The following is a 72,089-nucleotide window of genomic DNA, read 5'->3' as shown; positions in this document are numbered from 1 at the left end:
CCATGTTATAACTTTTATAATCCAATCCCATTTCTCTGATATTTCTTCTTGCTTCCACAACTGTGCATACAGTGTCCTAGCAGCTGAGAGCAAGTACCAAATTATAGTTCTATCTTCTTTTGGAAATTTTTCCATATATAATCCCAACAGAAAAGTCTCTGCAACTTTCTTGATTTCATATCCCAAGATCCTAGTTATTTCTTGTTGGATCATCTGCCAATACTTTTTTGCTCTTTCACAAGTCCACCACATATGGTAAAATGAACCTTCATGTTTTTTACACTTCCAACATCTATCTGGCATCTTATTGTTCATCTTTGCCAACTTTTTAGGAGTTATATACCATCTATACATCATTTTAAAATAGTTCTCTTTAATACTATGACATGTTGAAAGCTTTATAGAATTCTTCCAAAGATATTCCCAAGATCTTCTTCGTGGTCTCTGTGCTTCACACCCATGGGGATAGAGCGCCTGCACCGATCCCCGAATTGGTATCTGAAAAGCCCAGGATTTTTCTGTGCTCGGCGCCAATGGGCATGCGCAGGCATCCCAGTACGCATGCTCACCGGTGGAACGCGGGGATCCCACCAGTTCCTTTCTGACCGCTGCGCGGAGAGGTTTACCTTTCGGTCCCCGGTCGGTGAGATATCGGTTTTTTGCCTTTACTCGTTGTATATAGCCCGTTTGTTGTTTTCTTAAGAGTAGATAGTTAAATAGTTAGTTTAAAAAAAAAGTTTGTGTGTGTTTGTTGGACTGCCCTTTGGGGCCTTTTCCCCCGTCTGTTTTCCCCCAAAGTTTTTTTCCCCTCAGAGGACTCTGAGTGGGTTTTTTGGCGATTGGCGTCTATGGAAAGACGTTGGGGGTTTTTCAAACGCTGCCACTCTTGTGGGAAGAAGATTGCCCCCCCAGACGGCCATTCCCTGTGTCTTCTCTGGTTGGGTGAAGCGCACAGCGTGGAGTCCTGCCCACACTGTCTCCGCTTCTCCAAGCAAACGCAGAAGAACCGGGCGGCGCGGCTTTCGGCGGCTTTGACTGAGTCGGCACTCCGCCCTCAGAGATCGGCATCGGGCCCATCGGCATCAACCATGGCAGACACCCCGGCCCCGATGGTCACATCGGCCGATGTGACCCCGATCGTGACCAAAACGATCCCATGAGGGATCAGTGGACACGCCCGCCAAGAAGCGGCGGGATGACTCGGGGATCCGAGCATCCACTTCGAAGAAGGCCAAGTCCAAGGAGAAGCGGAAGAGGCCCCGCACTCCATCGCCTTCTCATGACGCTTCAGCACTGATGACCTCTGCTCCACTGAGGAAGATCCTGGCGTCCCCGTGCCAAAGCCCATCGGCATCAAGAGGCAGTACTCAACAGCCCCGTCTCTCGTTGTCTGAGCAGGAGATCGACTTCACCCAGCGATCGTCATCCCGGTCGCAGCGGGAGCGGTTCGATCTCGGAAGTGGAGGCTTCGGCACCGATGGAACCGTCTCCCCCGATGGAGCCCAGAAACAGACGGCAGCTAGAGCCCTCCATGGCACCACGCCGTTTCCCACTGCTACCGTCGTGGGAGCAGCGTCAGTGGCCGCCCACCTACCCGTATCCCTACCCTCCTTACCAGTGGTATCCACCGAGGGAGTTTGCGGAGTGGGATCAACAGTCAGAGGCATCCTGCATGTCGAGGCTGTCACACCATTCCCGAAGGCCATCAGTATCGATCCCTCCAGAGAGGCACACCACCCCAGCAGCTGAGACTCATCGGCGACCATCGACGTCGATCCACTCACCGATTCGGGAATCGACGCCGATCCTCTCTGAGCACTCCATACACCAGGAGTCTTCTTCATCGAACTCAGAGAGCGGTACCGATGCCCAGGAAGGTGCTTTGGAGCCTTCGCCAGGTTCCCAGACGGCCGAAGATCTTCCTAGTTCGCCATCGGAGGATCTGAAGTCCTATGGCGACCTGGTGAAGAGGATGGCAACCTCCCTCTCTCTGCCTGTGAAGCAACCACAACCCGTCGTGGATTATAATGTCTTTGACATTATGCAAAGGGACACATCCACAGCAATCGCTTTGCCGGTCACCAAAGTGATTCTGCAGGCAGTGAAGGAGCCCTGGAAGAAACCATCTTCAACTCCAGTGTCATCCAGAAGGCTGGACCATATGTACAGGGTCCAGGAGACGGGGGCTGAGTTCCTTTTCACCCATCCAAAACCGAACTCAGTAGTCATCTCTTCTTCCTCCAAGGCACGAAAGGTCCACTTATCCCCACCAGACAAGGAGGGAAAGAAGCTGGACAACATGGGGAGAAAGGTTTATTCTGCAGGGGCCCTAGGAGTAAAGGTATCTAATTATGTGGCTTGCATGGCTAGATACCAGTACTCCGTATGGGAACAACTCACCCCTCTCCTTTCTTCCCTGAGCGAGGACAAAAAGGCTACTGCCAGGAAGCTGCAGAAAGAAGGCTTTGCTGTGGCCAAACAGCAATTGGCTGCAGCAAAGCACATGGTGGACGTGTCGGCAAAGGCAATCACGTCTGCTGTGTGCATTCGTTGGCACTCCTGGTTACGATCAACAGCCCTGCAGCAGGACACTAGGGCTTTGTCGAGGACTTGCCCTTTGAAGGGGATAGCCTGTTTAGCACCACCACAGACAGTGCACTGCAGGAAATCGATAAGAGCCTCAAGACCTCCAGGAACCTGGGTGTGCAAGCCACCTCTAGGGCTCCTAAGGCGAAGCAGTGGCACAAACCGTGGGCCAAAATGCCTTACCAAAAGTTTTTGCCCGAACAGCAATGGCGACCTCGCTCCACCCAGCCTGACAGACCATCATACTCGGGCAACAACAGAAACCGCTATGGTTCTCAGGCCACTGGCAAGTCTAAGGGTGCCCGCCCTCAAAAGCAGGGCCTTTGACTTTCTTGTGGCACGCATCATCGCCCCCACTTCAGCATCTATCCGCCTCCGCCTTTTCCTACCTGCCTGGGAGTTGATCTCTACAGACAGGTGGGCTCTGTCCATCATAGAAGAGGGCTACAAAATAGAGTTTGTGCAGGTTCCGAACCAATCCGTGGTGATTACCACTCCCCCTTCCCCACCTCTGCTGGCGGAGGTGAACAACCTCCTACAGAAACAAGCCATAGAGAGAGTTCCAGCGGAGGCCAGGACGGGAAGTTTTTACTCTCGTTACTTTCTGGTCCCCAAGTGGGACGGGGGCTTAAGACCAATTATGGATCTTCGGAATCTGAACAAATTCATTCTGTACCGGAAGTTCAGAATGGCCACGCTGCAAACAATCCTGCCCCTCATCAACCAAGGGGACTGGATGGCGACCCTGGACCTCAAGGATGCCTACTTCCATGTCAGCATCCATCCGGCGTTCAGGCGTTTCCTCAGGTTTGCAGTGGGTTCCCAGCACTTCCAGTTCAAAGCCCTTCCGTTCGGCCTGTCCACTGCACCTCGGGTGTTTACGAAGATGATGAGCGTTGTGGCTGCCCATCTCCGTCTCCAGGGAGTTGTCGTTTTTCCATACATCGACGACTGGCTCCTTGTGGCGAAGTCGAGGGAAAGTTTGTCAACGCACATTGCCATCACTCTATGTCTTCTCGAAACTTTGGGGTTGCAGGTCAATTTGGAGAAATCCCATCTTACTCCGTCAAGGACAGTGCAGTTCATAGGGGCTTTGCTGGATACGAACCAGCATCATGCATACCTGCCTTCACAGAGGGCAAAGGACATTGTCGGTCTGGTACAACTGCTTCAGAGGTGAAAGTGGGGCACAGCAGCTTCAGCGGATGCTGGGGCTGATGGCGGCGACGACAAGTGTGCTACTTTTCGCGAAACTGAGAATGAGAGGCCTACAGTTGTGGTTTCTTCGCCAGTTTCGTCCACTCAGAGACTCACCTCGAAAGAGGTTCACCATCCCATCAGGGGCTCTTCAGACGCTACAGTGGTGGGAGTCAGAGAACAACATCTGCCAGGGAGCTCCCTTCCATCTGCCAACTCCCACTGTGACTATCACCACAGATGCTTCCTTGTGGGGTTGGGGGGCCCACATGGAAGGCCTGTGTGGGGGGGGGGGCAGTGGCTGCAAAACTGACTCAGTTCCACATAAACTACCTGGAACTGCTGGCGGTTCACTTTCCCCTACGCTCTTTTCGTCCTCTAGTGGCAGGGAAGACTGTAGCACTGCTTACGGACAATACCACTGCCCTGTGCTATATCAACAGGTAGGGGGGACAGTGTCTCGTCGGCTCTGCGCATTGGCGATAGATCTCTGGTTGGAGTGTCTCCAGTACGACATCTTCATGAAAGTGGCACATCTTCCGGAGGTCCTCAACATTCAGGCAGACTCCCTCAGCAGAGGTGGGGCTTCCCCACACGAGTGGGAACTGCAGTGGCATTTTCTGAAGCCTGTATTCCAGCTTTGGGGGTACCTGCAGCTGGATGTCTTTGCCACGGCCGAGAACAAGAAATGCCCCAGGTTCTGTTCCAGAGGGGGAACGGATTCAGCATCTCTGGGAGACGGGCTCCTGCTTCCTTGGGAAGGCCGGTTCCTCTACATGTTCCCGCCTCTGCCGTTGTTGACAAAAGTGGTCAACAAAATAGCAAGGGAAAGACCACGCTGCATCCTGGTGACTCCCTGGTGGCCTCGCCAGAACTGGTTCTCAATCCTGCTCCAACTCTCAAGGGGGGTCTTCTACCAGTTCCCGGCAGAACCGGACCTTCTGTCAGCTCAGGGCGGGCATGTATTCCATCACAACGTGCCCCATCTGAAGCTGACAGCGTGGTTCATCGACCAGTAGGGTTCTCTGACAGGGTCCAGCAAGTTCTTATGAACAGCGGAAAACCATCCACCCGCGCTTCCTATGACAGGAAGTGGCGGAAATTTACTAAGTTTTTAGTTGACCCTTTGGTCTCACCTAGCAAGGTGGGATTGGCGAAAATTTTTGATTTTTTGCTGTCACTAGTGGATGCGGGCCTGGTTTTCTCCTCCATTAAAGTTTATTTGGCGGCAGTATCTGCCTTCCATGATCCGGTGGAGGGGTACTCTGTTTTCGCACACTCTCAGTCCAAAAGATTTTTGAAGGGGTTGTTTAGGCTGCACCCACCGTCATAATCGCCCCCTCAGTTGTGGGACTTGACTTTAGTGCTGGACAAACTAACTCGGCGCCCCTTTGAGCCGATGGCCACGTGCTCTTTGCAGCTCTTGTCATGGAAGACTGCATTTTTGGTTGCCATCACATCAGCACGTCGTGTTGGGGAGCTCACAGCGATGCGGTGTGATTACCCTTATCTTGTTTTTAGAGAGGCTGGGGTTTCCCTGGCTCCAGACATTACTTTTCTTCCGAAGGTGGTCTCTCAGTTCCACCTCAATTTAGAAGTCTGGTTGCCCACTTTTTACCCTAGCCCTTCCTCGGACGAGGAACGTAGGTTGCATGCTCTGGACGTTAAGCGTGCTTTACTGTTTTATTTGAAACGTTCAAAGGTTTTTCATAAGGACAAGCAGCTTTTTGTTTCGTATGCTGCTCCCAAGATAGGTTCCAGGATTTCGTCTCAGAGGCTCTCCAAATGTCTCACTGAGACGATTAAACTCTGTTATTTGTTGGCGAAGACACCGTTACCTGGACCTGTTCGTGGACACTCCACAAGAGCGATGGCCATATCGGTGGCGTTCCTGAGAGGCGTGTCCCTTTCTGATGTCTGCAAGGCTGCCACCTGGTCTTCTCTGCATGCCTTCATGAAGTACTACGCGCTGGATGTGCATGCTCAGCAGAGGACTCAGTTGGGAACGGCGGTGTTGCAAGCTGTTTCTTCTGGTTGACCGTCTTCCCGCCTCCAGGTATGTCTTGCTTGCTAATCTCCCATGGGTGTGAAGCACAGAGACCACGAAGAAGATAGGCAGGTTGCTTACCTGTAACTGTAGATCTTCGAGTGGTCATCTGTGCATTCACACTACCCACCCTCCTTCCCCACTGCTGACGGTCTCCCTCCAGTAGGGGCTTCCAGCGGTCAGGAAGGAACTGGCGGGTTCCCCGCGCTGGCGCCAGTGAGCATGCGTACTGGGACGCCTGCGCATGCCCATTGGCGCCAAGCGCGGAAAAATCCCGGGCTTTTCAGATACCGATTTGGGGATCGGCGCAGGCAGTCTATCCCCATGGGTGTGAATGCACAGATGACCACTCAAAGATCCACAGTTACAGGTAAGCAACCTGTCTTTTCCATCTGTATTTCTTTATTTACATTTATTGCCCACTTAATCACTTGAGATTTCACTACTTCATCTTCTGTAGACCATTTCAAAAGCAGTTTATATAGTTTTGAAATTAACTTTTCATTATTTCCAAGCAGTGTTACGGGAAAACCCTATTTATACGTTACCAATTTCAGCCGGATCAATAATGGAGGCAGCGGAGACGAGGAATCAGGAAAAACAGCTTCTTTATTTAACGTGCACGGGCCCTTGTACACGGGCGTCAGAGAGAGAGTCTGGACTCTGAACTCTGAGCAATGACTGTAGTTACCTGCCGTCCTTTATAGGGTGCCTCTACCCACTCACTATCTTAAATCAGCTCAGCTTCCCAGGTCCCTGGGACACTGACAAAAACATGCATCGACCACAATTTATGTGATGTATCAGTCCGTTAGTTCCTCTCCCTGGGTTTATTTACCTTATATGGGCCTTCTCTCCCTGCCAGCTGTCCCTTGTTTCCTTATTGAGAATATTACCAACACATTCCTTATTGCTAAATTGCTATTATCTTGCATATATGTTCTACCTGCAGAAAGAGGAAGTTCTTCTTAAGCTCGCTGCTGGGGCTCCAGCTGTCCTGTGGTTTTTCTCAAAAGGTCACTAACCTTTCGTCACCTCTCTGGTTTCCTGACGCCTCAGCAAGTTGATTTCTCCTTTCCTTAAATTGCCACTAAAAACTATTTTCTAAAAGCACTGCTATTTCCCTTCATTCCAGCACTGCTAAGCCATACATATTGATTAGATATTGATATAATTCTTGTTCTTATTGATCCACTGCTATAGCAGAACTATTTCCATTTCTGTTTGTTCTTTTCTTATTCCTTCAGTTTTAATGTCTTTTTCCACCAAACACTTTATTTGTTGCATTTGAAACCAGTCATATTTATTGTTCAACTCTTTCAGTTTTCAGCTCTATTTTACCGCCTTGTATTTTTAATAGCTGATTATATGACAACCACTTTTCTTCACCCACTTCAGCCGTTATTTTTATCACTTCTGCTGGCACTATCCATAACAGTTTTCTCTCATCACCATATTTCTTATATTTCATCCACGTATTCAACAAATTATTTCTTATATAATTGTGAGAGAAAAAACCATCCATCTTTTTTTCCCATAGTACATATAAGCTTGCCAGCCGAATTTATTTCCATGACCTTCCAACGAATTTATTTCCATGACCTTCCAAAAGTTTTCTATTTAGTAGCATCACCCATTCTTCTATCCACACTAAGACTGCTTCATGATATAGTTTTAAATCTGGTCATTGGAATCCTCCTCTCTCTTTTGCATCTGTTAAAATTTTCATTTTGATCCTTGGTTTCTTCCCAGCCCACACAAATTCTGAGATCTTTCTCTGCCATCTGTTAAACTGTTTGCTAACTTTCACAATCAGAATAGTTTGAAATAAATACATTATTCTTGGTAAAATGTTCATTTTAATTGCAGCTATTCTTCCCAGTAATGACAAATTAAGTTTATTCAATTTTATCATGTCTTCATCCATTTTACGCCATAGCTTCTCATAATTATTTTTAAACAAATCAGTATTCTTCATTGTTATCTCCACACCCAAATATTTTACCTTCGAGGTAACTTCACAACTCCTTTTGCTTACTTACTTGCATATTCTTACATAAAATTTTTGATTTTTCTTTATTTATATAAAGTCCCGCCAATTCTCCATATTCTTGTATTTTAGCTAACAGCAAGGGTGTTACTTGAGTTGGATTTTCATTTATAAACATTATATCATCTGCAAATGGTCTATATAAGTAAATCCTTTTATTTTTAATCCTTCTATTTCTTTGTCTTCTTGAATTTGCATCAGCAAAATTTCAAGTGTCATTATAAACAGACACCCTTGTCTTGTACCTTTACTCATTATCATATCTTCTGTAAGGTCTGCATTTATACATAGGCTTGTCCCGAACACCTTAAAATTATTATTTTAATTTTGACCTTGCAATGGTCGCCAATGTTTTTCTATGGTATTATAGTCCTAGAGTAGGCTTTTCATCTAATACTTCCTGCTTTACCTGCCACCAAATCCCGTTTTCACTGGTAGAGAGATCTCACAATACTTGACGTACTTCCTGTGTTGACTGTGTATGCTGCAGATCTGTGACAATGGTGTTCTTTTTTCAAAACTGCAAGTATACCAAACAATAAATTCCTTCTCACTTTTTAGCACTGTCCTTTAAATTTAAAAAATCCAAATTTCACCTCTTCATCCCTTCTTCTTCCAAGCTTTCTAGATTTCCATTTCCCACCTTTTGAATTTATTCTGTTTAACTTTAAATAGTCCCGGAATGAAAGATAGTAATCTGTACCTATTCTGCAAATTATCCAGATCCACACCGGTCTTGTGTAGCTTTAGATGTTTCATAATGTCCAAGAAGGTTAGGATTCTGTCGAGCTTATGTCAAATAAATGACTCTGTAAACTTCTGCAGATGATGAAAATGCAACTCTTCTCCGGAGACCCCTCAAAGCCTCAAAGGAGCCCCCCCCCCCCCCGGGACTCCCTTTCAGCCAAGGAAAATCTCCTCAAAGTTTTCTGTGCATATGTTGGACTAATCTCTGACTGAGAAAAGTAGGCAGTAGGCATTAATTTGCCTTCCACTACCCCGAACAGAAGTTCCAGCCTGCTCCCTTTATGAGAAGCAGCTCAGCTCGGCATTTTCCTTCCCCGGAAGTCCCTAAAGGCACTGCTTTAAAGTTACAGTCTGATCTGGCAGATAATGAACACAGGAACTATTTTGCATGAAGTCAGAGCATTGATCCATCAAGGCTGATATGGCCTTACTCTGCCAAAGACTACACCAAGGTCTTTGGCAGAACTGTTGGATGCAAGTATATTAATTTGTCAGAGAGGGGAATCCCTTTCCAATGGGCGCCTGCAGATGCTGGAGTCAGAAGAGACTTAAGAGGTAGTTGCTAGTTATCACTCTGCCAATCAGCAGCATAAAATGAGGGTTGTTCACATTCTCTTGTACAAACCAGAACCATCAGTTCAAGTGTACAAGAATGACCAGCTAGACCTGGCATTGCTCCTGGCATAACTAGAGCCATCCCCAAAATCAACAATGCAATTCCCTGTTTCGGAGGGAAAGAGGAATATTACTAAGTAGATGGAACCCACCTTCACTTTTTATTTCTCTCTCTCATTTATTCTGTCCAACTATGCTGGATTCCACTCCTGGAGGTTGCTAAGGTTCCAAAGGCTCCTGCGGTTGTTCTCTGTGTAGCTTTTCCCAGAACAACAAACAAGTATAGACACATCTCCCAAGTTTTTCAAAAATACTAAATGAGGGCCTGTGTGTCCATCTTTCCAGGATAGCCTCCCTGTAGGAGTCTCCACAGCTCCTCTTCTCCATCACCCTCCTTATATGTGCCATCAGTAGTTTAATTTAGCACTGTTAGATGACTAAAATATGCAGGAGTCACTGTATAGGATTGCACTTGGGAGAGTAATGCCATTTAGATTTCAACAAAAAAGAATGAATACATAGTTTGCTGCACCCAGGTTTCATATATTGTTTCATCAATAAACACGATTTCCGGTACAGTAACCTAAAACGCACATGCAATTTATATTGTTCATTTCAAAATTATTTAGTTGGTTTAACAAACGCCTTTAAGGAGTTCTGCCCTTGCCCATGGACAGACAGACACATACTGTCCAAAAGTTTCTTTGATGAACTACAAGAAAATAGAATCTAAAATTTACATGTATAATTTTACAGAATTAGAAGTGTTGCATAGAAAGAACTCAGAAGGATGGGGAGCGCGGCCAACCCCTTGGCTGAGCAAGATACATAGTCTTCAGCCAAATTGTATGTTTTGCATCTCAGTGGGGAAAATGCTATGCTCATGTATGGCTCAATAACAAATGCTTCTAGTTGTAACAACTCCCAACCAAAGACATCCACAACATTTCAACTTCAACTTGAACAGGCAAAAAAACATGGGCATAAGTAGCAGCAAAATACTTTTATATAATTATTTTATAGATTATAAAATTTTCAATTCATAAAACAATTTAACTGCTTTTTGTTCCATACTTTGGGAGCTTTTCAGAAAATTGAGAACCAAGCCGGAAGATGCACAACTAGCTTTCAGCAAGCAAGTCTACCATTTGAAGATTGAATACCTCCATAAACAGAACTCTAAACACAGCTATGACATGCTGATACCACCTGAACTGGTCTCTCCAGGATCCAAAGGGGTGAACCCACAGCTCTTCCCTCATGTGACAAGTTTTTCATGCCAAGAATCATAGAGTTGAAAGGGACCTCTAGGATCATCTAGTCTAACCCCCTGAACAATGCAGAAATCTCACAAATACCTCTCTCCCCCCCAACCCACCCGCAGTGTCAAATGCCCAGCTCTATTCTTCCACCAACCCCCATCTGGGTTTATACAAGTTATCAAACTCTTTAAAGCCCAATACAGCTTGGAACCAATATACCTTAAAGGCTACCTACTCCCATATGAACCTACCTAATTCAATGCGGTCATCCACATGGCCTCTTCCTTGGGTGTCGTTCCATCTGAGACTGCATAGATGGTAATTTGAAATGGGCTTTCTCAAGTCATGGCACCAAAATTATGGAATTCCCTCCCCAGGGAGATTGGTCTGTTCCCTTTGATCACTGTCTTTCATCAACAGATGAAGGCTTCTCTATTGTTGGTGTTCCCTCACCGGCCCTCCTTTCTGTTGTTGTATTTTAACTGGTTTTATAGCACATCTTAAAAAGCTGTTCTGATTATTCACCACCTCGAGGACCCTAAATGGTGGAAAGGCAGCGTAAAAGTGTTCTAAACAAATAAAATAGATCTACTGTACCACATAACTTCAATTAATATTCCTTCCTTGTGTGTTGTTAGGTAACTTCCATGCCCCAAAATGACAGCCAGTGCAATGTAATGGACAGGGTGCTAGATGGAAAAAACAAGCTCTAAAACAAAGCTTGTTCATGACGCTCACTGGGTCAACCACCAACTCCAAGCTTGACCCTACCTTATAAAAGCGTTATGAGGGTAATTGCTATATACCTCCCTTGGGGTCTTTAGAAGGAGGATTGGGTACAAATCTGAAGTAGTAAAACACAATCCAGCCATACCAAAAGTTGATTCAGAAGAATTCTCACTGAACTCTTGTGACTCCTAAATTAGAAGACGACGACATTGGATTTATATTCTGCCCTCCAATCAGAGTGGCTCACAATGTCCTTTATCCTCCCCCACAACAGACACCCTGTGAGGTGGATGGGACTGAGAGGACTCTCACAGCAGCTGTCCTTTCAAGGACAACCTCTGCCAGAGCTATGGCTGACCCAAGGCCATTCCAGCAGGTGCAAGTGAAGGAGTGGGGAATCAAACCCAGTTCTCCCAGGTAAAAGTCCGCACACTTAACCACTACACCAAATTGGCTCTCTATATTACTGCCTGGGAAGCATATACTGTGAGACTTGCCCCTCTTCCATCTCCTACACAAAGTATATTGCCCAACAATAAAGCTATGAAAGGAATTAGAACAAATGCCATTGGCTATTTATGCAGTCAGTACATTTTGAAGAAGGCATATAGCAAACCACTTCAGCTGTTCCATAAAACACACCACAGATTTTTAAAAAGCCCTTTGTAGATCTCAATTTACAAGATTTCAATGTTTTTGTGCTTTTTCTTCTCTAATACAATACAACCAGCAATTTGCAATTGCCACTTGAGACCACTCTATCAGGTTCACTTGCTTCAATGTGCCCAATCTTCCTCTCAAAGTTTTAAAACTGAAATTGAATTAGACGAGACTTGAGTGTACTCACTTTATTGTGCATTGTTTTTTTAAAAATGTCGCAAGAGCCATTGCACCTTCAAAAATAGCATTTACAAAGGTAAAGAAATATTAGTACAAAATGGAAGAAAGACTCCCCAGTACTACAAATATGTAAACAAGTTGCCAGTTATTACAAATAGGAAAAGTTAAAAGCTTACAGTGTTTCAAAGTTATCATTTTAGTCTGAAGGCTGATATTGAAATTCTAAGAATTGATAAATGGAAGCAGTTTTTGAAAGTAGTTTTAAGTTCCTTTAGAACATGTGTCTTATCCACAATAATTGATAGAGGCCCTATACCTTGTTTAAAAATAAGGTATTTTGATATAGCACAGGCATTATATGCAACTTCCAGCATCTGCCTTGCCATTCTTAGAACTCAAGATACTTAAGGATGGGGACTGGGTCTTAATTCAGTGAAGGACATTCTCACTGAGCGTACTACTTTCAGCCTCTATCAATCTGATGTGAAGTGCCCCCAGTATTCCAAAGCAGGTACCTGCCCTAGGAAGTTCTAGCCAATCAGCACCTCCCCGTGGAGTATACTGACATACTCTTTAATCACTGCACATTACATTTTTAGCATGTATAATAAAGGCACACAGTAGAAACATAATGTGGCCTTTAAAACTTGCCAACTTAATGGCTGAATTTCTTAGCCAAAAGACTTGGATAAATTCAGAAACAATGAGCCTACTGATGGACATTAAGCCAGGGAATCTCGCCACTCATTATTTAAGAGGTTCTCAGACTGCAATTGTCATATTGCTGAAATGTAGCAGAGACTGCATGCATATATCCATGACTGTCCCTTGTTCAATCCTTCTGAAGTTATCCAGTTCAAGTCAATTGTAGGACAACAGAAGAGTATTTGTATGACCTAGAGTAGAGTTTCAACGTGTCAAGGGACAGGGATCCTAAAACCACATGTGGTAGTATAATAGCGACTGAAAACAAAGCCAAAGTTTTAGAGCAACATCCTGACAATATGCAGGATATGCAATATGTTTTCACTCCTCCAATGTATTATCAAGTTGTGGATTTACAGAATAGGAAGACTTGAATGTTTCAGAGTTTGAGAGAGTGTGTGCAAGTGCACACACTCCACAAAGGCTACATAGGTCTGATTTGTATGCCACATATTCTATGTGCAGTGCAATCAAACTATAAACTACCTAACAATGCAGAAGGAGGCACTGCCTTCTCTGTACTACCAATCCCACCAACGAAGCATGTAGCAGAAGAGAAAGCAATCGTTCAGTCCCTCATATTCAACGGATTACCAGTACTGAAAGTGAACAGTTAAATCCTTCCTTAGTCGAAGAGATTTAAATACTTTCTAGCAACACACTCCTACATGGTATGGAATCAGAATAATTTATATATATATATATATCTGCAGCAGAAGTTATGTTTCTTTGGAATCACTTCAGGTTAAAGCCTAGTACCAAGCGATACAAAAAACAGCAGCTTTTTTTTTTTTTTAAGTGTTCCATTTTAAAATGTTCCAGCGCCCACAGCTATGTGGTTTTAAAATGCAAGTCTCATTACATGATTTCTAAATGCCATCAAAAGATGCAGGGCATGCCAATGATTCTTACATCCAGAGGTGGCAATACTAAAGCTCCTAGTTATACCAACAAAATGGGAGATGCTCCCCTGACCAGAAAACACAGGTAACTCTTAAGGAATCTAGCAGGTTAAGCAGTAGCATTCTTGTGAGCTAATATTTAATCAGGATTTTAAAATATACCAAGTGCCACCTTGAAATCACACCAAAAGGACATCACAGAAATGCATCATGTTAACATACACGCTTCAGAGTACGCTGGATTTACATGGATACATACATCTATCTAGCTACTCTGTACTCCTAACATGGCTTCCTTTCCGGAGTGCTGCTCCCAACAGAAAGCCTTTAGCAAAGATATACAAACAAAAATACACAAAAGTTTTAAAAACCAACAATAAAAATCCAGGAACTCTAAACCACAGGGAAAATAAACAACTCTATGACATGAATATTCTCTTATTTGTTGTAACTGACGTGTCTAGTGATCCAAATGTTGTCTGACTTTAAGTATTTAATAGACAGGTTTGAAAGTTTTTGGTGAATTCCTGTACAGATAATGCTACAGTGAAATAAGACTTGAAGCAAAACAAAAAGGCACCTGAGCCAGTTTGCATCCTTTCACACACATTATTATTCTCATAGGATGACATCAGCCATAATTGTATGATGAACCCTGCCCTGAACCGGAACTATCTTGCTTCCCACATCACAGGACAATAAGGGAAATTCCAACACAGGTGATGCAGTGCAGGGGCTTAGCTGTTTTTAAAAAATAAGAAATTGGTAGAAACCCTTTTAAGACATACCTTGGGTTTTGATCACAGAGTTTAAAAAGCAGATGAAGATCAGCTGCAAAAAGATCCCTTCCTCTCATTTCTTTCTCTAAAATTAGATACTAAACTTTCTGGGAACCCAGAATTAAAATTCATTCAAGTATAAATTTCCTGTGTACATTAAAGGAAATGCTGGAGCTGTGCAATTTGAATTAAGCAATAGACACTTACCAACCACTTAAATGCTCACCGAATGTGGTACGACCAACAACAGCCACAACTAAGAACCTCTTTGAGTCAGTCATGAAATAATTTCATTGTTTACACAATACAAAAGTCTAAAATATTCGTATTTAGCTGTCAGTTTTAAGAAAATTAGAAACGGAAGTTATCTTGCTCATCTCTGTAAAGCGACAAATCCCTATCATTGTATCTGGTACATGAAGTTCCTGAACACAATGGCCAGTTATTGAGACAGGCATGGAGAGCTCCGCTCATGCAAGATCTTCCCTCTTCTCTTTAATGAGCCTGGTAAAGCTTTGCACTAGCAAAGGGGAATCCAAACAGATGTGAATGTTTCCTCTTCAGAGAATGGGAAAGCCCTGCACTCAGGACCAGGTACCCGTTGCAGAAGCAACAAACGCAGCGGTTTGATTGGAGCTGAATTGTCAAGGTAGTTTAGAAGTACACTTGTGGTCTTCTCTTCACTTTATATTTTAATGAGCCATACCGCACCTGAAAAGGAAAAGAGAGAGGAAGATCCGTGAAACATTTTGCAAACACCAAAACTATCCCCTAATCCAAAAACCATGCATTTCACGTCAGGCTTGGATATAAATAGATGTAACACAGTACAGACAAAATGCAAAGGAAAATCAAAATATTACAGAGGAACAAAATTTTGATAGATTTGAGTTATGTTGATTATCAATGGGGTTTCTACTTTATTGCGCATCTTTGGATTGCAGGGCTGTTTTACTTGAATTACTGGATTAACTTTCTTAACCTTTTACCTGTATTTTGTACCTAGCATTTCATTTTATTGAGAACCATTTGGAGAGTGTGTGCGCTAGCAAGCAAAAGGAGGGCACCTGAAACAGAGCATAGTTTAAGACTTGCTGTTCAGCTGAATCCCACATGGTTGTTTCATCCCAGATGGCCATTACCAATAGATATTTTTAAAAATAAGCAAATGTTATTGTATAAGCTTCCACATTTTATTCCCTTTATTATTAATTCATGCAAGTCACAATTTTAGACATTTTGTTTACTTTAGCTAATACATCACATTGACGACAGTTCACAGATTCTAGAGCTTTGAGGTGTTCCGGCATTGAGGAGGACTATGTTCTGGTTGTGGAAGCTTTTTTTACAAAGGAGGGTTGTGTAATCTCTCACCATATTCATAAAGAGTTCCCAAGTTTACTTTAAACCCCAAGTCCAAAAGGCATTCTGAGGTTTTTAAAAAGGAAATGAGTGTACTTGTGGTATTCCCACATCCATTCCCAACCAAACTTCTCTTTAAGCAGTTCCTATGTCAAGTCTTCAAATGGCTTTTTGCACCTGGGGATATTCTGCAGTAGCATGAAAAAAACATTTCCTGGAGGGGTAGCGCCTGGGTGTTTCTCAGAACAAACCAGGGTGTATGCACATTCCCTGTGCATCACAGCCATACCATAGGTAGACAGATACACAACACAAGGAAATCAGCAAGGAAATCAGCAATATATATAAAGAATACGCTAGCTCTAAAAGGTTTTCCCTTCCAATCAATCTGTTTTATCAAAGCCATCTGATGATGTGGAGATAACAAAGGACTGTAGCAACAATTCATCCCTTAAAACTGTAGCACCACTTTTGGGTACTACCAATTAATTTTTTCTATAACCAAAATTTAACTGCATTATTAGAATATTCTGGCTTGTACACAATGATCTTATATTTCAGTAGATTATACTTGCCTCTTTGCGGCCTTTGATAGTTTTTACTGATTTCATACTTTGTGTTCGCTTAAGACCTCTCTGAGCAAACATTTCATCTTCGGAATATGTCCCTTCTCTTTCCTCATCCGTTTTATCATCTTCCGAATCCTTTTTTACTGGAATACCAAAACCTAACCAAAAAATAATGTCTGAACACTATTACTGAAATTTACACCATTTGTCATTATTATTTAACAAAAGGCAGAACATCCAAGTTATTTCATTACCAAATGCAAGACTGGTTTTTCAACATATATGTAAGGAAGGGATCCAAAGAACCATGGACATGATAAAAAGATTTCTTTTTGATAACAGAGGAGTCTTCTACAATAGTGCAATGAGTTTTCCATCAGTGCTTTGTTACTGAAGCAAGCTCCTTGCAACAGAGAAAGGCTCCACTCCTCACAGAACAGAATTTTTGGATCCAAGGCGACAATCCTTTGGCCCTTTTTGGTTCAAGAGCAGACCCACTCCCAAAATTGCCAAATTGCTTTTAAAACAGGAGAGCCTTTCCAAAAGCAATTTGTGATATGGTACAGTGATGGTGTCAGGTGTTCAAAGAAGAAAATACACAATGCCACTGGAGACACCTAAACTCCTTGAGCATTCCTGAAGTAGCTCTTTGAATCGTGAACACAGCACTGAAGAGCATTTAAAACACACTTCCTAGTTTTCCCTTAGCTGATCTAAAAGGTGGCTAAGATTTGAGTGAAAACCTACTAGTTATTATCCTGCCACATACAAAGAAGCAGAAGATGTCAAAAGGCCATTGTTTGGTATATTGAATGGTTCACAGTATTTTACAACCGGACCAGTTCCAACCAGTCCCATTAGTCTGCAGGGTATTCTACACAGAATGTGGACAAAAATCTAAGAACACACACCACTCTGTGTTACTTTCATGCATCTTAAAGAGATAGTACATGGATGCTACTTTTGAATTTCTTAGGATCAGCATCTTTCTGAACACTGAAAGATCCTTTTTGCTTGCAGTGTAATACCACTTCCACCTATTGGTTCAAAAATATCTAACCCAAAATGTGGCAATTTAAGTTTGTGAAAAAAGGAAGAGGAAATACTTTGGAGTGATCCTCAAGAGTCAAATAGCACTTTAAAGATCAGTGGATGCAAGCTTTCTTGAGTCAGGTAATGAATCACAAAAGCTCACACCACCATCTAGTCACTAGTTTTTAGAATACAGAACAGCAGATTACCCTAGAGAAGCAAGTCTGCAGCAGCAAAATAAAACGTGCATCCAACAGCATCTTGAAGGCTAACAATATTTATTTATTCCAGCAAATTTACAGTCTAGCTGAATCTATTAAATTCCACCATAAGCTTCTGTGAGTCAGAACTCACTTCATCAAATGCACTGAAATATACATGTTGTCAATGCATTTATGTTTCATAACAGATTTTTTTTTGGGGGGGGGGGAGAATATTACAGTTCATCACAGGCAGGAAGTCTCTGTGCCTGAGGTTATTTAACATGAATCCTGCCAGTGCTGGATGAGCTGAGTCACAGCAGAAGGAAACAGCAATGCCTATCAACTCAACAAAGAAATCACATAAGGACTGAATCTGCATATCATTTCACAAAAGGTCCACGCTGAGACATGCTGCAGACAATGCTGACTATGAAAACCAAACTGTATCCTACCAACTGTGAAGACATATTAAGTCAGTAGAACTAGCCTAAAAAGGAAGGAAAGATAGCATCACTACGGCCTGGACACAAACAACTGTTTCATGGTATTCATGTATTCCAAATAAAGAGGAAGATGCATTACTTAAATAATGCCAAACCTCTGGCCATCTGTACCAAGCATATAGCACACGGTTTCCTGTGACTAGATAAGACGCTTCTTGACATCTACAGGAATGTCATGAAGCAAAAACAGAGAACCGAAGTTTTTTAGTAAAATACCAACCTAAAGATTCATTAGTGGCGCTTTTCCCTCTCTTTCTGGTCTCCGGTAAGGTTTGATAGTGTCTTTGTCCCACTGGTTCATCACCTTGAATAGCTGTTAAGTCATGCATACTGAAACTTCGCAATCTCTCAGTTATTGCTCCTTGACTCTGGAACAGTAAAAGAGGAAGAAAAAGTGTTGCAAGGGGGAGGTGGATACCCGTTTCTACAAACTGACTGTGGTAGTTGAATACACCGTTGTTCTGTGACATAGACTCTGCATGCTGTGTTTTATGTTTGACACCAACAAAACATTTGTGTTCTTTTGGGTAACACTTTGCTCAGCCCTAACATTTCCCATTTTATAAAGGAATCGTTTAAGTTAGTAAAGTAATTTATAAAGCCATTCTTTCTCACTTTAAAAGCTTTAATTCAGCTCAAGTCTGGCATTCAAGTTATGCTTAAACACAAACCATCTACTGCCCAATAGCAACTTTCTAATTTTGTAGCACCAAGTTCATGTTATATACAGCAGATTTCACTGTTTACTTTTAACTGTGGAAAAGCATATACCCCTAAATATTTCAGTATTCTCCCTTGCATTAAGGGATCCTTCAGACATGAGAATACTGAACACTCCATAACTGGTACCTACTAACAACCACAATTAGTTGACAGCAGCTTGAAGACAGTATAGATCAATGAGAGATGACTTGTATAAATGCATAATTCTTATTTAGCAACAATCAGTATCTTTTTTTGTAAATGCAAAAATTATTTACACCCCAGCCCCCAGCACATTTTGTAGAGAACTGTAACAACAGAGTATGTAATGTTCAAGTTGGACCCCAAGTTGGAAGTAAAATGTTATTACTTAGCAATTTAAAATCCTCCCACATTGAAAAATAAGCCAAGGATATCATATCAAGGAAGACAGATTCAGGTGGGTAGCTGTGTTGGTCTGAAGCAACAGAACAAAATTCTAGTGGCACCTTTAAGGTCAACAAGTTTTATTCAAAGTATAAGCTTTTGTGTGCATGCACACTTCTCAGATACACTGAAATGGAAGTTACCGGTCCATATATGTAGGTAGAGGGTGAACAGCAAATTAGCATCTCTCCTATAATTCTCCAGACAGACTGGTCACAGTTCACCTAGTCTCCCATTGGCTGAGCTTCCTGTCACTCAATCTCAATGGAGAGCAACCCACACCCTCCAGCCTCAGGACAGACAAGGACGGAGGCACTGCTTTGCAAAGGAAAGAAAGATACCTTCCCTTGATTGACTGAAGGAGGGAAGAGCCAGAGAATGCCTTCCCTCAATTGGCTGAGAGCTCCTCCCTCTCCTCCTCTGGAAAGGAAACAGTAAGAGACTGGGGGAGAGGGGGAATGGCGTCCAATGGCAGCAGAGCAGATGCGGGGAGGGGGGGAGAGAAAGCCAGAGAGAGAGAATGAAGACCTGTGTTTAAGACTAACATTATCAGAGAGAAGGTGCTGGCCTGAAAGGTATCACTAAAGGCCTTTGAGGAAGAACTCACTGGGCCCAGTCCTGACTAGGGCTGCTAGTGGGAAATTTCTGGAGATTTTGTGGTGGAGTTTGAGGAGTACAGAGTTTGGGGAGGCAAGAGGCCTCAGCTGAATATAACAACACACAGTCTACCCTCTAAAGCAGTTGTTTTTTCCAGAGAGAGAGAGATCTGTTGTGACAGCCAGTGTGACACAGGAGTTAGGGCTTCAGAGCAGGGTCTGCCAGACCCAAGTTCTTGCTGTGGAAGCTGACTGGTGATTTTGGACTAGTCACAGACTTTCAGCCTAACCTACCTCACAGGGTGGTTGTGCAGATCAAAGGGGGAGAGAATGAAGTAAGCTGCTTTGGCCCTTACCTCACTGTGGGGAAGACTGCTTTTCCTAGGTAGAGGCAGCAGGGAGGGGAGGTGATGGAAAGCTGAAGTCAAAGGGGCAGATAAAGGAAGGAGATAGGGTTGCCAGTTCCAGGTTAGGGAATTCCTGGAAATTTGAGGAGTGGAGCCTGGAGAGGGTGGGGTTTGAGGAGGGGTGGGACCTCAGACAGGTACAATGCCATACACTTTACCCTCCAACCCAGACACTTTCTCCTGAGGAACCATTGTTGCCAATCGCCAGGTGAGGGCTGGAGATCAGTCAGAATTACAGCTGCTTTCCAGATGGCAGAAATCAGCTCCCCTGGAGAAAATGGCTGCTTTGCTGGCTGGACTCTGTGTCATTATACCCTGCTGAGCTCCACATTGTGCTTTTGGACTACTCATACTTTTCAATCTATCCTACTTCACAGGGTTGTTTTGCAGAACAAAAGGAGAAGAATGATGTAAGCTGCTTTGGTCTGCACTGTGGAGAAAGAATGTACTTTTCCTAGGTAGAGGCTGCAAGGAGGGGGGAGGAGATGAAATGCTGACGTCAGATCAGTTCCCCTACAGAAAACAACCACCCTGGGTGGATGGGAAGACAGCAAGGGGGCGGAGCACTCGTCCAGAGCTTCTTCCTAGAGCCCATTGAATTTCCTCCCACAATAGGTCTCATGCCTAGTACAACATAATGAAGACATTTAACAAATGCAAAAACAAAACAGGAATAACAGGCTTTTTGTGGAGAAGTGGGGAATCAAACCCAGGCCTCCAGATTAGATTCCACCACTCTTAACTACTATAACCGATAGTATTATAACCTATCCAGCCTTGAATGTTTATCATACAAGGTTTTAATACTCTAGCTGTGCCTCACTCAGCCATTCAATTTGATATCACCTGGTTCCTATCTGAGTTCCAAGTGTTCAAAGCACATTTGCCAATTTATTTTAAGCCTACAATTGTATTTCCTTTCTATACAATTTGACAATCACAAACTCCACCATCATTAATTCAATAATGGTACTAACTGCCCCATTAACGACATTTGGAGAGACATTTGGTTTAGCAAAGGATAGAAGTTATGACTGAAAAGAACTAAAAAAAACAACAGTAAGGTTTTCAGTGTCAATATTTTGGAACAAACTTTTTCTTAGAGGCACATGATGTACAGCAAGCTATCTAAACAAAACTGCAAAATGGCATAAGTACTGAATCTCTCTCTCAAAATCATCACCACTTGAGTAATAAACTGCCCAATGTTAACCTTGGCCAAAGGTCATGATGATCCCCTTGCATATAAACTAATAGAGAAAATCTCTCCAACAATAGATTATGTATTCAAAAATATAATGGCTGTTACTAACAGCTAGATCCAAGGATAAGAATATGGTAAACAGACAAACCTTGGCCAAGTATTTGATATTATACTAGAAAGCAAAATGAGAAGCTGTTTTGGCTGTGCACCATCTGGCGTTTGCACTGTTTAATTGGAAGAAGTGAAATGCTTTAAAATACACCAGGCATCTTGATCATGGAATCCATAAACAAGCCACACAGCATGGAAGCTGAGCATCATATGGTCTTGTGCAGCCTCCCCCCACCCATAAATAAATAAACCAAGCTGTGTGATATAGAGGACAAGCCTGCCTTGATAATGAATGAACGCAGCAGGATCAAAATCCTTGCCTGCACCTCAGACTGGTCTACATTTCCAAGAACACTGCAGAATCTTATCACCTTATCAGTTCTCCATCTGTAGGGAGTGGACAATCCCCTTCCTTAAAAAGCTCATGGCAATGATAGCTCAGCATAAAGGTTTGAAACACAAAGAATTAGGCTGAAACCTCTAAACCAAAGTTCTGTCTTCCCACACCTATCCCCAAGAAAATGCTTCCAAGATTACTTTTTTACAGTACCAGAACCTAGTTTTGAAAAGCGTTTTATCTATTGGGCCTATTGCACAAAATCAGACAGACAAAATCACATTCTGCTAATCTGGATGAGATTTGCAGATGAATCATGCCAGGGTCACATTTGAGATTACTAAATGAAGAAGAGTCACACAAAATGCTATGGATCATACACCAAAGGCAAGCATGTCTCATCAGACATGGCATGAGCGGTAGCAGCCATTAAGGATCCAACAGTTTCTCCAAGAATGGCTGTGTTCAGACCTTGCCAACTAGGAATTATTTCCCCTCTCAGTACCTCCTGCAGTTTCAATTAACGTAATCGCTGTTTCCTGAACAAAACAGTTGCATGCAATTTGAGTAGCTGCCATGTTCCACCAACAGCTAAACATGAGACTCAGTTCAAATGTTATCCCTATAATCGTTTTTGGAAAAGCTTTTCTCTTAACAGCATTCCATGACAAAAAGTAACATCTAAAACAGCCGTGTGCAATCGCCCCAAAGCGATTATAACCATCATAATACAAGCGCCATGCTCTTATGAAGGCTAATGGAACTGCTCTGTGGATACTTTAAGCTACATTTAAAATGTATTAAATCCACAAGTGATACTGCCATATATAAAAAATTACTCTGGTGGTGCTGGGGGCTAGGGTATCCCTTGAGCCAACTCAGATGCTGTGAAAATGTAACGTAATCTCTGGCTTCCACATTAAGTACAGACATCCCCATATCTAGAGGTGGGCTGAAATACTAATTTAACTCTTGAAAACTAATGAGCTCAGCAGTGTAAACAACTATCATAAATCGGCAAATGTCCAGCCAAGGTAGAAAACTCTACTGCAATAAACCCTTTTTTCTGCATATCATTTTCCACAAAAACACAGAAAGTTGCCACTTTTATCAACATTCATAAGAGCTGTTAAAAGAGTAAAATCTTCATTTCAGCCTGCTAGAGAACAGGCTTTCATTGTTCCTAGTACCATAAGCACTGTAGCCATCTTAATTCCCTAGATATATATGTATAAAGTTTGTATATGTACTTAGTACTGTATTAAAACAGAACAATAACCGGATAGCCAATCTTTGTACGAGGCGAGTACTGGCTGTCCTGTGACCTACTTATACCTAGGATTAATTTTTTAAAGGGAGGCCCACATGGCTTCTTTTTCCTTTATGAGATCTGCAGATCCTCTTCCACACCCCCGTCAGTCTTTCATCAGGCATTCCTGGAAGCACTAAGAAAATCCCAGTATTTAAGAAGATGAAGAAGAAGATATTGGATTTATATCCTGCCCTCCACTCCGAAGAGTCTCAGAGCAGCTCACAATCTCCTTTACCTTCCTCCCCCACAACAGACACCCTGTGAGGTGGGTGGGGCTGGAGAGGGCTCTCACAGCAGCTGCCCTTTCAAGGACAACCTCTGCCAGAGCTATGGCTGACCCAAGGCCATACCAGCAGGTGCAAGTGGAGGAGTGGGGAATCAAACCTGGTTCTCCCAGATAAGAGTCTGCACACTTAACCACTACACCAAACTGGCTCTCCTGTTTACAACTACAAATGTTCTGCCTGCAAGGTAGGTGGGACTGAGAGCTCTGCGAGAACTGCTCTTGAGAGAGCAGCAACTGTTCTTGCAACCTAGGCTTAATTAAAGAGTTCCTGTATACCTCTCTTGCCATCTCCACTGACATGAGGAAACATAGTGAGAGTTCTTCAGTAAGTCCATATGGCATGAACATTTAGCAGTGTGAAGGAAATGTGACCTCCCACCCCAATGTTATTGTCACCTTGACTCCTGGATGTCAAGAAAGGAGACTGTAAAAAAAATCCCACCCAAACTGCCTTTTGATAATACACAGATTCAGTGCAGTTGTGATGGACAATTAATAGATAAATCTTTAACCCAATCTGACAACCCTGAATGACAGGCAATACAAACAGAATTCTACAGCTGAGAGTATCAGTTAGGTGCTGCAATTAAGAATGACAGTTGACGGTGAAGGAGAGTTAAGAAGAAGAGTTGGTTTTTATGCCCCACTTTTCTCTACCTAAAGGAGTCTCAAAGCAGCTTACAATCTCCTTATCTTCCTCTTCCCACAACAGATACCCTGTGAGGAAGGTGGGGCTGAGAGAGCTCTGAGAAAACTACTCTTGAGAGAACAGCAATTGACCCAAGATCATCCCGCTGACTGCATGTGGAGGAGTGGGGAATCAAACCCAATTCTCCAGATTAGAGTCTGCCACTCTTAACCACTACAGCACACTGGCACTCACAGCCATTTAAATCTATCAGCAGGCAGGTGTGCCTATCCACACTTCAAAGAGCTGAACTGAACTGGGCAAAAGTTTGGTAAATGTTCAGGGAAGCCACCTTTCCTGGACATTGCTTCAGACCCCCAAACTGGGCCAAACTTGTGACAAATACTAGCCTATGAACTAGTTCGTGTCCATTCCTAGAAGTGGGACAGGTGGCTCTTCCTGAAAGAAAATAGCTCCTAGTAAAGAGGAATGATCCCTATCAAGTGGTTAAAGAAGGGGAAATGGAACTTGTGTGAATGTTCCTGCCTTCACCAACTTAAGTATCTTTGAGACAAAAAAGGTTTATGCTTGTTTATTTAAGCAGAAACTGCCAAGAAATCTCTCTCCTCAGTTTTAAAGATCTATCAGTATAACAAAACAGCTATAGCTACACAAAAAATCTATAGTTTGTGCCAAACTATAGATTGTTTACACAAAAATACCTCATTCTTGCTGCCTGTTCACCTTCTAAGTCCTAAACCTGATACCTACCTGACCATTTCCCCACAAAAGTGAAATAAAGCAGTCTGTTAGTTTTGAATTACCATCAGCCTCTAGTGTGCCATTATCAGACAAAGACAAAAGACGGATTTTAGTCAGTCCTGAGGTTCCCTAAGCTGAGTCAGCATATATCTCTCCGGATTTAAAGAACTGGGTGGGACAGAGAAACAAAGAAAGAAGGGGCTGCTCAGCCAAGAAAAAGATAAGGAAACCCAAAAGGAGGAATAATTACAGCAGGTAATTCTAGAAATGCTCAGTTCATCTTTCTCCATCTATTCCAACCAAACGTGCTTAGTGGTATACAGGTACTATTTCTATATTGTTGTAGTTACAAAAGATGATAGCATTAGTGACCGTTAGCTACATGCCTGCATTATAGTGAGGACTGAATTGGTCATTACTTTCAATAAATTACAGGAAGCAAGGAGAACCTCCAAGTCCATATCAAACAGCTCAGGCCATACTAACATTTCCTAATATTACACAACTTCAAGCCACAGAAGCAAGAGCTGATGCAGCAGAATTAATGTTTTATTCTAAAAGCAAACAAGAGCTCAGTGTGGAGTCATGTCCATTGTCCACTTGTATAGAGAGCAGCACTATTCCATGCTTTATTTTCCATAAGCAATTACCTCAACTTGATTGAAGGAAAACAGCAGAAAGAGGCCAGAAATCCTATGGAGTGTGATTACCAGCAAGAAAAGGCAACAAGAGAAAGAGAAAGGGTCATCTTTACCATTAGAAAGTCATAATATAGCCAGTGTTTTAAAAGATAACACATTTTTAGAACATGCTGTTAGAGTAAGTTACTCAGCTTTTCTTTGTGTATGCACACTATATTTTTCCACTGAACAAATAATATGCAGTATTTACCTTTACTGCTGCAGTGACTGCAGCAGTAGCTGCTAAATTTAAACCTTGTTTTCCAAAGTTAACCATTGTTTCATAGCCTCGTTCTTTAGCTTGCACAATATATTCATCAATCTCCTAAGAGGAAAAGGGGGAAAAAGCACCAGAGGACAGACATTAATCTATTATGACATCTACAACCCACAACATATACATTTCTTAGTGTTAAACACAAAGTTTTACTGCAGGTCTCTCTCCCTGTCTCTCTCTCACACACACACACAAATATACACTTTAAAAACAACCCTTCCACCCCAGCTATACTTGCATTTAAGTATTTTATACAATTCTGGGGAAACTCTCACCTTCTCTTTTGAAGAAAGAAGAGGATGAAGAAATTTCCTATAGATTAGACTTGCCCCTCTAGTATATGGAGAGAGAAGCCAAATAACAAAAGCAATTTTCAGTTCATAGTACAGTGGAAACCTGCAATACATAAATCAGAGTACAGAATCAGGTTACACACTACTGAAGACCAAGTACACTCCTTCCATTACCCTTGCACTGCACTCAGTGTTACACTTTAAGTGTTTTTTGCAATAAATCCAAGGTTCAGGGGGAGAATGATAGGTTCTTTAGTACAGGGTGTTACATTATAACTCTACTTTTCACAGGATGACTTCTTATGATCTTTTACATCATTAAGCATGTATTTCATATGTAGGAAACACATTATAGCTGTGATATGTTTAGTGCTCCAGCGGTTCTCACCAAGAGATCATTAGGTCTGCTATTGTTTCAGTAACTGTGTAAAGCGCAAAGACAATCCAGTACATCATCCACCGTACCTGAGAAAGAACAAAAACAGCGTTAAGCCAATCATTTTAGTTTTAAATACATCTGACATGCACACACACATAATTGGCTGTATTCACATTTCAACACAAGTCAAGCTATGTGTTCTTGTTTTTAGTAATTATGTTCTTTTAAAGGATTGGAACTGTAAGCAGCAGACAAGAGATTTAAAAGCCTTCTGATACACAGTTCTTTTGTTCTAGCCTGCGTCAAAGCAGCTCTGACAGTCTGGCCAACTTCTGCTGTCAAGTGAGCCTCCAACATGTTCAGGAAGCAACTGTTCTCACACCGCCATCAGTGCACTGCAATCAGTGAAAATGTTATCTATTGAATTTATTTCCTTTACAAACGCACACCCCCTTCGTCAACCCAGACATAACCCCACCATCTTTTAATGAAAACAAATAATTTAGAGAGCATTAAAATATGCTTACTGATTGAGAAATCAGCTATGTATGTTCAAAATTTCATTTCAGCAACAATGGTAGCTAGGACTCTCAGCTAAAACCACCCTTGTTATACTAGTTTAACTTTCATGCCATCATCCCCCCTCCTCCAAAATATCAGTAGCTTTGGTTTGGTAAGGGTGCTAAAATTCTTGCTTACAAAGAGGAAATTTTGAAGTAACTGGTGGAGGGAAGAAAAGTTTCTTTTCTAGAACACAGGATGTTTGTGAAAGATAGGTATCTACAAGCTGGGGACCTGCAGAAGGCATCTCATCTCCCCATTATCTCCACCTTTCCTTTCCCTTCCCTGAGAATCCTATAGCCTCCCACTTTTTCCTGTTTCCTTCTCTTTATCAACCCACCAGTCAACCTACATTTATCTTTCTCCCCCCCCCCCAGCTATTTTCAGCTTCCTCTCCTCCCTCCCCATGGAAACTTTTCCCTGGGAAAATAATTGTGTTGTGCCAGTTGTGGGGTCATAACTCAGTTGCACAGTGTTCGCTGAGCTGGGCCAGTTATCTGGTGATGGACAGAATAGGCCTGTTTGCACAGTGGTGCACCTGCAGAACGTGCCTTCTCCCAATATCCCCCCTCCCTATATTATTTCTTCTTTTCACTCTTCTGGTAGCCCCTATATCCACAAGTTTCCCTGCTTCCTTCTGCAGCCCTTATCTTCAGCTATATAACTTCGTTTGTGCCCCAACTTTCCCCATAATGGGGACCCAAAACAGCTTACATCTCTCTCAACTCTTGTATTTTATCTCCACAACAACCCTGTGAGGTAGGGTTATACTGAGTGTATTGAACAGTAGTAGCAAGCAGCCAGGCCAGGCTGAGTCATTCAAGTTATATGGTAGTAAGTCGTCTGGTGGCTGCTGCCAGGCCTGGTCCCTATATGTCCTCCCTCAAAAGCCAAAACAGCTCTAGGAAGGGCCTGCCCCCACCTTTTACTGATAGAAACCAAGGCCTTAGGGCTGGCAATACTGCTGTGTTTGCCAATCCACTAGAAGTGCTGTTTATATAATTTAAGGGGTTTAAACTATATTATTTTAGATATTGGATTTTTCTGCAACTTGGGGCTTTTCTCAGGTTTACAGTAAGATTTTTTTAATCTGTTCATGGCTCTGCTTTCTGTTTTAAGTATTTCACAGGCTGAACAATGGTGAGAATTACACTGATGATGAATATCAAAGTCTGAACTTTTTACTGCTTTAACAAAAATGTATCAGGGTATAAAATTCTGTTTGGCATATTTATGAAATTCATAAGTATGTCTTATAATACAATGTCAGCATATATACTCATAAATAAATCCCATACTATTCAACACAGCATGAAAGTGCTGTTAGAACTGCAGCCTTGCTTTCCTACAAGAAAAACTGCCAATACTAGAGACAAAGCACTGCAAACTGCTTGGCCTTAAAAACAAAAGCCACTTTATATATTTTGTTAGGACTAGGCAAAATAATATAATAAAATGTACAAGCTTTCAATTTCTCCAGAAGTATAGGGCAGAGGGCAGAAATTTCTCAGATCATGATCCTGACCATGTCCTCCCTTTCCCTCTACGTTCTAAAGGAGCTGTGTGCCCTGTCAAATGTTAGAAGAGTATTTGAACATATGTTGGTTTTGGTATTTTTAGTGGGGTGCTTTTTTTTTTAGTCTTCTCCCCAGAAGACAGCTTAACACCAGTACCTATACTTTTCAATCTACCCTCCTTCCTCACATTTCACCAACCATACTTATAAGTCATGGCCTCGAGGGCATGGTCTGAGACATAATAGCTTTAGAGAAGGTGCAGAGAAGGGCAACTAGAATGATTAAAGGGCTGGAGCACTTTCCCTATGAAGAAAGGTTGAAACGCTTGGGACTCTTTAGCTTGGAGAAACGTCGACTGCGGGGTGACATGATAGAGGTTTACAAGATAATGCATGGAATGGAGAAAGTAGAGAAAGAAGTACTTTTCTCCCTTTCTCACAATACAAGAACTCGTGGGCATTCGATGAAATTGCTGAGCAGACAGGTTAAAACGGATAAAAGGAAGTACTTCTTCACCCAAAGGGTGATTAACATGTGGAATTCACTGCCACAGGAGGTGGTGGCGGCCACAAGTATAGCCACCTTCAAGAGGGGTTTAGATAAAAATATGGAGCAGAGGTCCATCAGTGGCTATTAGCCACAGTGTATGTGTGTATATAACATTTTTTGCCACTGTGTGACACAGAGTGTTGGACTTGATGGGCCGTTGGCCTGATCCAGCATGGCTTCTCTTATGTTCTTATAATCCACTCCCCCTCCCTATCCAGCCTGATAAACAGTTTGACAACTAAAAAAAAAAAAAAAGCCTGCACATAGTTCTGCATCATCTTGATTGGTCCCAATCAAAAGCATCATGTGGCTTTTGTATTTGTATTTTGCTTTGGACCAACGTTCAGCCTCTATCTGCTGCACCCTACAGTATTTCAGCATATGCATCCTAGTTCTTCCTATTGGAGATGTAAACAAACAAACAAAAATTCTCAGGATTTTGTAGTATACAAAATATGTGCTCTTTGAACACATATGGTCTTCCCACAGTTACAACAGGGCCAACAGCACATACGAACATGGAATTAAATGTTATAACACTGAAAACACTGAATTCTGTAGTACTATATCAGCATCATAGTTTTAAAGTATATTTATATAACAAACATTTAGCGGTGTGCATTTGGATACACCCAAGCTAAGAATATATCTGAAAAATACCTTAACAGCATTTTTCAGATATATTTCAGAATCCCAAAAAATATCAAGGCTTTTATTGGGGGGAGGGGCACAAAAAAAACCCAAATATATTTGAGGGTATATCTGAAAAACAGCACAGCAGCAGATTGCTCCTGCATTTTCTTTGAAACACAGAGGCTGGGCCTCAAAACAGGACGAGGAAGCCAGGGACCCTGGTTCTCCCCATGGGCAACTTCTACAAAGGCCAGGTAGCGGCAGCACTTGAACAGAGAGAGGAAAAAACCCCTCTAGGAGTTGGAAAAACCAGGTGACTGGTATGTGCCAGATGGAGACCTTGGTCAGCCACTGGGCCACAGATGCCTTAGAGCAATGACCCCCAACCTTTTTGGCACCAGAGATCGGTTTTGTGGAAGACAATTTTTCCACGAACCAGTGGCTGGGCAGAGCTAGGGGGTTTGCCACCCCAGGCTGCCCCCCCCCACTCATGCCACATCCAAGGGCGACCCGATGCCCCATGGCACCCTAGGCAGACTCGCTGCCTGGTGCCCCACAACCACCCCGGCACCTCTCCCCTCCCCTCCCCACCGCACCTCCTCCTCCCTCCCTCCCTTCAGACCCTTTCCCAGCTGGTGGAACTGGCTGTAGCGCAGAGTTCCGGCTCTCTAAAGCCCCCCCCCCGCCCGAACACTCAAATTGAGGGTAAAACCACGTTGCGGGGCCGGGCTGCGCTCACCGTATCTGGGAAAAGGTCCAAAGGGAGGGAGGAGGAGGAGCGGCGGGGAGGCGCGGAGCCATGGGGAGGAGGCGAAAGGAGGGAAGGGTATGGAGGGGTGGGGAGTGGCTATAGTGGTGGGGGACAAAGGCAAACTAGGTGCTTGCCTGGGGCACTGGGAGGGGGGTGCAGAGCCCAATTTGGCACCCCCATCCTCCCGGCGCCCTAGGCAACCGCCTAGTTTGCCTAGCGGGAGAGCCAGCCCTGGTCATCTCCCTGCCCCTCATGGGGGTCTTTAAATGGGGGAAGACGGGGACTGTTTCTGCCTCCCCCACCCATTTAAAGACCTATTTAAAGAGTCTATAAATGAGTAGGCTAAGGTCACAGCAGCAGCAGCTGCTGCTGCTCCTCCTTCTACAGGTCTGGGATCCTGCAAGGGTAGGCAGCCTTGGAGTGAGGCCATGCTGCCTCTTTAGTCTGGGGCTGCTCTGCCTAATTCCACGGCCCAGCTGCTTGCAGGTCACAGACCGGTACCAGGCCATGGATCAGTGGTTGGGGATCCCTGCCTTAGAGGGCACAGTAGAACAGTGCCTGTGGGACAGAGCAGGCTATTCTACCATAGTCCTTTTCTGCAGTTGCTTCATTAACTATTTAGCTTCCAGGTTCAAGTCAAAATACTGACAACCACCTACAAACTGCTTTATGGCTTAGGGCCTGTATATCCCAATACAACCTGATGTGGCAGCTCTGCTATCTTGAGCAAAGCCTTCTGAAAGTTTTACACCTTGCAAATGGGTACAGATCAATGCCTGCTGATGGGGCACCCGCAATAAGATCAGGAGTGCTCCCAATGTTTTTATCATTCTGTAGAATGTACAAAAAGGAACTGTTCAGCAGAAACATTTATAAAGGACATAGGGTCATAGTTAATGTTTGCAATTTTAGGCTGTTTTCATGTATTTGTACATTGAATATGCAACTCTGTTATACTTGCAGTTCTACCGCAGTGTTGATCATTATGTATTATACTGCTCTTATTACATTGTTTTTAATTGGGCATTCTGCCTTGAGTCTCAGTGAGAAAGGCAGACAAACAAATGAGTCTGGCATCCAAATTTTGGTGCAGACTCCTAGAACAAAGAAAAGGCCTGAATTATCTTATAAGGCAGGGTGTCAAACATATGGCCCACGGGCCCGATCCAGCCCCCAGAGGGCTCCAATCAGGCCCACAAGCAACTAGACATTGCCTATTTCCTTCTCTCTTGCCTGCTTCCTTCAGTTGTCATTTTGAGTTTCTCCCCTGTGATATGCCAGCCAGCAAAGCAGTTTCTTCTGCTCTTTCTGTCTCCCCCCTCCCCTTTCCCAAAGGGAGGAGGAGGCACCTCGGCCAATAGAAGAGCTGGGCTCTGTAGCTCTGCAGGATGATTAAGTTTGCCAGGCTCAATCAATCAAATTGCAGAGCTACTGAGCTAAGCCTCTCTTCCTTAGTGGCTGACGCTACTCCCCCTCCTCGTCTCCTGGGGAAGGAGGAACAGAGAGCTTCCTTTGCCCAGTTCCCTCTGTTGGGAAAGATGCAAAGAAAACACTTTTAAGAATAGTGATGTTTTGTTGAAGCTATGAGTGTTTTGCCCTGCTATGGAGAGACAGCGAGTGAGTGATGGGCTTGTTATGGGTTTAACTAAGTTTGCCTCCATCTTTATTCATGCTCTCGTGATCCAGTCTTTCTCAGTAGGAAAGTGTGCAAACTATTTAGAAGAATAACAGCAAGCCAGAATAAGACAGAGTGTGTGTCCAGACCAAGTTTACCCAGCACATTTCCTTTGATTTTGTTTCACATTTTCCTTTGATTGATTGGGGATTTTGAACTTGGACTTCCCAGATAGAAGGCTGGTACTGACAACTATACATGGCTCTCTCTCTGTTCCTGCACTGTCTCATAGGAGCTACAGTTATTTTTCTAGGGAAGACTACAGTTATGTAGATAAACACAGTCCTCAGTCTGTGCCATGGTGCCTTCATATGTTCTTATCCAGCACTTGAAGCAACTTACATACAAAAGCTCACAATGCCCAGCCATTTTATGTTTTCCTCTGGGTCATAGGATCAAAGCACTAACCATGAGATTTCTGTAATGAATGTCAATAAATCTAAAGTAGGTTTGCAACTTAGAGGTGCGCACCTGAACAGTATACTCAAGATTGCTACAGCTCAGACATTATCTCCAGTTTTTGATGCAATAATTCAAAGCAAGAGGTATCAGTTATCAGAGACTGTTAAAGAAAATATTGCAAGCGTGCTAATGTTGTGAGCATGTCTTACTTTTAAGTAAAAGAAATCTGTGTTTGTCTGTGCCCTTTATAAAGTTTATATCTGTGCTACCTGGCATTACATTTTATGACAAACATGGCCCAGGCCCAACAAGGTCTCATTTAGGTTAAATTTGGCCCTCATAATATATGAGTTCAACACCCCTGCATAAAGTATAGTTAAGCCCCAACACTCTATGTTCTCCATATGTCTCTGCTATAGAAAGACAGCATGTCAGGAAGATGGCTATGTCAAAACCCTAATCCTCCACGTGCTAATTTCCCATATAAGGTAATGTTTAAACTGATACTCCCTCTAAGCTGTGAAGTCTTGTGAGCAAAAATTCTACTTCATGAAATACTAGCATTAAAGTTCTGAGCTACTGCATAAATTAGTTTTGGGGCTATTTTTCTTACGTTAAAACAAAACTGTGAGCTATCTCACACTAACTCAGCTTATTTATTTGTTACGTTGGACTTATATGCAGTCCATTCTACAAAGACTCAATGTGGCTAACATAAAATAAAGGCAACATTAGTATGGTTAGAGGGAACGTCTCCCCCCATGCAACATAAAATCATGTCTTCCAATTAAGATCATGCCACATGCTCTTTCAGCAGGTTTGAACTGGCTTCCCTAAGGAATGAAAAAATGGAACTGTTCATTCAACAGAGTGAAAAAGCAAGCTCAACATCAAATGCTGTGACCCTGGCATCCTCATTATTAAAAGCCACTGAAGTATGAAGTGGTCTCTACCTGAAAGGAAACTGACACTATACGATTGCTATTGTTACTTTTGACAAGACTAGAATTTTTAAAAAAGCAGTAGAAACAATTTCCTATTGTTCAGACAAACTACATATAGCAGAGATGTGTAACTGGCCCATTTCATGGCTGTTCTCATTTCCTGCTCTAAGGTCTGAGGGGGCAAGCTGGTTGTCAAGCCAGGAAGCAGACAGGCAGTGACAAAGGAGTTCAGTAATGTGTTTGAACAATGAGAGGCTAAGCAACTTGAGAAGGTCAGGCAAAATTCTACTGGTCTCCTGCGCCACAAGAGCCAAGCCAAGCTGGTAGCTGCAGTACCACCCTTCAGCCATCTGCAATGGTGGTGCTGAAGTACAACAGAAAGTAACCTGGGTGTTCTGTCCTTTAACAAGCTATGACAGAGGTGCAGAGTTAAGGTGACTGGGTACCACAAGCATAGGCTGCAGCTTGAGACAGGGCAGCTTACGCTTAGACTAATCGGAGCTGCTGCCTCTGCATTATCTAACCCTGTCATTTCATGGGCAAATCATCCACTCTGCCAGCATGCTCTACTCATGTTGTACAATGTATTGAATGGCACCAGGCACAGCTGGAATGCAGGAGCACAGACTGGCTAGAAATACCATGCTGAGCCTCCCAATACATTTTTTTTAAAGAGCAAACGTTCTCAAAGCGTGTGTCTGGTGGGCAAGAGAAGTGTCTCCAGTTTGTAGTCACTATTTAAATAATTGTCTACAGCATTCGCAAGATGAAAAGTGAACTGCAGTATTAAGTTCAAGGATCTGCTCCCACGAGATATTTAATCTGCGTATTCTACAATTCCTACACTGACTGATGTCAGATTTCATACTTCAGAGTGGAGGACAGAAGGAATCTATTCCTATCCACACTATATACGCCACCGCAAAAAGGAGCCAGATGCTATTTTACTTGTTTTAAAAAACAGAACTTAGCCTTCCAGTATTAGACAAGGTTATAGATTTTTAAAAACAAATTCAACTCTAATGCAGGTTAGCATATTATATCCACTGTCCTGCTTTTACACATAAAAAACAGAAGTGTCTAAAACTTCATAAGTGGCCTGACTTGGATAGCTCAGACTAGCCTGATATCCTCAGATCTCAGAAGCTAAGAGGGTCAAGCCCTAGCTAGTATTTGGAAGGGAGACCACCAAGGAATACCAGCATTGTGAGGTGGAGGAAGGGAATGGAAAGCCACCTCTGAATGTCTGTTGCCATGAAAATAACTACTTTGTTAGTGGGGATGTCCTGCATCTTCTAATGTAGAAGGAAGGCTATTCCAAAAAGCCGCCACTGGTAATTTTCAAGAAAAAAAATAAGGTACAGAATCATTTCATTCAGTACAACTAATTTTTGTCCCATCAAAAAAAACCTTTCCCACTGTAAACATAAAAGGCCCCAAAGATGTAATTCATATGCTTGTATCTCCTTTTACTTTCCAGAATGCATGGTAGATTGCTCATACTTTATATTTCTTTCAGATATCTCAAAACCACACAAATATTGAGGATTCGGCATTTATTAGAAAGTATGTAATTACTAAAAACTGCTTAATCAGTGGACAACATAGCTTGATAAATCAATTTTAGTAACTATGAGCTCATGTCTTGAATCATGCCCTCTCTCATTCCCTTTATGCCTTGAAATTCTTTGGGTTTAGACAGACTTCTTAGCATTGAGATTGAACAGAATGCTAGTCATGTGATGATATCCTAAGCTTAACTCTCAAAGGAATTAGAGGGTATTTTAAGCCTGAAGGAACAGAGTTAAATTAGTGTACACGCCAGCTAAAGTTACTACACTGATGGGCTGTCTTATCTGAAAAGCTGACCTTCATATGAACTTTGTAGACTGAACACAAGACTTCAACGCCAACAAAATAGGGAAAAAATAGCTTGGCTTTAAAACAAGTGTAATTCAAGATTCTGGCATATATGTCTGTTAATCACACTGGAAGCTTCATGGAGCCAAATTTAGTGGGGTACAAATTTTAAAATATAAAATTAAGTCACTGTTTTAAAATAAAAGGCCCCAAAATAAAATGTAGCCATTTAAGGAAACATAAATCCTGACTGCAAATTCCAGTGGGAAAGCTGCATTAGCCTCCTGTAGCGAACATAAAAAACAATATTGTGGCACCTGAAATCTGTGGATTTATTAGAGCGTAAGCTTCCAGGGACTAAAGCCCACTTGATCAGATGCAAAAACCTGATTTCAGTGAGCTTAGACTGGAGCAATTCTGCATAGGACTGCCATGTGAAGAGATCTATGCTCTTCAATTTTTTTTTCAAATCTATTTTGACCCCTTAGTGACATGTCTGCAAGAAAAGCACCATTTAAAAAAGATGCTCTCTTTTTAATCAAATAATTTTAAACCCTTATAGACAAAGGCGCTTGAAGTCTGTATTTTCCCAGGATATTTCCTATGGGATAATAGATGCTCTTAAATGAAAGTCTGGGACAGGAATTTAATCCTTCAAAGATACTTACATCTACAGTTCAGTGGCCCTATCATCGGAGCTTTATTCTTGGTTTTTATTGTAATTCCAGTAAATAAGACCTTTGATTATGTAAACCACCGTTATATTTAGAGCAACTACTGAATAGAGCAGCTCCGTAGAGACTCTATGCTGGGGTTTAGGACTGCACCACTCTACCTTTGGCCTACTTGATGCCTATGCATTTGACATTATGCTCAAAGGGGGCCTTTAATACGGAGACCCTATCTAGCCAATTACCACTCTTCAAAAGCAGGAGGCAAGAGTCTTGCAGACAGGCCCTTTTCTGAGCAGGATATCCAACTGTGGCTACCAGGGGTCCCCATAGACTAGGCTGTGGTGTTCTCAGGCTGGTAAATAATGCAGAAATCTTTATTCTATAATTAATACTTTATTAACATTATTAACCAAAGGACTCTATCTGTGCAGAGCCTTTCTGCTTGCTCTCCTGAAGCTCTTCTGCCTGACAGCCATACACTTCTTCCTTAGTCTCTGTTACTAGTTCCTTTTTAACATTTCTTAAAGGAACCTTATCCTCACAGGCATACCAATTGTCCACATGCACAGGCTGGAAGCATAGGCCAGCATGGAGCTAAACCATCTTCTCTTCATCTGGAATGTTGCTGTTATGGCTGACAGAGAAATGGTGGATAGACAATAACCAATTATAGCATATGTAGAACGAAAACCAAGAATTTGAATTGAAAAAGCAGTTCAGTGCATTCAGTTAAAATCTAAGAAACTGGATTAACTATATACTGAACATATTGTGTGTACAGAAGTTTTACACTTCAGATAAGTGCATATTCAAAAACAGTTATTTTTATATTCAGATATAGAGGTTACAGTCAATATCAGAAATGTTTGCATGGTGCTAGCAGAAAAGTGCTTATTCACTGAAATGTATAGCATTATGAGCATTTTATTAGCAGTTTGCTGTAACTTTCACAGTTTCCTTCCCTAGAGTGTACTTAAAATGCATATTTCTGAGAATCCGATAGAACCAAAGTGCCTGATTATTCATATCCACAGCAGCCTGTGAGGAACTAATGGCCACAAAATACCTCATTTAACAAAATGACAAAAGCAAAATGCCAAAGTCCAAGTACATTATCTTCACATGACGAGGAGACTTTGCAATTTTGGCCCATCAGGGAATCAAAGTTCAGTCTTGTGCTTCATTCTCTAACAAATCAATAAGAAAGCTTAAACAGAACAGAGAAACAGTGCTAAAATAGAACTGCACAATACAAACTTTGGTATGTCAAACAAGGCACCAATCTTCCCAATGAAGAACACCAATAATTGTGTTTTAATTTAGAATTACTTCTCATGTCACAATTCCTGGGGGAAAGTGACTGCAGCACATAGTTAAATTTGAGAGTAAACAAAATACTGACAGTGTTAATAGTCAAGGATGTCCCACTTTAGTCCTTTTGTGGAAAAGACAATTTCATATTTTTTGGAACAAAAACTTTTAAAATGAAATGTTTAAAAATAAAATTAAATGAATCATAGAATCACAGAACCATAGAGTTGGAAGGTACCTCTAGGGTCATCTAGTCCAACCCCTGCACAATGCAGGAAACTCACAAACACCTCCCCCTAAATTCACAGGACCTTCATTGCTGTCAGATGGCCATCTAGCCTCTGTTTAAAAACCTCCAAGGAAGGAGAGCCCACCACCTCTCGAGAAAGCCTGTTCCACTGAGGAATCACTCTAACGGTCAGGAAGTTCTTCCTAATGTTGAGCCAGAAACTTTTGATTTAATTTCAACCCATTGGTTCTGGTCCTACCTTCCGGGGCCACAGAAAACAATTCCACACCATCTTCTATATGACAGCCCTTCAAGTACTTGAAGATGGTGATCATATCACCTCTCAGCCGCCTCCTCTCCAGGCTAAACATCCCCAGCTCCTTCAACCTTTCCTCATAGGGCTTGGGCTCCAGACCCCTCACCAGCTTCGTCACCCTCCTCTGGACCTGTTCCACCTTGTCTATATCCTTCTTAAAATGCGGTCCCCAAAACTGAACACAATACTCCAGATGAGGTCTTACCAGAGCAGAGTAAAGCGATACCATCACATCACGTGATCTGGACACGATACTTCTGTTGATACAGCCCAAAATTGCATTTGCCTTTTTAGCCACCACATCACACTGTTGACTCATGTTCAGCGTATGATCCACTAAGACCCCTAGATCCTTTTAGCACATACTACTGCTAAGACAAGTCTCCCCCATCCTATAACCATGCATTGGATTTTTCCTACCTAAATGCAGAACTTTACATTTATCCCTGTTAAAATTCATTTTATTGGTTTTAGCCCAGTTTTCCAGCCTGGCAAGGTCATCCTGTATCCTGTTTCTGTCTTCTTCTGTGTTTGCAACCCCTCCCAATTTAGTATTATATGCAAATTTAATAAGCATTCCCTCTAGTCCTTCATCCAAATCATTGATAAAGATGTTGAACAAAACAGGTCCCAGGACAGATCCCTGAGACACTCCACTTGTCACTCCTCTCCAAGAGGATGAGGAAACATTCACAAGCACTCTTTGGGTGCGATCTGTCAACCAGTTACAGACCTACCTAATGGTAACAGGATCCAAACCACATTTTACCAACTTGTCAACAAGGATAGTATGTGGAACCTTATCAAAAGCCTTACTGAAATCAAGATAAACGATGTCTACAGATCCAGCAAGGTAGTCACTTAAAAAAAAGAGATCAGGTTAGTCTGACATGACTTGTTCTTGAGAAAATCATGCTGGCTCTTAGTAATCACATCCATTTTTTCTAAATGTTCCAGGACCAACTAATGATTTGTTCTAAAACTTTTCCAGATATAGATGTCAAGCTGACAGGTCGGTAGTTACCCGGATCCTCTTTTTTCCCCTTCTTGAAGATGGGGACAACATTCGCCCGCCTCCAATCTTCCGGCACCTCTCCTGTTCTCCAAGAATTTTCAAAAATAGCCAGAGGCTCAGAAATTACATCCGCAAGCTCTTTTAGAACCCTTGGATGCAATTCATCTGGCCCAGAGGGCTTAGTTTCATTTAAAGAAACTAGGTGTTTATGTACTACCCCTACGCTGATCCTAGGTTGGAACTTCATATCCTCCTTATATGTTCTGTTCTTGCCTTGTTGAGCACCGTTTCTCTCAGAAGAGAAGACTGAGGAAAAGTAGGAAATGAGCAGTTCCGCACTCTCTTCATTACCCGTTACAATTTCACTTTCTTGCCCTCGCAATGAGTCTACCATGTCCTTGCTCTTTTTCTTACTCTGGACATAAGAAAAGAACCCTTTTTTGTTGTTTTTAGCATCTTTGGCCAGCCTAAGCTCATACTGAGCTTTAGCTTTCCTAACTTTTTATCTACAAGCATTGGTGATTTGTTTATATTCATCCTTGGTTATAAGACCCTCCTTCCAATTTCTAAAGGAGTCTTTTTTATTTCTAAAGTCTTTAGAGAGCTCTTTATGGAGCCACTTCGGTTTCCTTAGGCTTTTTCCAAATGAAATGAAAATTGAACTGAAAATTATGGACAAGGAGTGAACACTTCTACAATTATGTTTCACAACAGATATACTACTTCTGCTTAGTCCATCTTTTGAGTCTTTTTACACACCTTGATTTCAGAGGGCTGCCTTGGCAACAAACAGGCTTAATAAGACAGAAGTACATCTAGCTCTCTGTGCAGCAAACTTGGTACTAACCTTCATATGAAAAACGCTCTATTCCAATCACTCCTTAAACCAGAATAGCTTCAAACTTTGGCACACCCTATTGCTTGAAAAATTAGGAAGCCCAATTTAGAAAGATTAGGCTGTAAATTTCCTCTATTCAGAAAGCTAACATTTATCCATCCAGCTATCTCTATACTGCCAGTCACCACTCTAATTTGTTTCCAATAAAACCATTTCTGAAGTATGGAAGAAAATGCCATGCATTTTGACCCCAGAGATAACCAGATCAAGTGTATATCCTGCTATATGAATAAAGACAATACAATCTTGACACTCAAGTTCACTCAGGAAGTGCAAAAGTAATTCAGTGCAATGTAAAAGTCACACTTAGCTGGGTAGTACTATACCACTTTATGTCGTTGCAATAATATATATTTACCAATCCGAGTAAGGATGCTGCAGGGCATTAGGTTAAAAAAAACTGTCAAAAGGAAAATGCGCAACTGGAGGTTGTTTATTCACTCTGTAAAGGTTTCTCAGAAGAATTTCACATAAAAACTCTATTGGTTCACTGATCCAAGCACTTCCAAAGTTTACTGACCTCACAAAACTATTTTGTTATCCACCAGTATATTATCAGGTCTAAACAGTTCAACCATCTTTGTTGCTATCAAAGATTTCAGGTTTTCATGGCTAGTAACATCATTAGGGTTTGTAGAATCTTTCGGGCTCAAGTGCCGTGTTCTACTGGAGAAAGTTTTCCTTCCAGACGTTTCGTTCTCAGCTGCGGAGAACATCCTCAGTGGCGTTGCAGCCGGAGCAGGCGCTCTGACCTTCTTGGCTGCTGTGCATTGAGTGGGGCCAGGGCTGCTGGAGAGCTGCTATTTATAGGCTGGAGGGGGTGTGATGAAAGGGCAATTGGTTTGTGGATGTGCCCATTGTTTGGTGGGGCTTCCTGGAAGGGTAGTGATAAGGAAACTGGCTGTTGAATGTGACCACTGTTCTGTGTTAATTGCTGGGAGGGTTGGAAGGGGTGTGAAGATAAGGAAGATGGTTGTTGACTGTGCTGATTGTTCTGTGTAATGTGCTGGTTGTTCTGTGACTTTCTGCAATTTATAGTCTGTAGGGTGTTTTGCAGAGCTGGGTACCAAGATTGGTGGATGAAAATGCCTTCTTCCTTTCTGTTAACAGCATCTTTGTTGCTGTTTACCACCTGGGACATTTTCTAGCATTCATCCTCCTGGGTGTTAAATTTTCTTTGGCTCTAGAACTCTAACGTCTACCCAGTTTCTTGAAATTTTATAAAAGTAATGACAGAAGTGCTGCATGTAAGTAGTGGGATACCTGTGAGATTTGTGAAGAAGGGAAATCTCATCTTCCTCATCCCCTCAATTTCTCCATTTTCTCCCTTCCATTTTCTCTATTGAATTGGTTCCTCCTCTTTTCTTAACTCTTCTGCTGACCAGACCCCCAATCAGCTGGGCATCAGAGCTTGGAAGGTTGACGGAAGAAGTACACCTTTTTAACTATCTATTCTTGCTGTAGCCACCCACCTACTGGTGAAGGTGGATGGGCGGGACAGATTCCCCCTCCATTCCCCATCAACAGTTGGGGACAGTGGTGACGGCAAGAAGCTTTAAGCAGTAAGCACAGAGGGCACACTTTCCGCTCTGACTTTTTTCCCTTTCTGAAGCACACTTGGTTGGGGAGTGTCAACAGTTCCAAGTGTTGCCAGTGCTACCTACCACCTTGCCCCTCCCCACACCTCAGCTCCCAATTCCTCATTCAACTATGCAAAAGAAACAAACATGCAAAGTACCAAAATGGAAGTATTAACATTTGCATCATAGTGGGATATCATGCAGAAATTTAATGTAGCACAGCTTCCAAAGCAGACTGAAGTTCATGCCTACCTCTTTCCTCAATACACAGACAACTGATAAAGAAAAATATCTGAAGCTACTTAACAGTTAAGAATATTCGTAGCCAAAACATAATTAAGTTATTTAAGGAACCAAGCTGAGACATTCTCAGCCACCCCTTAAATTATATCACCTGTTTCTTCTTCCTATAGCATCTAAACCATTTGTTCCATTTCTAGCCCTTTTTAGAATAGCTGTTCTCCCTTGCAGGAACATAGGTCTATTGCAGGAGTTGTCAGGATTTCAAAAGAAGGCATGTTAAAGACAATATTTAGGCCCACAAACTGCACAAATAGGGAAGGTGGCACCATTTTAACTATGTGTACATCCCTTATCTAATCTTCAATCTCCAATTATGAGACTGAGGATATGGACACTGTGTGGTTGCCTTATGTCCCAGATTCCTATCTAATCTATGTAGATTGATAGTTAAAATTCTACTAGTAATGACCAGAAACACAAATGGTCATATCATACAGGCATGCTGCTGACAGAACTGGGGAAGAGAAGCAAACCCACCCAATTCTGTTCCCTCAGTGCAGCTCTCTGAGCTGCACAGTTTTTGGCCTGTAGGGATTTCATAGATACCAACCATGTCCCTAAAAGTGCTGGGGAAAGATTTTCTATCACTGGAGCATCAGTAGGATATAACTCCATGGTTTTTAGAAGTCTGGAAGGTACTGCTTGCCTTTTGAGAATTTAAAGGAACGCCCGCGTTGTGAGGAAAGGGTCAAATACAACTGCAGTCCACACTCACACATAAGAACAATTCTATACGCTTCAAACATTTAATCTTTTAGAATGTCCAAACAGGTCACAAGAACCAACAACCTTTGATCTCTGTAGCCTGAGGATTTGTCAGCTACCTTGAATAACAGCTGACATGTGTTGACTCTCCTATAGACAACAGCCAAGGACTGAGAAGGTAGGTAGTTCCTGCATAATCGCACCTCCAAGGACACGCTATCTACTCTACCTAACTTGTTGGCATTTTATGAAGGCTGTAAGAAAATTTGGTTGTAGACTTTTTTTTTTAAAGGTGGAATTAGTTTTGCAATCAGCTTTTTGAAGAACGGTGAGTCTTTCAGTATAATCCCATGCAGAGTTATTCCTGTTTAAACCCTCTAAAATAAATGGACCTAGATCAGAGTAAATTTGTTTAGGACTGGGCTGTTAGATCCAATCAGCAGCACAGGAAGGTAATTTTAGACTCTGGACTTGTCAGACACTCCCATTAAGATAATGTGTAATTCAAATGCAAAGCTATAGTGTGGTCCCCCATAGCCCATGAACAACAACCCACAACTCTCATATTGCAATGGATCTTTCCCACAGGAGGAACAGGCAGCCAATGATAAAAGGGTCAGCAGTGTTAAAAGGGGCAAACAGCCACCAAGTAAGGAGAAAGTAAAAACAGACATGGCAAACATAAACATGTAAGCCGCCCTGAGCCTGCTCTGGCAGAGAGGACGGGATATAAATCGGGCAAAATAAATAAATGAATATAACAAATCTAGCAAAACAAGAAATCTTTACTGGAAACACAGTATCAGAGAACCTTGTCTGCTGCTGCATTATATAATAACATTCTCAGCAATGGATACCCTGATTTTGAGCCCTGCTTCTACTACTTGAAAGTGAGTAACAGAAGCAGTAAAAGGAAGAGAGATCAATATCCCCCTGTCCACACTAGTCAATCTCTGAACTTGCAGGGAATAAACACAACATTAAAAGCCCAAGCATGGAAATTTTAGCTTACTCTCATTTTAATGACTACTTTGCCCTGTCCATATTATTAGTTATGGGGGTGTATATCCCTTCTTGGACATTGGTCTCAGATCATCAGTCATTGCTTCTCGTAGAGGCAGAGTCACATATTTTTTATTTTCAACAGACACACCTGGTGGTGGTGAACAAGCCTCTGACAACATCGTAACTACTTCAAACAGCTATTTGTGTGAGACGGGTTGGTTATTTAGATATTCTTAGATATTCTTTTCTTAGTGAAGTTTAACAAGGCTCTACTGTGAAACAGCTGGTGATTTGCTGTTTTGAAAGATCACATTCAGTTAACTTCTAGAATGGAAAGGCTGTCCAGGAAATTAGACAATCCCACACTTTCCAATACTAATTGAACCTGTGGAGTATTGGCCCTTACAAGAGCCTGTTCCCTCATCTAAGGAAGAGAAAGCTGCTCAGCCGACTGAATCTCTGTCCAGCCTGGCTCCCCTTAATCTCTCTGAATAGACAGTGGCACGACACACCGTATCAGAGGAAATCCCCACCTGACCGGTCTGATCTCAGGCTCCTTTCTTGTGCTGCCATCAGAGGCTTTGGTTGGGCACTTTCCAGCTCTCTTTTCTTTGGTGATCCTAGGGAGTGGCAGCTTCATTTGCATAGACTGAGAGGCTTACATGCTGCCCACTCCTTTGAGTCTCTCTCTCTCTCTCTCTCTCTCTCTGGATAAATATAATCAACTGGAGCAAACTGAGCGTCACAGAGTTCAAAATAAAGCATTCAAAAGAAAATGAAATTAACAAAAGAGCTCTGATTTATTTTCCTACAACAGCAAATTTAGCAAAGAACCAAAGAGTAAAACCACATTCACCTTTCCCTAAGCCACCTATATACCTTAAAAGATGTTAGCTTAAGATAGGCTACTTCTTCTTGCAGTTTCAAACAGTCAGAAGTAGATCATTACCTCAGTTCCCTTGTGTGGGATTTTTCCCCATTGCAAACATCAGCAGTCTATGCTCAAGATGGAGTTCAGGTGTAAACAAGAATGGCTTTGTCCTTCGTGGCTTAAGACGAAATGGCCAAGAGCAACCAAGTGCTTCTTCCTCATGGCCAGACAATATGGAATCCCTCTTTGACCACCATGTTGTGGGTCTACTCCAAAGGGTAGACAGAATCCATTCCCTTTTGCTCTCTGAGCTTTGGTCATTCTTTGCATTCCTAGACATGATTCTCTAGCTGAAGCGTGAATTGGTGCACCTTTTGTTCCTCCTTTGTGTTATTTGCCTTTGTAGGGCACCAAATTGCTCCCTGTCTGTAAAATGAGTCATGCCTAAACTGCTTTTCCCTTGTTAGTTAACAGAAGCTGGTAAAAACCATTGTGGCACTCACGGAGCATATATAAAACCCCAACACCCTTTTAATGAAGTTCTAACATGAAATTCTGGGGTGCAGGGCATTTCTCAGCCATTAACCAACTGAAGTTTATTGAGCAGCTAGGGGATGTAGCTCATTTTACAGATTCCCCAGGAAGCATACTTCTCTACCACCAACACACTTGGCCGGGGGCCATTCAAGCAGATCCATTTTGAGTAGCATGGGGTTTTTTTTCACAAAAAAGATGACAGAACCCTATGTGCAGTTTACAAAGCTTTTTGATCAAACCTGCTTGCATCCATCCCAACTTAAATGCTAGGTCAACAATAAATAGGAAGCTAGATGTGCCTTGAGTGTCTGCTTGATCTGTGTTAACTAATGCTTCAGCTTGTATAGTCCAAGGTTATGGACAGCATATTTAGGGAGGAGAGCCAGTGTGGTATAGTGGTTGAAATGTGGAAGATGAAAGTGGAGACCCAGGTTTGAAGCTCTGCTGTGCCACAAAACTCACTGGGTGAATGTGGGTCAGTTGCTGTTAGAAACTACTGTGGATGTTTGTGCCTAGGCAAGAGTCTGCATGACTTGACTGTGCCTTAACATTATCCAATCAAAATGAAAACATGTCAGAACTTTAAAGAGTAATAAATACTCACATATTCCTTCACATTTTTTGTCTTTACCGCTTTGTATGAATAATAAGCAGGATACAGCATACCGAAGATCAACCTGTTGAAAAACAAATATTTTAGGTTTGACAAAAGTCACACATTAATCAAACAATGCACGTACAATGCAGCCTTAACAGTCGAGGAAAAACAAAAGGCATGGGAAAGGAAAGAGTGACTTTTCTTCCAGTCAGTTCAAAGGCATCCTTTGACTCCCACAAGATCACCCAAGAACAACCACTTCAGCTTCCCAGTACTACTGTTGTCATATATCTGGCCAGTCCAAATGAAACAACAATGTGAACTCCCACCCCAGCAAAAGTTACATATTTCAGCCACAACCCAAGACAAACTTAAGCATGCCCAGGATCCCTGAAATCCAAGGCCTAAATGTAACATTGGACTTAGGCTTTTATGCATCTCTTCCCTCCCTAATTTGCAATATGCAAGACTCCTCAAATCCTCTCTGCAGTCAAATAATTAGCAAACTCAGTTTGCTGTCAATACATAGTAGCACACAACCTCAGGACTGTTTGAGGATAGAATTGCCCTTTGTCCACATTTCTTATTGTTTTTCAAGACTATCTACAAAAGCTTTTTAACAAAAAGTACAAATATTAGGAAAGGTGAGTCCCATCCCCTTCTCCAATAGATTAACACAGATTACCTCTATTATGCACTGACCTGGATAGCCCAGGCTAGCCTGATCTCATCAGATCTCAGAAGCTAAGTAAGGTGGGCCCTGACTAGTATTTGGATGGAAGACTTCCAAGAAATACTAGAGTCATGACACAAAGGCAGGCAATGGCAAACCACCTTGGAACATCAGCTGTGACTTGATGGCATCTTCCTTCACCACCTCTATTACAGTCCATAGTAAATTTCCTATTTGCCATTCCTACAGGAATACCCTTGCACTCGAGATAGTGCCTAGAGGCTTTGATGTACAGCTTTAGAAGTTTAATGGGCTGATGAGCGGCAACAAGTGGGTTACGGACAACCTACAGAGGCTCATGATGAATTTTACGGGAAGCATGAAAATGTGGGACACTTTACTTGCTATACAGAATACTGTTGCATGGAACTCAAAAGGTAATTCCTTTCCAGCTTGCCAGAAAACAACTTAATAAATGAAGACTGTTGACATTTCAGGTAAACAGCAGCAATCACAAAGACTACTAGTAATGCACTAAGGTAAACAAATATGGTTATTTATCAAAACGTAGTTGGCAAAAGTACAGCTTCTTCTATCTCTGCCTACGTATCAAGCAGTCTCAGATCCTTGACCTTGTCTCTTGTAAGCCATATAGCGCATGCGCAAACAGCACCATCAATTACTTGAACATTCTGACCCGCAAAACCATTTGGATAAAAAGTATACTCTCAAACATTTTATTTAGAAAGTCTGTCTGCTGCCTCTCCAGAGACCCACTCAGGGCAACAGGCACGTAAAAAAAATCATAAAAACATAAGCTACATAAATATTATCTAAATCAGGAGTATCAAACTTGCAGCCCACAGAATGCAACCAGCCCGCCCAGGGCTTTAATTAGGCCCACGAATTTTCTCCCCACCCCCCTCCTGTCCTCACCCTTCGAAGCTCTCCCAAGCTGCCCTGCTGAAGTTCCCAGCTCCTTCTACCTTGTCTTTACCTGATTCAACACAAAGCTCCTCTGGGTTTGCAAAGCTGCAAAGAAATGTAGAATGCATTTTCCATTAAGGTCTCAGCACCTAGACAGACTACTCTGGGAGTAGTCTAACTGAGGATAGATACCTTAATGAAAAATCCATTCTGTGTTTTCCAGGATTTTATCATTTTTATTGGTTTTAACTACAAAAGAAAGAAGAGTAAGCATAGATACAAAAAAGGGGGGGGGAGGGCATATACAGAATGGAAAAAAGCAGGAAAAAATACAAATTTAATATCAATTTTAATTCTACCTCCAAATAAAATATCCAATTCGTTCTACCTGCAAGTATAGAATTCTCCATTTATTTTTCCATCTTTATCTTTCATTATAAAACATTTTCACTAAACTATTATTTAGAATGCAAGTCTAAACAGTTCTTCAACACATATAAGTATAAACAAGTCAGAGCGATCTCAACACGGAACTAGCTGCTTTGGCTTAACCATGTTAAAAACACAGACTAGTTTGTTAGTTTAACACTATCCTCATTAACATAGACACAAAAAATTCATATCTTTATCCTTAAGAAGCTAAAAGAAAAATACAACACAGTATTATGTATCTCAATATAAACAGTTTCTCCTGGGAGGCATATAAAGACAAATCTACCAGTTTACATAACAACTGTGCTGTTTGCCTTTTTAACAATTAATCCAACTCTTATATTCCTATTGGGCTAGAAAAAAACAACTTATTACAACCCAAAAATAAAAATCACATGCCTGTTCTTATTGAGAGTTCCATACCCAACTACCCACCAAGATAAGAACATTTCAGGAAACCCTTCTTACTAAGAAGAAATCTATCTCCTGAATTGTAACTAATATGCACCTTCTCTCTCCTTAATATGGTTTGTGACCAATATCTTTATACTTGACAGATTAGAAATAAGAGCACAATAATTTATCTATCTTATTATAGACAATTTCTTCAAACAAACATTAGATCTACTAATTAACAAAATAATTACAATATCTACCTTCTTAAGAGTTATAGATTAACTTGTAGGATTACCCATATCAATAACAAACATAAAATGCTAATACCATTATCTGTTAAAGACAAGTTCACCAATTTATCAAGTAATTACGCTGCCTTCTTAAAAGCTTAATCTAAGTTAACTATTTTTGCATAAAATTATTTTCAAAGACTTTTTAGTCCTTTAGCTTTTATATCCATATTATTTTAAACAAGACAACTTACTGTAGCCCAAAAAAGAAAAAAGGAATCTCACTTACCCTTCTAATATCACATATCAGATTTTCTTACAAAGTCCATATCCAACTATCCACTGAGAAAAATATAATTCAGGAGGCTCTTTCTGAAAGATTTCCACATCATGATTTTCTGGTTAAAATGCATCTTCTTACTTCTTAATGCAGTCATCCTTCTCGAAGAAAGTGGGAAAAATTCCACAGCCTTTATTCCTCTTGACCTCACCTGAATCAGTCTCCATTTCCGGTCTTTTTAATTACGCCATAGGGTTCCATTTTGATTTTCTTTTGTTCATTTCCCAATGAGTCGCTCTCCCATTTCAATTCCACAGAAGTCACCGGGTTCTCTGCTCATGTAGATTTGAGATTTCACTAGCTTTCAGCACAAAGGCTCCCATTTGCTTCTTAACCAACTCTGTCAATAAACCAAGATCTTACCTCAGAGACTTCAAACTGCTTAAAATATATTTGTGAAAAATTTTGCTTAGCAAAGCCATTTTTCTCTGTCAGCAAACTCAGTCCATTAATTCAGGTTGAAAAGTAGCTCAGGTTGAAAAGTAGGTTGAATAGTCCATCCTTCCATCCTTCCCAGTTTCCTCCAACTGGAGTTTTAAATGTTAGCGTATAAAAGCTTGACACCGATCCATTTTATGCTAACTCTTATTCTAAAAATAAAATGTATAAAGATTTCCTTTTGCTATAAAATTCTCTTAACAAGTTAATTTCAAGTTATTTAAAGTGTATTATATCTTCCTTTTTCCTTTCCCTGATCTTATTTTATTTTCAAATACTGTGTTATTATCATTATAATTACTATTACCTTCAGTTTGTATTTTGTTTTTAAAGGTTATTTTTGCTCTGTATTCTGTCTATTAAGCTTACGATGTTATTTCTGTTAATCTTGACGGTAAACTTCTTGCGCTATGGATTGTAAGCTACTTTTATGCCTTAATAAAATGTTTAAAGTTAAAAAAAAAATGTTAGCGTATTAATTTCAAATCAGACAACAAGGAGAAATCCCTCTAACAAGTATCTCATTTTGTTCAGACCATATTGCAGCCGAATAATAGTCTCTTTAACAAATATCCAATTATGATCTGGTTCGATTTAAGTATCCATACTCAGATTAATTCAAATTGTTTCCAGTACTTAGAGATGTTCTTTAGCTTTTCACGGCCTAAATCACAGGGAAATTAGAGGTATCGATTTCTTTCCCTTCCTTTGAACTGCCAGTTTATTGAAATGTAAAAACGACCCATTAGCCATTGGCGATTGAAAGCCAACTTACTTGCATTGTAGAGTTGTCATGCTTGAGATAGAGGGGTGAGAGATCAAAAGCTTATTGAAGAGAAGAAAAGCAAGCGATAGGGCGTTCACCTCTTGTTGCTGTAATGGCGATCACGACAGGGAAAGCTTCAGAGCATACAGAAAGAACAGGAGCAACTGCTGTTGCGCCCGTCTTGCTGTAAAAGCCCCATGCCAAAAAGAGACCCCTCCAGGGCCTCTTTGGGGGTGTCACATCCATGTCACCCCTCCCCCTGCCAGACTCAGGGGGGGTTGCAAGCAGGAGAGCTCATGGACCCGACTGAGAGCAAGGCGACGTGACCCGGACCACCATTCTGCGTTTTCCACAACACTGTCTATGCTGCAGGATATTTCAATGCAGTGGAGCTGAAGTAGTTTCACTTTCTAGCGTTTGTATGGCCAATTGAAGCTGTTGTATGCTGGAATTGTCTCCTTGCAAATGAAGAGTTGTTGCTTTGAGTCATCTTGTCTCTGCTGAATGGACTAGCAAACTGTTTCCTAGTGAGTACTCTAACCTGGGAACCCACAGTCAAAGGGGGATAACTACACTGAAAAGCTATTGCCGATCTGAGTAGACTCAGAAGGAGAAACGTGCAATGCCCAGCCATTTCATGTTTTCATAGGCTCAGAACATTTTATACTTTGAGTTTATATTTTTAGTTTCTGCTGTGATCCTTGTGCTTTCTTGATAATTTAAAAAATTACATTGCCAAATCCCACTATTCCACCACCTTTGCATTTGAAACAAAATATCACAAAAGGTGTAGGGGTTATCACTGCAGTAATGATGAACTTCAGACAAACCAAAATTCAGCCCAATTTTTCCCTATGACGTCCTAACTTGCCATCTTAGAGCCACAATGGTGTAGTGGTTGCCGGTTCTGTTGGAAACACTGGTGGGAGGATTGAGAGGCATTTTGGGAGCCAGAAGTGTTATCACACAACATGCTTACATCACCCAGAAGTGACATGGGCATGCCAATGACAGGAGTAACGCTCTGGTTTTGGGGCAAAACTCTATAGTAAAATCAGTCTCAAACCATAGAGTTTTGCCCCCCAGAAGCCTGAGTGTTGTCACCAACATGTCTACTTCACTTCCAGCTGACACAAGCATGTTGCATTTATTTCTAGTGATGTCACTGTTTGGGGATGGAATTTTGTGGATGGTAGGAGCCCACAAAACCAGGGGATCCCTGCTTCCAGCTGGGGAATGGCAACCCTACTAGGTGGTTAGTGTGCTGGACTGTTAGAGTAAGAATGGGGAGACCCAGATTTGAATCCCTGCTGTTTATTTATTATTTATCATATGGCAGTTACACACAGGAAGTATATAATGATACAAAATATGTAATCAAGTTGATACAACAGGTATGCAGACCAATTAGGCAATCCTTCTAAATACTAACATCTAGATTTTTCAGTGCACTCAGTTGCAGCTGGGGAGAATTCAAAGAGTTCACATCTCCCTGGAAAGCATGATGCTTACATTCCTGTGACAGATGGAATATAGCCTGGAGGGCTGCACCACAATCACATTCAGGTTCTGGTATTTTGCCCCATTTAAACAATAGGTCTTCACAACTGTCGAAGTCTGTTCATATTGTATTAGCTGTTTTCCATATTTTATGTGGCAAGCCAATTCCTGAGGGCTCCTCACTGGTGTTTATCAGGTTATAGACAGGGGGAATTGAACAGTCAAGGCAGCTTCAACAGTCCCAGACATACAAGACCACCAATTTTGCTTGGCCTTGGTAGCCTTCTAGCTCACCTCCTCATGGTGCATCCTGGATGACACTAAAAAGCTAGAACTTCTGGCAGCCAGACAATTGTAGGATCTCCTGGCTATACTACACACATGAATCCCTGCTCAGCCATGGAAGCCTGCTGGGAAAACATGGGCCAGTTACACACTCTCAGCCTAACCCACTTCACAGTATTGTTGAGAGGATAAAATGGAGAGGAGAACCATGTGAGCCTCTTCAGAGGATAAATCATCTTGGTTACTCAGAGATAAAAATAAACAAATCACTTAACGTCTGATGAAATGTCTGACAGATGTTAAGTTGCATGATAACTTTTGCAGTAATTCTTAGGCTCTCCTTTTGTGGTGTGAGGGTTCATGACTCTGAGGTTGTGAAAGGATGGAGAATAAATCAAGTAAATAAATAACTGGAGCAGGGCTGGTGGAGACTACAAGTTTTAACTGGCCACCAAGACAGCCGAAGGTGCCGTGACTACTCAGAATGGTGCTACTAGTACATTGCAGCATGTTTTATCCTTCAAAGGCATGCTTTAAAGTATTTTTTTAATAAAAGATATTAACCCGACACCTTTGAGGCATGGTTGTTTATGTCTAAAAATTTAAAAAGCTGCCCACTCCTATTGGAAGGACAGGCATATAATTCTTTTCATTCATCTAACTCAAGCATTTTTGGCTGATCCAAACATTATAGTGACCAAGGACATGTAGGAAAGATAAAAAGGCTCCTATGAAAACCTGCAGTGTATTACCTTACGCTGGGAAAGTTAATTTCCAGTCTGCAATCTACTACAATGTAGTGGGGCTGCAATGCTCCAGAGACCATCTTGCTACCTAGTAACATTATTTTAGTTTATGTGCTTTAGCAGTATGTTCAGGATTAAAGAGTCACATTCTTACAATGAGGATTTTGTTTTTCTAAACTCAAAGAGCTAGCTTCTATTTAATACTTGGTTGCCATGGTAGCTTGGTGAACCATGCTTTAAATCACCAGATGGCTGTTTTCAATTCCAAACAGGTGCTGGCAACACTCCAGTTCTTTCAAGTATTTCCTACGGCCTTCATTTCTGTACAGAATAGGTTTCAGCAAATGTACGCAAGAGTCTGCTGGAGACAGACTGCACATAATTAAGTATATGCATAACCTATTTACATTCACCTCAAACATGTTCCAACAACTGTCTCCCACCTACACCAGCCACCTAAAAGTGGCATTAACAAGTTCAAGAATTCCATACCGCTTACGTGAATAAGGCAAATAAATAAAAGTGATTACCACAACAAGTTTTGCTTCTGGCCAACTAAAACTGGGCTCCTACGTTAGAAAATGCCAACCCTCTGAAAAGCAGTTTAGATGAATAAAAACCAGCTTTCTGATATGGATCAAGGCAAGGTGACAGGGTTTATACAAGTTTCTTTGCTTCTTTGGGGGGGGGGGGGGAACCAGGCAGGAAAGTAATTTAGCAGGGTTGCTAACAAATTAAGAGGCATTTTGGGTGCTACCTGTCTCTTAACTGGTTAAATCAGTAACAACCATCATCTCACATACAGCTAACAAAAGCTTCCTCCCTCTAATAAATTTTAACACTGTCTCTCACCAGCTTGGGACTTCTTCTAAGAAAGCCTTCTCCTGGGAGGTGATTTGGTTTATTTGGTGTATATAGTTGAAGAAACTGCAAGACAATATGACCAAATATTATTATTCTCTTTTTAATTCTCAGATTTCTCTCTTGTGGAGCTTATTTTTTCTGCTAATTTGATAGGTTATTGTTGTTGAACTTGAATGGGGGAAGCTGCATTTTGAGGTAGATTTATTGTTTTATTTATTTATTATTTGTTAAAACTTTTTAACCTCACCTTTCCTCTTGGTTCTAGGCAGTTTACAATAGTAGTTCTGAAGCATGTCCAATGAAAACCTAAATAAAAAATCCAAATCCCAGGAACAGATGAAAGTTAACTGGAAAACCTAAATTGCTTCAGGTGGGTAGTCGTGTTGCTTTGAGGCAGCGGAACAAAGTTTGAGGCCCCTGGTACCTTTAAGGCCAATTAAGTTTTATTCCAGGTATAAGCTTTTTCTATGTATCTGAAGAAGCATGCTTGCATATGAAAGCATATACCATGAATAAAACTTTGTTGGTCTTAAAGTGCTGCCGGAACCAAACTTTGTTCAGCCTAAATTTCATAAATCTTCCACTGTTTGAGGTTCAATGGAATTCAAAACCACTGGGTTTTTTTTTACAGTGGACAATATTATACACAATTATCTTGCACTTACCTGCTCACTTAATTCAGCATTAATATAATCTGATAAATGCATTGTTAAACTGAAGGCAGGGATCTGTGTTGGCATCACTAACCTTTCCAGGGAATCGAGAACCTGAACCAGCCTGAGGCTGTGGTCTAGCTTCACTTATTACCTGGAAGTACACTGTCAAGCCCTTTAAATGATTTTTCAGGCAAACAGGCATGCAAAATGAACCTGTGATTTGCAAGCAGAATTGAGTCTCAGGGAGAGATACTTTGTAGCCCTGCTTGGACAGAGCACATTCCAGGACTGGATTAAAGTATCAGTCTTAGCCCTGTCCTACCCTCAGCACCTCATGTTAATTATGTCTAAAGTTTCTTTGCAAGCATTCTTACAGCCCACTACAATACTATAAGTGCAGAGTCACACTGGCTAGGAACATAAGAATGTAAGAGAAGCCATGTTGGATCAGGCCAATGGCCCATCCAGTCCAACACTGTGTTACACAGTGGCCAAAAAAAGAAAGGAGTTTCACAAGTGGGGTTAGAAGCCCTTCCACTTTGCCCCCCACCCCCAGCACCAAGAACACAGAGCATCACTGCCCCAGACAGTTCCAATAATATGCTATGGCTAATAGCCACTGACGGACCTCTGCTCCATATTTTTATCCAAACCCCTCTTGAAGCTGGCTATGCTTGTAGCCGCCACCACCTCCTGTGGCAGTGAATTCCACATGTTAATCACCCTTTGGGTGAAGAAGTACTTCTCTTTTTTCGTTCTAACCCAACCGCTCAGCAATTTCACTGAATGCCTACAAGTTCTTGTATTGTGAGAAAGGGAGAAAAGTACCGTATTTTTCGGTCCATAAGACGCTCCGGACCATAGGACGCACCTTCCTCCTGGGGGGCGATCCACTGCCTCCGCCTCCGATCCCGGCGCTTCCCCCGCGCCTGCCTGCCTGGCTCCAGCTCTGCTTCCAGCAAGCGCTGGGATCGCTCCACGCTGCCCCCACCGCAAACCCAGCGCTTCGCGAGCGCCGGCTGCGGAGGGGGCAGCGTGCTTCCTCCATGCCTGTCTGCCTGGCTCCAGCTCTGACACTTACAGCAAGTGCCAGGATCGCTCCCTCCGCCCTCTGATCCCGGTGCTTGCTTTAAGCATCAGAGATGAAGCCAGGCAGACATGGAGGAAGCACGCTGCCCCCTCCGCAGCCAGTGCTCGCAAAGCGCTGGGTTTGCGGAGGGGGCAGGTGCTTCCTCCATCTCTGTCTGCCTGGCTCCAGCTCTGATGCTTAAAGCAAGTGCCGGGATCGGAGGGCGGAGGGAGCGATCCTGGCGCTTGCTTTAAGCATCAGAGCTGGAGCCAGGCAGACAGGCACAGAGGAAGCACGCTGTCCCCTCCGCAGCCGGCGCTCACGAAGCGCTGGGTTTGCGGTGGGGGCAGTGTGGAGCGATCCCAGCGCTTGCTGGAAGCAGAGCTGGAGCCAGGCAGGCGCGGGGGAAGCGCAGGGATCGGAGGCGGAGGCAGCGGATCGCCCCCCCCCCCCCCGGAGGAAGGTACGTCCTATCATCCCTTTGCTCCATAAGACGCACACACTTTTTCCCCCACTTTTTTTGGGGGGGGGGAGTGCGTCTTATGGTCCAAAAAATACGGTACTTCTTTCTCTACTTTCTCCATCCCATGCATAATCTTGTAAACCTCTATCATGTCTCCCCCGCAGCTGATGTTTCTCCAAGCTAAAGAGCCCCAAGCGTTTTAACCTTTCTTCATAGGGAAAGTGTTCCAAACCTTTAATCATTCTAGTTGCCCTTTTCTGCACTTTTTCCAATGCTACAATATCCTTTTTGAGGTGCAGTGACCAGAATTGTACACAGTATTCCAAATGGGACCGCACCATTGATTTATACAGGGGCACTATGATACTTGCTGATTTGTTTTAATTTTCCTTCCTAATAATTCCCAGCATGGCCTTGGCCTTTTTTATTGCAATCACACAATGTCTTGACATTTTCAGTGAGTTATCTACCACAACCCCAGATCTCTCTCTTGGTCAGTCTCTGCCAGTTCACAACCCATCAACTTGTATTTGTAGCTGGGCTTCTTGGCCCCGATGTGCATTACTTTGCACTTGGCCACATTGAACCTCATCTGCCACGATGATGCCCACTCACCCAGCCTCAACAGATCCCTTTGGAGTTAAACAATCAATACTCTATTCAGCTGCATCTGAACAGAAGGTCAAACAAAAACAAAAAACTGCAACCTGCTGCCTCCTCTTCTAGGACTGGTGCCTCTTCCAGCATAAAAGGGACATAGATGGAAGAACAAAAACATTAAGACTATGAACTGAGATTTGACACCTTTGCGTCTGGGTATTCTTTACTTGGTTTGTCAGTGGCAGCTGCCGAACCATCTATAACCAGATGAATTCACACACACACGTTCTTGGACGGCCTCTGAGTAGTTGGAGTTCCCCCATCCCAAAAATCTTTATACAGCTAGCAGATGCGTCCTGAAACTTGTTGCTGCACAATACTCTTGGAACATGGCACTTGTGTTGAAAGATAAAGGCAGTCAAACTGTCCCTTCAGGTCCAGTAGCACCTTAAAAACAAACAACATTTGTGGCAGGGTATAAGCTTTCATGAGTTTCCTTTAAATGGGTTTTGGAAGATCCCCCTGCTTTTCCATTCTGCTGGCCTCAAGGAGCTGCTCCCCAGAGGAAAGGAGGGAGGAAAGATCTACAAACATCACAAACCAGAACCATTTCACAGAAGTGGGGGAGGGTTTGTCCTGGTTTGAACCTCCATTTTTCTGGGTCATGCCCATCCCTAGTTCTTACCATAAAAGATCAACAGAAGCCTTTTTGTTTCAAAGGTCAATGAAAAATAGTATAGAGCAGAATACACTCTTGTATATTAAATCAAATAGTTGCCCTGACCTGAATAACCCAGGCAAACCTGATCTCATCAGATCCCAGAAGTTAAGTAAAGTCCTGTGGTTAGCACTTGGATGGAAGACTTCTTGAAATACCCAGTCAGGAAGCAGGGGCAGGTTCTATTCAGCCACCTTTCTGAATATCCTCCAGGCCCCCAGTAGAGGTCACACACCACAGGTCAACATGACTTCCAGGTACAAACACGCACATGCACAAAAATATACAAAAAAATATCCCACTCTCTGCTGCCATGGAGCCACCAAGGGTGCTAACAAATTAAAACATACAAATTAAAATAAAAGCCATTAAAACCAACATACAAATACATCATTAAACCTATAATACAAAATCACATAAACATGGACTTAGTAAATTTAGCTGGTGATTATGTTTGAATCTAATTTCTTAGCAGCCCTGCCTACCACACCTTAAAGCTACAGCTATAGTCCTGCTGCTGGCCTTTGTGTGCAGGTTCCATTTAAACAGCTCGTTTTTCCAGTATCTGAAGAACACAAGAAAGGCAGCTGTGCAATTGTCTGTGCAACACTCTGCCTGGCACTTTTGAACAGTCGTTTGACCAGCAGCCAAAACCATTATTTAACAGGCTCTGTAACAAAGTATAATTGTAAGGCACTTCACAACCCAAGAGAGAAAGCCCAATTCTGTTATATGCAAGAGATTTCACATTTTAAGCCTATACCAGTCTCAATGACAAAAACTATTGTTTTTTACTCTGTGCCACAACAACATCCAGCAGAATTGTAATATTTTCCTCTTCAGTGCTTTGTTAAAACAGTTAAACAAAAGAAACTGGAAAAAGCCAACAGCAAAAAATAAAAAAGATACTGAACCTCTTACAGGGAACCCCTTTTGCCAACTTTTTTGTATATAACTCAATCTTAGGAACTTGCATTTCCCTTAATGTGAAGTTTTCCTTTCTTCTGCTCTAAGCTTGCCTCAACAAACAGATTCACAAATAAGACTTCAAGTTTCAAGTAACAGAGTAACACACACCAATTGAGAGCTGGCTAACTAAAACTAGCTGTGAATATACAGTTTGAGCCTAAAGTAAATTACATCTTCTCTCTCCAATCTCCTTTAACATCTCTCAATCTGGACAAACTTCAGAAAGCTCAAATCTTCCAGAATTCAATCTAAAATGCAAACATGTCACTGATTGTTTCCAATATGCCAAGGAGATAATATTTTGCTAAACAATCAAAACAATATACAGAAAATCAGATACTGAATACATACATCACAGGTGCTGTCTCAAAACAAAGACATTTAAGTAACACACCTTTTAAAATGTTTTATAAGGCTGTTTACTTCTGATGTCAACATCTCGAGGTGCATCACTTTAAGGTGTGTGCCAGATCCCAAAGGTTCTATTTATTGCATACATAAAGCCAAGTATAACATACAAAGCAAGCATGTTTCTGGCATACTGGTGTTCTCAACATAGTGTAAAGGAAAATCCAAATAAATTTAGCAATGCATTCGTGGACACAGAATAAATGCACTTTATTAAATGCTAGGAATAAATTAGGACTGGGCCCAATGAGTTCTCCCTCAGAGGCCTCTAGTGATACCTTCCAGACCAACACTCTCTCTGATAACGCTGTTGGTCTTAAGCACAGGGCTTCAAGCTCTCTGTCTCTTGCTTTCCCTCCTATCTCACTCTCTGTATCTGGCCTGCTGGTACAAGACACCATTTTTACCCTTGCATCTGTCCTTCGGACTACTGGTATTTCAAGGAGGTCTCTCAATCCAAGTACCTGCCAGAGTCGACCTTGCTTAGCTTCTGAGCTCAGGCTTGCTTGAGCTATTCAGGTCAGGGCAATGCAATCAATACTCAACACTCACCATTAGATTTCTATTGCAGGATTGCTATTCAAAACTTTACTGACAATACATAGCCCTAACTTTATTCATTTCATGTATTTTGGTCTTTGTCTAAGGGTAAATCAATGTGATCAGCACACAGTACCCAACCCATGAATAAACTCTTCATTAACATTGGTGAAAGCTATCATGGTCAGGATTCTATGTATTACGTTTATAGCCCACATTTCTCACTAAGAAGCAAAGTGGATTACAGTATAAATTGATACAAACTGCATTAAAAGACATCTAATAAGGAATGTACTGGGATTACAGAAATCTGGATAAGCATTGTATATTAGACATGGTACAGAATATAGACATAAAGCAGAAAATTAGTACAGCATCCATAAAAAAAACAAGCAAAGACTTCACAGGCTTAAGGGCCATGGAGAAAAATCTTCCAAGTGTTGTTAATGTGTGTCAGAAACTCATCTGGAACAACAAACCCTCCTCTTCACAAAATTTCAAACATTTAGAAGGGACAGCAGACTGCACTTCAACAGGATGGAACAGACCTGGTTCCACGGAGCACACAGTTCAATTCTGCCCGTTACCTGCCTACAGCCAAATGATTCTGCAGCAACATATTCACACACATGTACAGATAACTGCCTGCTCTCTTGTGCTACCAGAATATTAGACGGAGGTAATAGAGACCTCACTCAGACATGCAATGTAACCACAAAATTTACTCATAAGTGCTTGGGATAAGTAACTACAGCTAAACAGCCTTGTTTTTGAGCATACTGCTTACATTTCTCAGTATAAGTTTGCTACCATACCTCACTGCCAAGAATCTTACTCTGAGCATACCCTGCAATTCTGAACCTACAACACAAGCCACAGCTAATCTACAGCAACTTTCCAAGACTGAAACATTTCTCATTGTTCAGTGGCATAACTTGCCTTGGCAACAGCAGACGGTTTAATTTTAAAAGGCACATAAAAGTAGAAATTGTATTTAAAGGCTGTACTTAAAGAGTTCCTCGCCTCACCACAGAGTTACTTACTCAAGATAAAGTCAAACAAAATTAATCTATGTGCTTCTTTTGAATACTGGTTTTGTGTTATGACTACATGCTACCAAGCACATACTATTAAAAAGGCAGTTCAGTTCACATTAAATAAAATGTGCAAGAGGAAAATTTTGTATTATTTTAAGGGCAAGTTGAAAACATTGCTTCTTTAAACAGGATTTTAGAAAGCTGGATGTGCATGAGTGCCTTTTTGTCCTGGAAATACCCTCTTGCTGCCAAAGAACACTTATTTAAAACATTACACCATCTGAAATACATAGATGTGCTTTTAATTCAGCCTGCATGCAGTTCTCCAAAGCCCACCTACTCTACCACTGGAACGAAAAACATAAAACAGGTCAGCAAATTATTAACTACACAGTCTCCACTGTCACCAATTCCTTTTAAATTGTTTTCACCAAAAGCATTCAGCCACTAAGTTCTGCTCTAAAAAATTGCCCTAGTCTTTTCCCCCAACCTTCTCTTTCCTAACCTTAAGCTTTCCTGGGTATTAAAACCAATATCTACCTTTATTTCTGCCATGGAGCCTTTTTCACATCACCCTTTTGTTTCAGACTACACAGACTCTCATAAGGACAGGTCCTAAACCACCTCGGCCAGCACACAAGTAACTTTGAGCAGGGGTGGCCAACGGTAGCTCTCCAGATGTTTATTGCCATTGGCCATGCTGACTGGGGCTGATGGGAGTTGTAGGCAAAAAACATCTGGAGAGCTACCATTGGCCACCCCTGACTTAGAGGCACCCAAGCACACCATAAAAAGCAACAGTTTGCATGACTTTTGTATCTGTTTCTAAGTTGTGTACTCTCCCCACTGGTTGTTGTTGTCTGATGCTGTCTAAGTTCAGTGGCACCTTTAAGACCAACGAAGTTTTATTCACGGTATGAACTTCCAAATGCACACAACCAACATCCTTGAGGGAGCCAGCAACTTTGACTTGAAATGTTTGTGAAGAGAGTGTAAACATATAAAATTTTGCATGAACCGTATATGAATATGTGACAAAGCCTCTGTGTGAAACGGCCAGTTCCAGCTTGTGGACCCGTGATCAACTCATGGAATTGGGGTTCAGCTTTAATGCCATGACAATCTCCAAAGAATGGCACTGGACTTTGCTTCTGAATGATTGGAACGGTTGCAGTGGATTGCATTGGTTTTCGAACTGCTGATTTGTGGTCTCCCAGATTCACCAGGAGTTTGAGTCAAAGCGAAAAACATAGTAACAAACACATGATAAAATTGTTTTTTATTGTTTAGCATATATGTAGGAATCTTTGAATAATTATACTCTTTACATTGTTTAATGATTTCTTGCCAGTAATTTTCAGCCTTGAGCCCTTTGGCTCTGGATGAACATTATAAGGCATCACTGTAACTCAGCAATAGTCAGTTTCTGACACTTCATCAGATACCAACTATGAAGCTTTATCAAATCAGAAAAAACCCTATCCCCACTGCCGGTGCTTCTTAGGCTTTACTTCATCACAGTACTACTTTGAGGAGCAGACAGGAGACCAAATAACACTCTGCCCCTAGGTGTTTTGATCTCTCTAAAAGGCATCTAAATGAATATATATATGTTTCACTACCCTTACGCTACATTTACCCATTAAGTTACTGGAATTGTGAACACTTTAACAAATGCATAGCAGTTCAGTTAACAACCAGTATTTGCGGGGAGGAAGCAGGAGGGACCATCACAATAGACAGTTCTAATCCATTGATTGAGCTTCTTAAAGTAGGAGCCACACCTAGACTTACCCTATTTCACAGGTTCCCATCATGGCACCTATGGGCTTCATGGCCCCACAAACATCTTTCATGGTGCCTGCCAAGTGTTCCTAGAAGATAGATGGGGTCAAGTGGGGCTTTTACCCAGCAGGGTGCCTGATTGGCTGTGCAGATTTTTAAAAACTTTCTTCAACAGTAGCTGCCATCCCAGCACATGGCTCTTTATTGCATGATTGAAAGTAAGCCATACATAGAAGAAGACTGCAGATTTATACCCCACCCTTCTCTCTGAAACAGAGACTCAGAGCGGCTTACAATCTCCTGTATTTTCTCCCCCCACAACAGACACCCTGTGAGGTAGGTGGGGTTGAGAGAGCTCTCACAGCAGCTGTCCTTTCAACGACAACTCCTACGAGAGCTATGATTGACCCAAAGCCATTCCAGCAGCTGCAAGTGGAGGAGTGGGGAATCAAACCCGGTTTTCCCAGATAAGAGTCTGCACACTTAACCACTCCACCAAACTGGCTCTCCATGGGGTGAAAATAGGTAACAAAATATCAACATGTCCATATTAAAAAACATTTTATGAAAAAGAGCTTCTGCCTGAAATGTTGTAGAGTTATGCATAATCTCACTCAGTGACATTCTGTGGCTGACTCCACCTCCTAAGACAGCCATTTTGTAGTTGTGCCTGCCATTCTGTGTCAGAATTCCAAAGATGCCCACAGGCTCAAAAAGGGCAGAAACTTCTGCCCTACTGCAAAGTAACTCCATAACTTTAAGTATTTCAAATGGGCAGCCATGTTGGTCTGAAGCAAAACAAAGTTTGAGTCCAGTGGCACCATTAAGACCAATTAAGTTTTATTCAAGGTATAAGCTTTCATATGCAAGCACACTTCCTCAGATACAGTGTGAGTGCACACAAAAGCTCAAACCTTGAATAAAATTTTGTTGGTCTTAAAAAGTGCCACTGGGCTTAAACTCTGTTTTATATATTTCGGTATTTGTGCTTGTATTTCTCCCCTACTGAGACCTATGGGAATTTACAACATCATCTCTCCCTATCAGCTTTCACCAATCCACTCTGGCAGGTAAGACTGTGAAAACATGACTGGCTCAAGGTCACCCAATCAGCTTTCATGGCACAGGCGATCTGAACCTTGGTAGTCCAGTTCCTTGTCCAAGATTCTGTGCAGAAAACCGCACTGGCATTGTCTTCTCCGGCATAAAACGTAGGGACCTTGGTGAGGCACACAGCAATGATTTTTGCTGGGGGAGGGCTGCCCAAGACAAAGATGGCTGCAAGGAGAAGCTACAAGGTTTATAGTCCCTCCCCCCTCCATGCAGTGAGCCAAGTATGGCCTCCAAGAAGTCCCCTCCTTAGAAGTCCAAGACCTCATCTCACCACCCCCCCACACACCTTCCTAGGTTCCAATTCCTACCACAACGGCAAGAGGAATGAGTGGCCAGATAGCCAGAATGAGCTGTGAGAGCTGCCAGCCAGGGAGGAGGACATGCACAGGAGCCCAAGAGCAGGCGAGCAAGCAAGCTGGCCGCCCTTCCCCCCTCGTCATCTCCCCAGGCGAAGCACCCCTGGCACCGCTGTCTGCCCCTCACTCCCAGCATTCAGAAATATGGCTTCTCACCTTCAGCCAAGGTCTACCACGGAGACCTCCGTGGTCAGTGCAGACTTCTCCAGGGGATTTGGGGGCAATGGTAGATTGTGTTTGGGGGGGCTGGGGATGTTACTTTGAAGTTAACAGGTGGGTCTGGGATTCTGGGGCCCCCCACTGTAGATATGGACCTGTGAATAAGGTTTATTTTTTCTACATTTAGCGTTTACAAATAGTATTATTTGTGTTTATTATTTATAGATATACTACAGCATTATTGACAAACAATTTCATGGAAAATTTCAGATGATATAGAAGAGAAACCAAACTTGGCATCAAGCCCTCCAGAACCTTTTCTTCCACTTCATGTTCTGCTTCCTGGCCTGTGATCTAATTCGGATCTCAATTCAAAGTTTGAGATAAACTGTTCTAACCCATTTTGTTTATGAGAAGAACACTTTTAGGTTAATTTCAGTCAATTCACATCTGTAAACTATAGGAGCCAATTAAGCGATTGCCCATCCTTCAAGGGCAAGATACGAATAGCAGCTATAATGAGAATTCACAGGCATCAAACATTTGGAGGCACCAATGAAAAAAACTGTTTTAATTCTTATTGGAGAACGTTCAACTAGAGTTACTTCCAAGCTGCAGAGAAAGTTGATACTTTTGAAGTACTATTCAACCTTTTAAAAAATGAAGTGTACTAGCAGCGCTTGTAGCATTTGTTTCTAGGTGTTGAGTCTCTGCTCATTCTAAAAGGGCTAATTTTCACACTCTGTATTCATAAATCACAGACTGGGTTGCTAAGAGGCCTAAAGAAAAACGTCCTGCCCCTTTAGTAGAGGCTTAATGGTATAATATTTACCAAGTGATATTTTCTTATATGCCAGAAAGCATTACCTGCTCATTTCCCCATAGTGAGTAGACAGGGCATTTGTTTCCAGGTTCGCAAATAACCCTAGTAATACTCCATATTGACATACAAAGATATGAGTATTATAACTAGGGCCTGCTGGCCTCTCTCTTCCTTCCTGGAATGGAAAATGGTAGAAGTAGGAGCAGAAATAAGGGTTTCAGTGACTGCCTTTCTATAAGGAATCATCAGTCCTTTTATTAAGCAGTAACAAGTTTAACTGGATATATAATTTTAATATGAACTTTATAGGGTTTTTTCCTATGATGACCAATATATGCAGAATTTATTATGCAAAGGGATTACAATAAGAAGGTAATGTGATAGCCGGAGGATGCCTTTCTTGAAGTACACTTTTTAAAGCCATCATTTCTAAAATTTACATACTTGATTATAAACCTCAACACCAGCTGACACAGAAGTTATTGACTTTTCTCCTTTCTTCCTTCTCCTATTTTCTCTACCTATGAAGTGTGAAAATGTCAACGTGAATGCTGCATTTTATTCCTGACTGCTTGGAATAAATTCAGGTAGGTAGCTGTGTTGATCCAAAGCAGAACAATGTGAATCCAGTGACACCTTTAAGACCAACTAAGTTTTATTCACAGTATAAGCCTTCATGTGCATGCACACTTCTTCAAATACAATGAAATGGAAATCGTATAGAGGGTGAGCAGTAAATTAGCATACAAGGTAATGAGGATGTTTAACAGATTCAATGACCATACCAGAATAACAAGCTTAGTTTCTATGGTCACCATTAACTTTGGTTTAATTCCAGGGGGGAAACACAGTAAAGGAAATAAATATGCCAAAATTGGAAACTGATGGACAGATATATCCTTAGTTGTGCAAATGCTGAGAGCTGTGTAATACTGCTGACATGTAAGGAAGCAGAACTCAAAGGTTTTTCACACTTAGTATTCTACATCTTCCAAAACATCTACATCTTCCGCCCTGAGCCACTTGGTGGGAAGGGTGGGATATAAATTACAAATAAATAAATAAAACAAATATGTTGTAAACCAACAACAAAAGCTACCAACAAGGGTTCAAAACTGTTTCCTGGAGAGCCCTGAAAGCTGAACGCAGCATCATGAAGTTACCTCTGTCCACAAATGATGTTTACTCATAGTACTCAGAGAAGCAACCTACTTACTGTATCTCATTTAAACAGTCAGTACAGTACAGTTTATTTATACAGCACCAAGCCAACAAAAAAGCCTAATAATTAAACAAATTTAAACATTGAATGGCAAAATTATTCATGGTTAAAATAGAATAGTAAAATTAATAAAAGCATCCATAAAATCAAGAAATGTATGCATTTCTAATACAAAGACAAGCATTACAAAACTTAGCTACTTGTTTTGTGATATTCAGATTGGCATCTGAAATGAGACAGACTGAGTAGATAGCCCTGGCTTAGCCTTAACCCAAAGGAAAATGTATTTAGCATGAGCTTAACTATACCAAGGACATCTTAGAAGCACATATTCGATGGTTTCTATTTCTTGCAACTGATTTAAGATCAATTTTAGAAATATAGCAGGTGGTACCCTTTACAAATGGTTTGTGATGTGTTAATGACCCTGTTATTAGATTTGAATAAGAGGTCTTAAATAATCTTACAGTTTTACATTTGAACATTTTTTTACAAACTATTTTACTTGAAGCTGTTTTTTTTGTTTGCTGGGTACTTTGCAGAAAGTGAAATAAAAGCTTGCTATTTTGGACATACATCAATACATTTCGATAGATCCAAATGGGCAGTTGTGTTGGTCTAAAGTAGTTGATGAAGTGTGCTTAGAGACCACACGAAAGCTTATGTTTTCAATAAAACTCGGTTGGTCTTAAAAGAGCCACTTGACTCCTGCTTTGATCAATACATCTCATTCTCAATGTGGCCAACTCTGTGGATGAGCATATGAAACAGATATGCCCACAAACCAGGGTTGCACAAAAATCTGAAGTTAAAAATGCATTGGGAATTAATCCCCCCAAAACAATAGGAGCGCCTGTAGCTTTAAGAAACAAATGCCTCAGTGGCCATTGCTAGGCAGCCACAATAGATACTGCCAGTCTTTAAGCCTCGGTTTTGTCAGTTAAAGCCAGAGGGCAGGGCCCTTCCCAAGTCTGTTACAGCCTTTGAGGGAAGGTTCATCAGGACAAGGATCAATACAAACCACTGCTGACTTGATACCATGTGATTTGCATGAGTAACCCAGGACTGGTTACTTCATACTGCTCAACATTTGCTCAGGCAAATAGGCGTGAAAAACCTCAGCTTGAGACCCTGGAGAGCTGCTGCCAGTCTGAGAAGACAATACTGACTTTGATGGACCAAGGGTCTGATTCAGTATAAGGCAGCTTCATATGTTCATATGTTCAACAGAGCCCTGACCCCTAATATCCAATGCAGTGTAGTAGAGTTTCAGTCTAAGATTTGAGAAACGCAGATTCGTATCCCTGCTCTCCTGTAAACTCCCTATGTGACCTTGGGCCAGTTACTTATTCTAGCCTAACCTATCTCACAGGATCACTGTGAGGATAAAGTGAGGCAGAAGAAAATGATGTATGTTGTGTTTCCATTGTGGGAAAAGGCGGGGTATAAACAAAATAAGGATTGCTGAAAATAGGGGGAAGGGAGACAGCAGAAAAAAAGGTAACTGGTGACAAAGAAGCAAAGAAAAGTGAAGATACATTTGTTGCCAGACAGCAGGAAAGAGGAAATTGAGTGGAGAATGAGATACAAGGGGAAATGAGCTGTCCTTATGGGCCACCATTTGCATGGGGAGAGGCTGCTGGGGGAAGGGAAGGTGGGGAAACTGAAGACAGAAGAACGGACAAGGTAGGTGAGGAGAGAAACAGGAGAAGGGGAGAGACTACAGGGGCCTCAGGGAAAAGAAAGAGGAAATAGCGGGGGAGGGGGAAATTACACACCCGGTAAATCCTTGCAGAGCTCCTACTTGTTAGTACTATTAAAGGACAATATATACTGCAAGGCCTTTTATTCCAAGTCAAAGTGTAACACTGCTTGACTTGAGCATGAACCATCAATTATGACAGGAATACGATTATGCTCAGACAGACAGAATGGTACAGAACCTAAGATTATATATTATCATTCACTTTTAATTCCATAAAAGTGTTATTCTAATTCAATTAAACTGGCCATATGCATAGCCAAAGCTAAGCTTTGCCTTCATTATGCTAATATTTAAGCAGCTTTCTCAACCAGTTAAGCTAATCATCCAAAAAGAACTATTACTGGCCTTGAGCGAATGATTTGCCAAATCATCCACTCACTGCTCAGTAACCAATGCAGATGCACAGAGGATCAGGTCACGTTTGTGGCAAAATTGATTTTTAAAAAGTGTCCAAAAAACTGAATCAGATGTTTTCATTTACTTAAACTGGGTTTATGTTTTAAAGCTTCAACTGTATTGTTTCTTTTTTAAAAAAATAATCTGGCATAAAGTGTGAACTGAGTGAAAATGTATTCAGTTCTTTAAACTGATATACTTACAGAACTCTGCTTTTTGTTTTGCTAAGAAATAACTGCAGAAAAACACCTTTATCAGTAATCACACAGCACAACAATTCATATACCGTAATTCTAAGTATGGCTTCACATTGACCACAGAATTACTGAACTATCTGGGTAACTTCTTACTCTTGTTTTATGCTTACAATCTACACCCTGATCTTGTCAGATCTCAGAAGCTAAGCAGAATCTGCCCTGGACAGTATTTGGAAGGCAGACCACCAGAGAATACCAGGGTCATGATGCAGAGACAGGCAATGACAAACCATCTCTGAATGTGTCTTGCCTTGAAAACCCGAGGGGGTCACCAGAAGTCTGCCAAAAAAAAAAAAAACCCCATACCAGATTTCTGGAATTAATTTGCCATTCTAATTAGGAAATATTAAAGGACATGGTCATGAATAGATAAGTATCTTCCACCACTAACCACTGCCAGACCTTGCTTCCGGTCAAGGTTATTTTTGTGAGGTGGGACAGGACAGAGCGGGGAGAAGGGGCAGGATAAAAAAAGAAAGCCATATAGAGGTGTAATATAGTAATATGCATTTTGGAGACCCAAAAGTCATGAAACTCAGTGACCCGGGCCAGTCACATAGCCTACTTCATAGGGCTGATGTGAGAGGAAAACTGAGGTGGGGAAAGGCCTGCATGGCACCCTTAGCTTCTTACAGGATGGGCCAGACAAAAACAAAAGCAACATACAAAAACAAACACTGGAAAGAAGTGGCTTCTAATGTAGTAGATAGGTGTTGGCCAATTCTTATAGCTGTGGGTTAAGATTCCTTATCTGGGGTACAAGGAATTAAGAACTGAATGCTTTCTAATAGTAAAACTACTTAAATACATAACAAAGTTATCACGCCCCCCCCTTGAGGCTGTATATCAAATCAATACATTTTTATTGCACAGCAATCAATCAGTTAATCTACACTTTTACCTAGCAAGTACTTAAAATAGAAAATCTTGATTAAGATCAGTAGTTTAAATCAGCCTATTGTATGCTATGCATATGCACCACTAGAACATTAGTAGGCTGGACTTCTAAGAACCATGTCATTATCCCTTTGATGATATGTGGCTGATTCTCCAGCAGAGCAGTGACTGCCTCTGAACCTTCAGAGCTCAATGCATTTATTGGAACTTACTGCTTGCTCAGAAAGGTTTTTAAGAACAAGTCTCTCTTGGCTGCCTGGGCCATTTCTACCACAAACTCATCATTATAGAATTCCAAACATCTGAGACACGTCTACTGGTTGACTACACGCTTTTAAGGAAAAGGCTTTGAGCACTTAATGGCTTGCTCACGTGGCACAGATGCTCAGGACGCCTTAGCTGCACCACAATAAACAGCTTCCCTTTTAAAGAATAGGTCCCTTACAGCTAAAACACTGGTGCCATAAAAAAATAATGCCCTTTAAAAGGCAAAAAAAAAAAAGTTTAATCACAACTTTCTAATGGAGCATGCATACATATTGCCAGTTGCCCTACAATAAAAAAGGAAACAATGGCTCAGTCTTTCCTCAAACACAGCGTTTATGTGCCATTCATAGCCACCAGCACTGTAGATGCATTTTGCCATCTAAGCTTTGGTATTTTTTAATACCAGACTTCAACTGAGCTCTCAGAAGAGAAGTGGCTAGTTCCAAGACAGTTACTGTTCTGGAACAAACTGCATGGGGGTAGCAACACTTTAAGATAACAGAAAACTGTAATTTAAGAATTGAGCACCTCTTCTGAGTTCAGTTGGCCAGCCAACACCCTGACCGATTTCACACTTACCACTTGCTTCTCTTCTTGTTGCAAGGCTCCTCGCAGCAGCTCTTTTTTCCCAGATTCTGCATTGGCATCTCTGGAACAGGGCTGCATGTTCCCTACCCAGCAGCAACTCAAGAGGCAAGAACAAGACCAGGACAAAGGCTAATGTGGAATCAGTCTCTGTTTTACACTTGTCACTAACTTAAGTTAAAATCCCTGCAACATAAGTGTAAAAACGTGAGATAGCTGTTTGTCAACCTCCTTATTTCAAGTACAACAGAAGGCCTGTTAGGATAAGCAACTTTTAAAGCCTAAATTGCCTCCCCCCCAAAACCCTCCCCTGCAACTTCTTCCTGTGAAGATGTGAAGGCGCACCAGCCAAATAATAATAATAATGGGGGCTATACGGGGCTAGCCTTGACCTGGATAGGCCAGTCTAGTTCAATCTCATCAAATCTTGGAAGCTAAGCAGAGTTGGCTCTGTTTGGTATTCAGAGGAAAGACCACCAAGGAATTCCAGGGTTGTTATACAGAGGGAGACAATGGCAAACCGCCTCTGAACATCTCTTGCCTTGAAAAACCTACAGGGCCCCATAAGTCAGTAGTGATTTGACCACACAGTACACACACACACGGCTAGACTCTCTTGGGGTAAGCCAACCCCCAGAAGCACTAATAGCATCTCAGGACTTCACCCAAGACTCAGCTGATGGTTGTGTAGGTCCAGGAGATTATGATGGGCATAAATCATGCCTGCTCCTGTACCATTGGCCCCAGCAATGTTGCCAGTGCTTCAGTTGTTTGGCTGAAATCTGGCTGAGTGCCAAGCAAATACTATGGTGTGCTGCTGACAGCACACATGTTGGTGGGGCTATCTAGCCCCAAATCTGCAGCATATTAAATACTAACAAGAGTTGCAACTTGAGTTTAAGTCCCTGGAAAGAGCATACTTTCAATACCTCATAATGAAAGCACTGCAAACCTCTGACAACCATTTGACAGCAAACCAACAAGACAATAATTGTATGTTGTCATAATCAAAATGGTGCTTCCAAAGCCCAAACTAATTAGTCCAATTAATACAGTACTACCAGCTAAAATATAAGTAGCAAATCCTGAGTATCACTCAAAGGGCTAAGTCAAGCACCAGCGGGGCCTCAGCAATCCCATCATCATTCCCATAAAAGCCTTCATTTCTCCAAAAGCTGAGAAATCCCACAAACTCTACCGTTTTTCTTTGTGACGCTTCACAGCGTTGTCATTCAAGAGCCAACTTCTGCCTTAATCACAGCCAAGTCCTCGAAAATATTTTCAGTGTCAGGGAGCAAAACAAGCAGAACACAAGGGTCGAAGAGTCTTTACACATGCACAGAGTTCAAACAGATCCAAATGGACAGCCGTGTTGGTCTGAAGCAGTAGAACAAAGTAGAAGTCAAGTTCACCTTTAAGACCAACAAAGTTTTCAATTAAGCATGCTTAGAGCACATGAAAGCTTACTTTCTGAATAAAACTTTGTTTGTCTTAAAGGTGCTCCTGACTTCTACTTTGTTCTACAGAATTCAAACAGTGAGTCTACCACCCACAAACAGCCTCCCTTGAGGAAGCACTTCCCAATCCCAAGACTTGGCCTTCAGGAAGGCTTTCTGGGCTACGCAGCACCTGTCATATGAGGGCCACATTCAAGACAACTCGATCCAGTCCCGCCACATTCTTTATCACATGCCGCCACCAACAACGAGAAGCGCTCCCCAGCCTGTGCCATTCCTAGCCCTTGAACCCAACCGCAGAGCAAGTGCGCAGGAGCCGGGAGCGGCAGCTAAACCCAGAGGCAGCAGCGCGCCTCAAAAAAAAACCCCTTCCTTACCTGTCGCATTCACAAGTTCCACTATCAGACCACCCCCACCCCCTCCCCGAAACACAACATGGGAATGAAACGTCAACCTTTTGACTGGAGAATGTGAGAAGGAAGAAAGCCAGCGGGTGTTTTACCAATATCATTTTTTTTTATTATTTTAACAAGCAGTACAATATATGCTATATCGATTGCAGTTTGCAGTAAAAATTGTAACTAACCAACAATGAGAGTAACTGAAGTGCTTACATTCGCTTTTTCTTTTTGGAACAGTATTAAGCTTCTATTAAGAATTTATAAATAGAAAACATTAGTTTTTTAAAGGGAATGACAAAGAGCATTTCCTAAAGCCGGCCCCGCATTGTTGGGAGCGCGCAAAAGAGGCCATGTAAACAGAGCAGGAGCCCCCTATCCCACCCGAACCTGTTCCCTGCGCAAGCGCAGTAGCACACCCTCCCCTCACAGAAACCTCACAATCGGGGGGAGAGGAAACGTTCGGCGCCTGACAGAAAAGCGGTTGGGAGGGGCTGAGAAGCGGCCAGTTTCGGTACCTTTCCGCCCACCCTTCCCCCACTTACACAACAACGCGGGAGATGATACAAGACACCATGATTGCTGTTGTCGTCGTCGTGGCTGTTCCTTTTGTCCTGCCGCCGCCCCAAGACAGGCCGGGCCAGATCGCTCGGCACCCGCCCCAACCAGCTTGGCTTCCTTCGCCGCGCCGGGCTCCAAATGGCCGCGACCGTTTCCACGAAAAGTTTATAGCTCCGCCTCTTCTCACCTCAAACCTCACAATAGGCGCGGCCCCGCCTACTCAGAGCCGTGATTGGTTTGTGACGTCCCGGCTTATACCTCAGCTCGGCTCGCCGTCAAAGCGAGCCGCGGCGCATGCGCGTTGCTTGACGGTAACCGTGGAAAGAAAAGGATGGAAGGATGGATGCAGGGCGGCCCGGGGGGGATTTGCAGTGTTGGCGGTAGGATGTAGAATTACTCGAGTGGCTTAGCGCCTATCCTGTTCAGAAGTTCTTTGTTTTTAATTATTTTCTACATTTTTTTGCTTTTGGTTGTTGACTTAATGACAGCTTGAATACTCATGAAGCTGCCCTATATCCAGCAAAGTGAA

The 72,089-nt window shown here is 42.1% G+C and overlaps 1 protein-coding gene across 1 annotated transcript; it reads right to left on the bottom strand.

The window, feature by feature from the left end:
* Nucleotides 1–12,066: 12,066 nt before the first annotated feature.
* LOC132591032 (receptor expression-enhancing protein 3-like) lies at nt 12,067–71,744 on the bottom strand. Its single transcript, XM_060263903.1, has 8 exons — nt 71,545–71,744; nt 45,469–45,541; nt 26,538–26,614; nt 26,132–26,252; nt 25,791–25,904; nt 18,349–18,496; nt 16,397–16,548; nt 12,067–15,170 (listed from the first exon to the last, which is right to left on the bottom strand). The coding sequence occupies exons 1-8, from the start codon at nt 71,574–71,576 to the stop codon at nt 15,114–15,116; spliced, it is 774 nt and encodes a 257-aa protein (XP_060119886.1). The 5' UTR covers nt 71,577–71,744; the 3' UTR covers nt 12,067–15,113.
* Between the last annotated feature and the right edge of the window lie 345 nt (nt 71,745–72,089).

This window comes from Heteronotia binoei, unplaced genomic scaffold (assembly GCF_032191835.1).
Source record: "Heteronotia binoei isolate CCM8104 ecotype False Entrance Well unplaced genomic scaffold, APGP_CSIRO_Hbin_v1 ptg001331l, whole genome shotgun sequence".
Classification (NCBI taxonomy): Eukaryota; Metazoa; Chordata; class Lepidosauria; order Squamata; family Gekkonidae; genus Heteronotia; species Heteronotia binoei.
The sequence above is the reverse complement of the archived record's forward strand: the minus strand, read 5'-3'. Positions and strand labels throughout refer to the sequence as shown.

Excerpts from the sequence above, each read along its gene's own strand:
- LOC132591032 (XM_060263903.1), bottom strand. The coding sequence starts at position 71,576 with ATGGTGTCTTGTATCATCTCCCGCGTTGTTGT. Across the intron at positions 25,905-26,131 it reads TTCTTTCTTCAAAAGAGAAG|GAGATTGATGAATATATTGT; the intron begins GTGAGAGTTTCC and ends TTTTCCTCTTAG. Across the intron at positions 15,171-16,396 it reads CTATCAAAGGCCGCAAAGAG|GTGCGGTATGGCTCATTAAA; the intron begins GCAAGTATAATC and ends TTTCCTTTTCAG.